Source organism: Phallusia mammillata, chromosome 3 (assembly GCF_965637545.1).
Source record: "Phallusia mammillata chromosome 3, kaPhaMamm4.hap1.1, whole genome shotgun sequence".
NCBI lineage: Eukaryota > Metazoa > Chordata > Ascidiacea > Phlebobranchia > Ascidiidae > Phallusia > Phallusia mammillata.
The window spans coordinates 9,820,196-9,892,284 of record NC_137254.1 but is presented as its reverse complement, the minus strand read 5'-3'; the positions used below and the strand labels follow the sequence as shown (position 1 = coordinate 9,892,284).

At 35.2% G+C, this 72,089-nt stretch overlaps 1 protein-coding gene and 1 pseudogene across 1 annotated transcript; one reads left to right on the top strand and one right to left on the bottom strand.

Moving 5' to 3' along the window:
• Nucleotides 1-13,870: 13,870 nt before the first annotated feature.
• LOC145219459 (uncharacterized) lies at nt 13,871-27,391 on the bottom strand (annotated as a pseudogene).
• Nucleotides 27,392-29,221: 1,830 nt separating this feature from the next.
• Nucleotides 29,222-34,543, top strand: LOC145219458 (uncharacterized). Its single transcript, XM_080086823.1, has 12 exons — nt 29,222-29,349; nt 29,409-29,783; nt 29,851-30,027; nt 30,627-30,714; nt 32,034-32,378; nt 32,435-32,520; nt 32,603-32,798; nt 32,892-33,188; nt 33,246-33,426; nt 33,498-33,675; nt 33,745-33,956; nt 34,017-34,543. The coding sequence occupies exons 1-12, from the start codon at nt 29,222-29,224 to the stop codon at nt 34,307-34,309; spliced, it is 2,556 nt and encodes an 851-aa protein (XP_079942949.1). The 3' UTR covers nt 34,310-34,543.
• The last annotated feature ends 37,546 nt before the right edge of the window (nt 34,544-72,089 follow it).

Below are 72,089 nucleotides of genomic sequence, written 5' to 3'. Positions count from 1 at the left end.
CATTAGTGAATTATGTCATTTATATCAAATATTTGGTAGAAGCAGAAATATTAAAGCATGTGAAGACAGTTTTTCTATTGGTCAATTGTCTCATTTACAGCAAACACTTGGTACCATCAGAAACACTAAAGCATATGAAGACAGTTTTTCTATCAGTGAAGTAATTCATTTACAGCAAACACTTGGTACCAGCAAAAACATTAAAGCATATGAAGACAGTTATTCCATTAGTGAAATATGTCATTTACAGCAAACACTTGGTACCATCAGAAACATCAAAGCATATGAAGACATTTTTTCCATTACTGAATTTCGTCATTTACAGCAAACACTTGGTACCATCAGAAACATTAAAGCATATGAAGACAGTTTTTCTATTACTGAAGTAAGTCATTTACAGCAAACACTTGGTACCAGCAAAAACATTAAAGCATATGAAAACAGTTATTCCATTAGTGAATTATGTCATTAACAGCAAACACTTGGTACCATCAGAAACATCGAAGCATATGAAGACAGTTTTTCCATTACTGAATTACGTCATTTACAGCAAACAGTTGGTACCAGCAGAAACATTAAAGGATATGAAGACAGTTTTTAATTAGTGAATTAAATCATTTATAGCAAAACTTGGTACCAGCAGAAATGTTAAACCATGTAAAGACAGTTTTTCTAATAGTGAATTATGTCATTTATAGCAAAAACTTGGTACAAGCAAAAATATTAAAAGCATGTGAAGAGAGTTTTTCTATTAGTGAAGTAAGTCACTTGCAGCAAACACTTGGTACCCGCAGAAATAATAAAGCATATGAAGACAATTTTTCGATTAGTGAATTATGCAATTAAAGCAAATACTTGGTACCACCTGAAATAATAAAGCATGCGAAGACAATTTTCTATCAGTGAAGTAAGTCATTTATGGCAAACACTTGGTGCCAGCAGAAATATTAAAGTATATGAAGACAGTTTTTCCATTAGTGAATTATGTCATTAATAGCAAATACTTGGTTCCATCAGAAAAATTAAAGCATGTGAAAACAGTTTTTCTATTAGTGAAGAAAGTCATTTAAAACAAACCCTTGGTACCAGCAGAAATATTAAAGCATATGAAGACAGTTTTTTCATTAGTGAATTATGTGAAATGCAACAAACACTTGCTACCAGCAGAAATGCTAAGGCATGTTAAGACAGTTATTCTATTAGTGAATTATGTCATTAAAGCAAATACTTGGTACCAGCAGAAATATTAAAGCATATGAAGACAGTTTTTTCATTAGTGAATTATGTGAAATGCAACAAACACTTGCTACCAGCAGAAATGCTAAGGCATGTTAAGACAGTTATTCTATTAGTGAAGTATATGTCATTTACAGCAAACACTTGGTACCATTAGTAACATTAAAGCATATGAAGACAGTTTTTCTATTAGTGAAGCAAGTCATTTACAGCAAACACCTGGACCAGCAGAAATATTAAAGCATATGAAGACAGTATTTCCATTATTGAATTATGTCATTTACACCAAGCACTTGGTACCCGCAAAAACATTAAAGCATATAAAGACAGTTTTTCCATTAGTGAATTGTGTCATTTATAGCAAACACTTGGTACCAGCAGAAATGTTAAACCATGTAAAGGCAGTTTTTCTATTAGTGAAGTAATCATGTGTTATGCATAGATGGTGCCAGCAGAAATATTAAAGCTGATGAACACAGTGTTTCTATTAGTGAATTTGTCATTTGTATCAAGTATTTGCTACCAGCAGAAATATTAAAGCATGTGAAGACAGTCTTTCTATTGGTCACTTATCTCATTTACAGCAAACACTTGATACCAGCAGAAATAATGAAGCATGTGAAGACAGTTTTTCTATGAGTGAAGTAAGTCTTTTACAACAAACCCTTGGTACCAGCAGAAATATTATAGCACCTAAAGACAGTTTTTCCATTAGCGAGTTATCTCATTTTTAGCTAACACTTGGTACCAGCAGAAATATCAAAGCATTTGCAGACAGTTCTTCTGTTAGTCAACTAAGTCATTTATAGCTAATAGACGGTATCAGCAGAAATATAAAAGCATGTGAAGCCAGTTTTTCTATTAGTGGAATAAGTCATTTACAACAGACACTTGGTACTAGCAGAAATATTAAAGCATATGAAGACAGTTTGTCTATTACTGAACTGAGTGATTTATACCAATTAGACGGTACCAGCAGAAATACATATGAAAACAGATTTTCTACCAGTGAAGCAAGTCATTTACAACAAATAGTTGGTACCAGCAGAAATAGTAAAGCATTTTAAGACAGTTTTTCTATTAGTAAAGTAAGTCATTCATGGCAAATGCATGGTACCAGCAGAAATATTAAATCATGTGAAGACAGTTTTTCTATTAGTGGAGTAAGTCATTTACAGACAACACTTGGTTCCCGCAGAAATATCAAAGTATATGAAAACAGTTTTTCTATTAGTCAACTGAGTCATTTATAGCTAATAGATGGTATCAGCAGAAATATTAAAGCAGGTAAAGACAGTTTTTCTATTACTGAACTAAGTGATTTATACCAAATATAGCAAACACTTGGTACCAGCAGATATATTAACCATGTGAAGACAGTTTTTCTATTAGTGATATACATCATTTACAGCAAACACTTTGAACCAGATGAATACAAAATCATATCCAGCCAGTTTTCTCATTAGTAAATTATGTCATTTAAAGGAAATATCTGTTTCCAACAGAAATATTAAAGCATATGAAGACAGTTTTTCATTAGATATATGTGTCATTTATAGCAAAAACTTGGTACCAGCAGAAATATTAAAACATGTGAAGACAGTTTTTAATTAGTGAATTAAATCATTTATAGCAAAACTTGGTACCAGCAGAAATGTTAAACCATGTAAAGACAGTTTTTCTAATAGTGAATTATGTCATTTATAGCAAAAACTTGGTACAAGCAAAAATATTAAAAGCATGTGAAGAGAGTTTTTCTATTAGTGAAGTAAGTCACTTGCAGCAAACACTTGGTACCCGCAGAAATAATAAAGCATATGAAGACAATTTTTCGATTAGTGAATTATGCAATTAAAGCAAATACTTGGTACCACCTGAAATAATAAAGCATGCGAAGACAATTTTCTATCAGTGAAGTAAGTCATTTATGGCAAACACTTGGTGCCAGCAGAAATATTAAAGTATATGAAGACAGTTTTTCCATTAGTGAATTATGTCATTAATAGCAAATACTTGGTTCCATCAGAAAAATTAAAGCATGTGAAAACAGTTTTTCTATTAGTGAAGAAAGTCATTTAAAACAAACCCTTGGTACCAGCAGAAATATTAAAGCATATGAAGACAGTTTTTTCATTAGTGAATTATGTGAAATGCAACAAACACTTGCTACCAGCAGAAATGCTAAGGCATGTTAAGACAGTTATTCTATTAGTGAATTATGTCATTAAAGCAAATACTTGGTACCAGCAGAAATATTAAAGCATATGAAGACAGTTTTTTCATTAGTGAATTATGTGAAATGCAACAAACACTTGCTACCAGCAGAAATGCTAAGGCATGTTAAGACAGTTATTCTATTAGTGAAGTATATGTCATTTACAGCAAACACTTGGTACCATTAGTAACATTAAAGCATATGAAGACAGTTTTTCTATTAGTGAAGCAAGTCATTTACAGCAAACACCTGGACCAGCAGAAATATTAAAGCATATGAAGACAGTATTTCCATTATTGAATTATGTCATTTACACCAAGCACTTGGTACCCGCAAAAACATTAAAGCATATAAAGACAGTTTTTCGATTAGTGAATTGTGTCATTTATAGCAAACACTTGGTACCAGCAGAAATGTTAAACCATGTAAAGGCAGTTTTTCTATTAGTGAAGTAATCATGTGTTATGCATAGATGGTACCAGCAGAAATATTAAAGCTGATGAACACAGTGTTTCTATTAGTGAATTTGTCATTTGTATCAAGTATTTGCTACCAGCAGAAATATTAAAGCATGTGAAGACAGTCTTTCTATTGGTCACTTATCTCATTTACAGCAAACACTTGATACCAGCAGAAATAATGAAGCATGTGAAGACAGTTTTTCTATGAGTGAAGTAAGTCTTTTACAACAAACCCTTGGTACCAGCAGAAATATTATAGCACCTAAAGACAGTTTTTCCATTAGCGAGTTATCTCATTTTTAGCTAACACTTGGTACCAGCAGAAATATCAAAGCATTTGCAGACAGTTCTTCTGTTAGTCAACTAAGTCATTTATAGCTAATAGACGGTATCAGCAGAAATATAAAAGCATGTGAAGCCAGTTTTTCTATTAGTGGAATAAGTCATTTACAACAGACACTTGGTACTAGCAGAAATATTAAAGCATATGAAGACAGTTTGTCTATTACTGAACTGAGTGATTTATACCAATTAGACGGTACCAGCAGAAATACATATGAAAACAGATTTTCTACCAGTGAAGCAAGTCATTTACAACAAATAGTTGGTACCAGCAGAAATAGTAAAGCATTTTAAGACAGTTTTTCTATTAGTAAAGTAAGTCATTCATGGCAAATGCATGGTACCAGCAGAAATATTAAATCATGTGAAGACAGTTTTTCTATTAGTGGAGTAAGTCATTTACAGACAACACTTGGTTCCCGCAGAAATATCAAAGTATATGAAAACAGTTTTTCTATTAGTCAACTGAGTCATTTATAGCTAATAGATGGTATCAGCAGAAATATTAAAGCAGGTAAAGACAGTTTTTCTATTACTGAACTAAGTGATTTATACCAAATATAGCAAACACTTGGTACCAGCAGATATATTAACCATGTGAAGACAGTTTTTCTATTAGTGATATACATCATTTACAGCAAACACTTTGAACCAGATGAACACAAAATCATATCCAGCCAGTTTTCTCATTAGTAAATTATGTCATTTAAAGGAAATATCTGTTTCCAACAGAAATATTAAAGCATATGAAGACAGTTTTTCATTAGATATATGTGTCATTTATAGCAAAAACTTGGTACCAGCAGAAATATTAAAACATGTGAAGACAGTTTTTAATTAGTGAATTAAATCATTTATAGCAAAACTTGGTACCAGCAGAAATGTTAAACCATGTAAAGACAGTTTTTCTAATAGTGAATTATGTCATTTATAGCAAAAACTTGGTACAAGCAAAAATATTAAAAGCATGTGAAGAGAGTTTTTCTATTAGTGAAGTAAGTCACTTGCAGCAAACACTTGGTACCCGCAGAAATAATAAAGCATATGAAGACAATTTTTCGATTAGTGAATTATGCAATTAAAGCAAATACTTGGTACCACCTGAAATAATAAAGCATGCGAAGACAATTTTCTATCAGTGAAGTAAGTCATTTATGGCAAACACTTGGTGCCAGCAGAAATATTAAAGTATATGAAGACAGTTTTTCCATTAGTGAATTATGTCATTAATAGCAAATACTTGGTTCCATCAGAAAAATTAAAGCATGTGAAAACAGTTTTTCTATTAGTGAAGAAAGTCATTTAAAACAAACCCTTGGTACCAGCAGAAATATTAAAGCATATGAAGACAGTTTTTTCATTAGTGAATTATGTGAAATGCAACAAACACTTGCTACCAGCAGAAATGCTAAGGCATGTTAAGACAGTTATTCTATTAGTGAATTATGTCATTAAAGCAAATACTTGGTACCAGCAGAAATATTAAAGCATATGAAGACAGTTTTTTCATTAGTGAATTATGTGAAATGCAACAAACACTTGCTACCAGCAGAAATGCTAAGGCATGTTAAGACAGTTATTCTATTAGTGAAGTATATGTCATTTACAGCAAACACTTGGTACCATTAGTAACATTAAAGCATATGAAGACAGTTTTTCTATTAGTGAAGCAAGTCATTTACAGCAAACACCTGGACCAGCAGAAATATTAAAGCATATGAAGACAGTATTTCCATTATTGAATTATGTCATTTACACCAAGCACTTGGTACCCGCAAAAACATTAAAGCATATAAAGACAGTTTTTCGATTAGTGAATTGTGTCATTTATAGCAAACACTTGGTACCAGCAGAAATGTTAAACCATGTAAAGGCAGTTTTTCTATTAGTGAAGTAATCATGTGTTATGCATAGATGGTACCAGCAGAAATATTAAAGCTGATGAACACAGTGTTTCTATTAGTGAATTTGTCATTTGTATCAAGTATTTGCTACCAGCAGAAATATTAAAGCATGTGAAGACAGTCTTTCTATTGGTCACTTATCTCATTTACAGCAAACACTTGATACCAGCAGAAATAATGAAGCATGTGAAGACAGTTTTTCTATGAGTGAAGTAAGTCTTTTACAACAAACCCTTGGTACCAGCAGAAATATTATAGCACCTAAAGACAGTTTTTCCATTAGCGAGTTATCTCATTTTTAGCTAACACTTGGTACCAGCAGAAATATCAAAGCATTTGCAGACAGTTCTTCTGTTAGTCAACTAAGTCATTTATAGCTAATAGACGGTATCAGCAGAAATATAAAAGCATGTGAAGCCAGTTTTTCTATTAGTGGAATAAGTCATTTACAACAGACACTTGGTACTAGCAGAAATATTAAAGCATATGAAGACAGTTTGTCTATTACTGAACTGAGTGATTTATACCAATTAGACGGTACCAGCAGAAATACATATGAAAACAGATTTTCTACCAGTGAAGCAAGTCATTTACAACAAATAGTTGGTACCAGCAGAAATAGTAAAGCATTTTAAGACAGTTTTTCTATTAGTAAAGTAAGTCATTCATGGCAAATGCATGGTACCAGCAGAAATATTAAATCATGTGAAGACAGTTTTTCTATTAGTGGAGTAAGTCATTTACAGACAACACTTGGTTCCCGCAGAAATATCAAAGTATATGAAAACAGTTTTTCTATTAGTCAACTGAGTCATTTATAGCTAATAGATGGTATCAGCAGAAATATTAAAGCAGGTAAAGACAGTTTTTCTATTACTGAACTAAGTGATTTATACCAAATATAGCAAACACTTGGTACCAGCAGATATGTTAACCATGTGAAGACAGTTTTTCTATTAGTGATATACATCATTTACAGCAAACACTTTGAACCAGATGAATACAAAATCATATCCAGCCAGTTTTCTCATTAGTAAATTATGTCATTTAAAGGAAATATCTGTTTCCAACAGAAATATTAAAGCATATGAAGACAGTTTTTCATTAGATATATGTGTCATTTATAGCAAAAACTTGGTACCAGCAGAAATATTAAAACATGTGAAGAAGGTATTTCCATTATTGAATTATGTCATTTGTAGCAAATACTTGGTATCAGCAGAAATACTAAAGCATGTGAAGACAGTTTTTCATTTAGTGGAATAAGTCATTTACAGACAACACTTGGTCCAGCAGAAATATTAATGCATATGAAGACAGTTTTTCTATTAGTGAACTAAATCATTTATAGCAAAAAGGTGGTACCTGCAGAAATATTAGGTCAGGCAAAAACAGTTTTTCTGTTGGTGAAGCAAGTCATTTACAACAAATAGATGATACCAGCAGAAATATTCGGTCTTGCAAAAACAGTTTTTCTATTGGTGAAGTACGTCATTTACAACCGACACTTGATTACAGCAGAAATAATAAAGCATACGAAGACAGTTTTTTTTTAGTGAATTGTGTTATTTACAGCAAACACTTGGTACTAGCAGAAATTTTAAAACATGTGATGACAGTTTTTTTATTGGTCACTTATCTCATTTACAGCAAACACTTGATACCAGCAGAAATAATGAAGCATGTGAAGACAGTTTTTCTATGAGTGAAGTAAGTCTTTTACAACAAACCCTTGGTACCAGCAGAAATATTATAGCACCTAAAGACAGTTTTTCCATTAGCGAGTTATCTCATTTTTAGCTAACACTTGGTACCAGCAGAAATATCAAAGCATTTGCAGACAGTTCTTCTGTTAGTCAACTAAGTCATTTATAGCTAATAGACGGTATCAGCAGAAATATAAAAGCATGTGAAGCCAGTTTTTCTATTAGTGGAATAAGTCATTTACAACAGACACTTGGTACTAGCAGAAATATTAAAGCATATGAAGACAGTTTGTCTATTACTGAACTGAGTGATTTATACCAATTAGACGGTACCAGCAGAAATACATATGAAAACAGATTTTCTACCAGTGAAGCAAGTCATTTACAACAAATAGTTGGTACCAGCAGAAATAGTAAAGCATTTTAAGACAGTTTTTCTATTAGTAAAGTAAGTCATTCATGGCAAATGCATGGTACCAGCAGAAATATTAAATCATGTGAAGACAGTTTTTCTATTAGTGGAGTAAGTCATTTACAGACAACACTTGGTTCCCGCAGAAATATCAAAGTATATGAAAACAGTTTTTCTATTAGTCAACTGAGTCATTTATAGCTAATAGATGGTATCAGCAGAAATATTAAAGCAGGTAAAGACAGTTTTTCTATTACTGAACTAAGTGATTTATACCAAATATAGCAAACACTTGGTACCAGCAGATATATTAACCATGTGAAGACAGTTTTTCTATTAGTGATATACATCATTTACAGCAAACACTTTGAACCAGATGAATACAAAATCATATCCAGCCAGTTTTCTCATTAGTAAATTATGTCATTTAAAGCAAATATCTGTTTCCAACAGAAATATTAAAGCATATGAAGACAGTTTTTCATTAGATATATGTGTCATTTATAGCAAAAACTTGGTACCAGCAGAAATATTAAAACATGTGAAGAAGGTATTTCCATTATTGAATTATGTCATTTGTAGCAAATACTTGGTATCAGCAGAAATACTAAAGCATGTGAAGACAGTTTTTCATTTAGTGGAATAAGTCATTTACAGACAACACTTGGTCCAGCAGAAATATTAATGCATATGAAGACAGTTTTTCTATTAGTGAACTAAATCATTTATAGCAAAAAGGTGGTACCTGCAGAAATATTCGGTCTTGCAAAAACAGTTTTTCTATTGGTGAAGTACGTCATTTACAACCGACACTTGATTACAGCAGAAATAATAAAGCATACGAAGACAGTTTTTTTTTTTAGTGAATTGTGTTATTTACAGCAAACACTTGGTACTAGCAGAAATTTTAAAACATGTGATGACAGTTTTTTTTTTCATTAGTGTATTTTATCATTTACAGCAAACACTTGGTATCAGCAGAAATATTAAAACATGTGAAGAAAGTATTTCCATTAGTGAATTATGTCATTTGTAGCAAATACTTGGTATGAGCAGAAATACTAAAGCATGTGAAGGCAGTTTTTCAATTAGTGGAATAAGTCATTTACAGACAACACTTGGTTCCAGCAGAAATATTAATGCATATGAAGACAGTTTTTCTATTAGTGAACTAAATCATTTATAGCAAAAAGATGGTACCTGCAGAAATATTAGGTCAGGCAAAAACGGTTTTTCTGTTGGTGAAGTAAGTCATTTACAACCGACACTTGGTTCCAGCAGAAATATTAAGGCATATGAAGACAGTTTTTCTATTAGTGATCTAAGTCATTAATAGCAAATAGATGGTATCAGCAAAAATATTATAACATGTGAACACAGTTTTTCTGTTTGTGAAAAAAGTCATTTACAGCAAACACTTGTTACCAGCAGAAATATTAAAGCATGTGAAGACAGTTTGTCTATTAATGAAGCAAGTCATTAAATGCAAACACTTGGTACGAGCAGAAATATTAAAGCATGCTAAAACAGTTTTTCTATTAGTCAAGTAAGTCATGCCAGCAGAAATATTAACACTTCGTGCCAGCAGAAATATTAAAGCATATGAAGAGAGTTTATCATTGGTGAACTATGTCATTTGTAGCAAACACTTTGAACCACCAGAAATATTAAAGCATATGAAGACATTTTCCATTAGTGGATTATGTCATTTTTAGCAAACATCTGGTTCCAGCAGAAATATTCAAGCTGATGAAGATGGTTTTTCGATTAGCGAATTACGTCGTTTACAGCAAACACTTTGAACCAGATGAATACAAAATCATATCCAGCCAGTTTTCTCATTAGTAAATTATGTCATTTATAGCAAACACCTGTTTCTAACAGAAATATTAAAGCATATGAAGACTGTTTTTCATTAGATATATGTGTCATTTATAGCAAACACTTGGTACCAGCAGAAATATTAAATCATATGAAGACAGTTTTTCCATTAGTGAATTATGGCATTGATGGCAAACATCTGGTTCCAGCAGAAATATTAAAGCATATTAAGACAGTTTATCATTAGTGAATTATATAATTTACAGCAAACACTTAGTACCAGCAAGAATATTAAAGCATATGAAGACAGTTTACCATTAGTGAATTATATTATTTATAGCAAACACTTGGTAACAGCAGAAATATCAAAGCATGTGAACAGAGTTTTTCTGTTTGTAAGTAAGTCATTTACAGTAAACACTTGTTACCAGCAAAAATATTTAAGCATGTGAAGACAGTTTTTTCTATAAGTAAAATAAGTCATTTACCACAAATACTTGGAACCAGCAGAAATATTAAAGCATGTGAAGACAGTCCTCTTATCAGTGAAGTAAGTCATTTACAACAAATACTTGGTTCCAGAAGAAATAATAATGCGTGTGAAGACAGTTTTTCTATTAGTAAAGTAAGTCATTTACTACAAACACTTGGTTCCAGCAGGAATATTAAAGCATATGCAGACAGTTTATCATTACTGAATTTTGTCATTTGTAGCATAAACTTGGTACCAGAAGAAATATTAAATCATATGAAGACAGTTTTTTCCATTAGTGAATTATGTCATTTATAGCAAACATCTAGTTTCAGCAGAAATATTAAAGCATAAGAAGAGAGTTTATCATTAGTGAATTATGTCATTTATAGCATAAACTTGGTACCAGAAGAAATATTAAAGCATATGAAGACAGTTTATCATTAGTAAATTATGTCATTTATAGCAAACACTTGGTAACGACAGAAATATTAAAGTATGTGAACAGAGTTTTTCTGTTTGTGAAATAATTCATTTTCAGCAAACACTTGTCACCAGCAAAAATATTAAAGCATGTGTAGACAGTTTTTCTATTAATGAAGTAATGCATTAACAGCAAACACTTGGTACGAGCAGAAACTTTGAAGCATGTGAAAACATTTTTCTATTGGTCAAGTAAGTCATTTACAGCTAACACTTGGTACCAGCAGAAATATTAATGCATATCAAGAGAGTTTATCATTAGTGAACTATGTCATTTGTAGCAAATACTTGGAACCAGCAGAAATATTAACCATGTGAAGACAGTTTTTCTATTAGTGAAGTAAGTCATTTACAGCTAACACTTTGTACCAGCAGAAATATTAAATCGTATGAAGACAGTTTTTCCATTAGTGAATTATGTCATTTATAGAAAACATGTGGTTACAGCAGAATTATTAAAGCATATGAAGGGAGTTTATCATTAGTGAATTATGTCATTTATAGCAAACACTTTCCACCAGCAGAAGTATTAAATCATATGGAGACAGTTTTTCCATTAGTGAATTATGGCGTTTATGGCAAACATCTGGTTACAGCAGAAATATTAAAGCATGTGAACAGAGTTTTTCTGTTTGTAAGTAAGTCATTTACAGCAAACACTTGTTACCACCAAAAATATTAAAGCATGTGAAGACAGTTTTTTCTATAAGTGAAATAAGTCATTTACAACAAATACTTGGTACCAGCAGAAATTTTAATGCATATGAAGACAGTTTATCATTAGCAAATTATGTCATTTGTAGCAAACACTTGGTACCAGCAGAAATATTAAAGCATGTGAAGACAGTCTTCTTATCAGTGAAGTAAGTCATTTACAACAAATACTTGGTGCCTGCAGAAATATTAAAACGTCTGAAGACAGTTTTTCTATTAATGAAGTAAGTCATTAACAGCAAACACTTGGTACGAGCAGAAATATCAAAGTATGTGAAAATAGTTTTTCTATTAGTCAAGTAAGTCTTTTACAGCTAATACTTGGTATAATCAGAAATATTAAAGAATGTGATGAGAGTTTTTCATTATTGAAGTAAGTCATTTACAACAAACTCTTGGTAACAGCAGAAATAATAATGCACGTGAGTAGAGTCTTTCTGTTTGTGAAGTGAGTCATTTACAGCAAACACTTGTCACCAGCAGAAATATTAATGCATGTAAAGACAGTTTTTCTGTAAGTGAAGTAATTCATTTACAACGAACACTTGGCACCAGCAGAAATATTAAAGCATGTGAAGATCAGTTTTTGTATTAGTGAAGTAAGTCATTTACAACTTACCCCTGGTACCGGCAGAAATATTGAAACATGTGAAAAAAGTTTCTCCATTAGTGAATTATGTCATTTATAGCAAGTAATTGGTATCAGCAGAAATAATAAAGCATGTGAAGACAGTTTTTTTTGTGAAGTAAGTCATTCACAACAAACACTTGGTACCAGCAGAAATATCAAAGCATGTGAAGACAGTTTTTCTGTTAGTAAATCAGTCCTTGGATATTAAGGACACATGCACCCCTGATTAAGTTCCCCGTATTAAAAGATTGAAAGGAGGTGCAAAATACCTCCATTTAACAGTATTGTTGTAATTTACTTGTTGTTTCCATATGTTAATGACCTAATATATCATAGTGAGAACTAATAATATAAATGAAAATATAATGTAAGAGAAAGCAGAATGTTTTGTGCTTCTGTAACTTGAACTTCTGTGGGTTACTGTGGGCTTTCAGATTAGCAAATCTGAACTACAGGTTGCACGTTGCCTAAGAAATATTGAACCCCCTCCATTGTGATCGTTGTTCCATAACACAGTGTGATTTGTTCCCCGAATTCGATTTCATTGCTCTCTACTGACTTCCTGTGACCAAACTGTTAATCAAATATCCGACACTAATTGAACGTAAATAAATCCATTTAATTTCTTTTTTAGTTTGTAGTACTGGGCCAAAAACTTAACTGAATAGTCCATGGCACCTGACTCATACAGAGACACAAGAAACCTTGACCGGGTTTGTTCGCGGTAACGCCTAGGACTCAAAGCCTTTGAAAAGACATAGATGAATAGCTGGGATCAACCCTGAAGCACACTTATACTGAAATGATAGTACGTCAGGCCCTTTTAAATGCATCATATCGAATGCTTGGTGACTATGTGCAACGCCACTATTTGTAAGTAACAATCATGTAATGGATAGTAATGTCTTTTAAAATGACGAAAGGTTTTTTTTAGAAATTATTCTCACTAGGTACCTCCAGAGAGCTACTCGAATCAACTGGGTTTTGAAATTTTTGTATTCAGTCCGTTTTGATCGCCGAACAAAATACAGGGGTCGTACAGACTCCCATAGCACTTCTAAATGCACACATTTAAACGCGTTTTTCTCAGCGAGCTTCATGCAATGAGCCATAGCATTTCGTCGTATTGCATTGTATGCCTTAATACGAAAGCGTTAACCAAACGATTGTCGTGCAGTCAACCATTTCTCTCTGGACGAGCATAACTGTAGGGGAAAGCGGGGTATAATGGGACACTTACGCGGAAACCGTCGTAGCTTCGTTAACACTGGTAATATTGAACCCAAACTTACATGACAGGTAGTTTAATCTATCTCCTACAGAAACCAACCCCAATAGCCAAGCTTTACTTTACAAACAACAAGTTATTTTAAATTTCCCAAGGGTCCGTTTTTTCCCATTTTGCCCCATGGGTAGGGTAAAATGAGGTTTTGTCATACTGCACTAAAATGAGTAAGAAGAAAATACACGAAATAGCAACAAATTGTTTTTTTGCATTTATAAACAAAGTAGTTGCGAAAAACAACAACAAATACAACCAATAAACACTTTTTTTCAGTAACAGGCCTAATCACTGGCATAAATCGCAAATACACCTTCAAACTCTTCAACTCCAGCACACAAGTAATGTGCCTACCTAGGACAGATACAGCATCAAATCCATCCTTCTGCAGAATTGGAATAAAACTCACAAAATAAGCAGGCTGCATCTTCTTTTTGATTAACTTTCACATTGTTTGCAGCTTTTTTATACTTTAAAGACTTCTTGCAGCATTTTCCCTTTTTAGGTATTTTTTTCTTTGTTTCATGTTTGTAACTTCAGCTTTAACAGATAAGGGGAGCTAGTTAAAATACTTGTTGAACACCTCTTTTTTTCTAATAGTTGTTTGTTTGACTTTTGTAATTGGCATCACATCACAAATAGATTGGGCAAATGACAAATCACGATTTGATGTAGTATCTGTGATACTGGTAGGTGGTAGCATTGTCCATGTTTGGCTCAGCATTCAGCACTATGTTATTTAAACGACTCTTTTAAAAGTATTGTGACCGATGGAGTGGTGATAATAGATGGGTCAATATCAGTAGTTGTCAAGAGGGCATAATCTGCCTCATCAAAGACATTTTCATTTACTGGCCAAGTACCTGTTGTTTTAAATCAATTAATAACAGTACCAGTTTTGTCTATTAGTTTTTCTCTTATATATTCTTGCCATGCTGGTTGTCTAATGAAAATACAAACTTCGATAGATTACATTTAAATAAAAAATAATATAATTTCCAAATCCTAAAAGAATTCTTTGTGTCTTAACTGTTTGGCAGTTAGCCAGCTATGCTATACCAATAAAAATACTGGATAGCTTGCCATTGTGATAGCAAAAACAATAAATATGGGTTCGTTGTATTGCAATACCACAGTGGGGTAAAATGAAGTGGGGTACTTCATTTTGCCCTCCACCTGTACTGAACAGAAAAAGCTTTCACAAAAAATAATAATAACTGGAAAACTTTTTGATTCATTACCAATTGTTTTGTCTCAGCACTAACCAATCTAAATCACAGACTTTTTATTTCTTAACTGTATATGTCTTGGGAAAAAAGAATCAAAATTATGTCACTTATTTTAAGAAACAGGCTATTTTAAAATTTTTACTATAAACTTTTTAAATAACCGCCGAAATCAAAATCTTTCCTTGACAAGATTGATAGTCAAAATGGCCGCCTAAACACAGATTCGGCGCACGGTGGCGTAAGTAGGTCGCCTAAAAACGGTCAACTTCATTTTACCCCACCACCTCATTTTACCCCGCTCTCCCCTACATGTTATAACCGGGTTGAGTTTCGTGTAGTCTGCGAAAGTGCCTATTTATTGCATAGACATAATTGCTTTGTCAATAGTTAAGCTTGTTACAAGCACAATTATGCATGTACAAAGCCTTAGTGCTTGTTTTGAAAAAAAATTGTCAAGTAAACACTTGCAAAAGTTTTAAAAATGTACACGACTATTAGGGTGGTGACTTGTGTTCTTTTTTTAAGAAAAATACGTTGGAAAAAACTTACGTCTTTTATGCGATAAATTAAATTCTTAAGCTGCTCGGGACATGTGTCGACCTCATACACTGACATTTTGTGCCATAAGTGACTCTGAGTCGTTCGGATTGAATTTCTGATGCGGAACAATAGACAGGGAAGAGCCATCTAATCTATTTACTCATTGAAATTTCTCGGAATATCATTATTTCTTCAAAAAGATTCAAATCAAGCGCATTTTTACTGCATTTAGGAATTTATATTCTGTTGCGAAATGTGTATGTTGGTGCCCCATCATCTTTTTTCGAGTTTTGGATAACTTTAAATTTTGCTCATTGATCATTTTTTTAACATAACCAACAGATAGATGCATATGTACGTGGGAGCGTTTTTTTTTTGTTTTTGTTTTTGTCAAACGGGCCATTTGATTTTAAAATGGTCCGAAATGTTTTGATGCCGCACTGCGCTCAAACCATTCATGTGAGGCTGCGTGGCGTAAAGTGATGCGTTAAGAAAGATTTTAACACCATGGGCGCAAGACGACCGATTTCAGGTTTCGCGTATTGGACAATCAATGTCGTATCGGGATTGGATATAGCTTGACAAAACAAAACTATGACAATTATTACCAATTCCAAAAAAATGTGGTGAAGTTCTATTTTACGTGATTTTAGTAAATAAGGTTTGTAAAATACCAACACAGAAATGTGTTAATGTAAAAGCATGGAGCCAATAAATGATAAGCTGCCGACTAGCCAATATGGCCGATCTCTCGGTCACCAGATGCACTGATGAGATCTTATAGGTCGAAACAGTGTGAACTCTCTTCAGAAATGTATAATTTTTCTAAAAATTACTCGGGAATTGCAGTGGCATTCGAATATTTAACCATGATAGGCCAAAAATTTAAACTGTTAATTTAACCATGAAGGGCTCATTAACGGACGAAATTTAATATCTTGGATCCCGTTCTTGAGTCACAAGTACCGTATAACTTATATACACAACACAGTATGAGATTCTTTTTGTAAGCAACGATCATATGTAATGCATGTCAATGTCGTTTTAAAATCAATATGGTTTTGCTTGATGCTTTTCCACTAGGTGTCTAAACAGAGCTACTTAAATCAAATTTTGAATGGAAATTCTGTATTGATTCAGTCTTTATTCTGTATGAAGCCGAAATTAACACAAGGGTGATATAGTTTACCATAGAATATTTATAGGCACAAATTTCGACGCTTGTTTTCCAAGCGAACTTTGTGCATTCAGCCAAAACCCTTCATTGCATTGTGTTGTGTTGTATATACGTAAGCGTTTCGACCAATCGTCATGCAGAAAACGTGTTTCGTGTAGTCTGCAAATATACCTATTTATTACATGGACACAATCTCTTAGTCAATTATAGTTGTACTTGCTACATGCACGTACTAAGTCTTTTTGCTCATTTTGAAAAACAATGTGGACGATTTTAACATTTACAACCAAGTTTTTTGTAACGAAATGGGATTTGGGTGTTGCAATATCATAATCATATCCTTGGGCATTAAAATTTTTTTCACTATTTGTAAAATTAATTTCACCATTTATGGTGCCATTTGTTGCTTTTCGTCCCTCAACTAAAACGTATTACCAGGCGGGATCAAAGTAAAACACACAAATCATAACTGAAAGAGACAAAAGCGTCGACGTAAAACCGCATACATTGTCAAACAGTGTATTTCTTTAAAGAAGCGAATAATGAAACCAGCAAACAATTACCACACGCAAAATTGTATATTTGGAGGTTCGGAGGTGGGTTGTGATCTTGTTTTAAGGAAACTTTAATTGAATATAAAACAATATGTTTTTATAGCAAATTAACACCTTGCTTTACTTGGTGTGAGATCCTGTGCTATAATTAAACCCTGAAACGTCAGGTTGGCAATATTTGAAGCGGAACAACGTTTAGGAAACGTCAATCACAAATTTAATGGGAATCGTGGAAAATTTTGTAGTTCTTGTGCCTGATAGTAGTTCTGCGAATGTTTAATTCCTCGTAACTATAAATGAATTTGTTCCGAAATAAAACACGGAGCCTTTGGATTTGGACTTTTTATGTGGAACAACCACCAGGCTATTTCAATGATATATTTGCCATCGCAAAGTATCAGAATCGAACATAATAAGTCAAGTGCATTTTTGCTGCATTTAACAACTTTTAATCTGTTACAAACTGTGTATGCTTGCTGCACTTTTAATTACATTGCTACGTTTCAAAACAGCATAACAGTTTCCTAGTAATAAATAACTTAAAACATCTGTTTTATAGTTAATTGATTACTTCTCTACATAACCAACAGATAGTTGTATATCCAAGTGAGAGTGTTTTTTGACAAACGCACCATTTTGTTTTTGGTTCCAAATTTTTTAATAGCGCACTGCGCGCAAATCATTCATGTAAGGCTGCGTGGCGTGATGTGATGCGTTAAATTTGTTTGGCAATACCATGGGCACAAGACCACCGATTACAGGTGTGCAATCGGGATTGGATCTAGCTTGGCAAAACAAAACTATGATCTTAATTACCAATCACTAAATATCGTTACAAACCAGTTTGATTAAGTTATATTTTGATTTTAGGATTTCAATAACAAAAGGTTTCTAATATACCAACACAGGAATACATTAATTATGCTTACAAGCTACCCCAAATTACATTTGCATTCGAAACTTTATCATTATTCGCAGGTTTTATAAACTGTTCTATTAACCATGATGAGCCCATTGACGGACGAAATTCAATATCTTTGGTCGTCGTTCTTGAGTCACGACTAAAATATAACTCACTTACACAACAAAGTATATAACTACAACAAAGTTATGAAATCTCATTTTGTAAGCAACGATTATGGCAATAATGCATAGCAATGTCTTTTTAATTTCTTTATGCCTTTGCACTAGGCGTCTCAACAGAGCTACTCAAATCAAATTGTAAATGCAAATTTCTGCTTTGATTCCGTCTTTATACATTTTAAAGCCGAACATGACACAAGGGTCATACAGTTTACCACAGCACTTAACTGCAAAAATTAGACGTTTGTTTTCCAAGCCAGCTTTTGCAATCAGCCATGGCCTTCATTACATTGCATTGTATTTTAAGCCTAAATACGAATTCGGTGACATAAGAATAGTCGTCCAGTCAACCATTGCTCTATATTACAAACATAAATGTACACGGTTACAGAGAGTTTCCAAATAAATAGTGCACTTTAGCATGGTGCGTATTGACGTTCTAATAATTGCGAAAAATCGTTGCAACCCAGTTTATTCAATGACTATTTTCGTGATTGCAAGATATAAATACTTTAATGTTTGTGAAAACAACACAATAATGCAAAAATTATGTTATAAATCTAATCAATTTTGCCCGAAAAGCAAGTTGAGCATGAGAAACTTTATACTTTTAAAATTGTATATTTCTGTGTGATCGGAATAATGAAAATCCGCATATTTTCACCTGAAAAAGTCCGCAGGAATATTACTAGTTTCGTGGTGACTAGTTCTTGTTTTGTAGAAATACTGTCGCACAAAACAATATGTTTATATGTGGCATATTAAATACTTGCGTGACATGATGTAAGATTCTGTTCCAAAAATAAACTCTGATCCGTTCGGTTTGAATTTTTGATGGGGAACAGCAGACATGGAAATGTCAATCATATATTGCGAACCGAAATTTCCAGAATCGTAAATATTTATTTCCAAAATATATCAATGTAAGCGCATTATTACAGCTGCAAACAATTTAGATACCGTTACAACACAGCATTAACATTTGCGAGTAATGATTCATTTCAAACATTTGTTCATTTAAATTTTTCACTTTTTTATTTCCTATCAACTGATCGCCGCAAACTAAAATTTGGAACTGCAACCAGATAAAGTTTTATCGGATTTAACTACAACTTTGTAGGTTGTTTCTGACTAAAATTGTAACTTGGCTTGTGGCAACAGTTCGTTTCTAAATTTCTTTTCGCTCATCCGACAAGACCATAATTTTGCTGGCAGATTTTGTCTATATTTCTAACTTTGAAATACGTTCTTTTAATTTTTTATATCTCAGCACTCTCGTGTTTTAAAGCCACTTAGTTATATCAACAGCGAATTTCCTATGTAAAGCAAACGGGCCAATTGCACACATAGTGAGAATGTTGGTTCTTCGTTTTCGTTAAATATTTGGCAACAACTTGAAACTTGGCCAGCAGTTCGTACGAGTAATTTCAATTTGACTAGAGCAAACCGTTTAATTTTACTTAAATCCGATCGTGTTTGAGAGATAGTTAGTAATGCCAAGAGGAAGTTTATTTATTGCGGGAGTCTTCGTGCTATGCGAACAATGAGAACGTCTGTTTTTGATATTTCTTTCATCCGATGAGTGAAACGAGCAGCATTTTGCAACCAATTCTTGACCGCAATTCCCAGTTGGCTTGCAAAATCAACGTTTAATTTTGTCCTAGTTTGTTCGTGTTTTAGATTCAACTAGTTATGATAACAGCGAGGTGCTTCTGTTGCGTTAACGGTCGTCTTGGGAGAAATAAATATGATGCTATTTTGGTTTTGCTAACCTAAACAAACTGAAACTTTGCGAGTAGTATCTGAAAGCAATTCCAAGTTGGCTCGTGGAAACCATTTTATTTTATCTCTGTTTGTTCGTGGTTTAGAGGTTACTTGCTATGCAGAGAGCGAACTATTCTATCGTTTTAACGGCAGTAACTACGAAAATAGGAATGGTGTACGCTTGTGATTTCCGTTTCGCTAACCTGGACAATCTGAAACTTCGCGAGCAATTTCTCTCTGCAATTCTAAGTTGGCTCGTGAAAACCGTTTAATTGTATCTCAGTTGGTTCGTGTTGTGTAGCCAATAAGGTATGAAATTCGCTTGTCACTTCCGTTTCGCTAACCTGAACAATCTGAAACTTACAGTATCTGACTGCAATTCCAAGTTGGTATTTGCAAACTATTCAATTTTATCTCTGTTTGTTCGTGTTATAGAGCTAACAAGGTCCTACATAAAAGAAGAATGATGTACGCTTGTCATTTACGTTTCGCCAACCTGAATAATGTGAAATTTTTCGAGCATTTTCTAACTGCAATTCCAAGTTGGCTTGTCAAAAAACGTTTAATTTTATCTTTATTCGTTCGTATTTTGGAACCAATAAGTTATGGCAATAGCGAGGTGCTTCTGTTGCGTTAACGGTCGTCTGTGGAGAAAAAATATGATGTTATTTCGGTTTTGCTAACCTGAAGAATCTGAAACTTTGCGAGCAGTATCTGACTGCAATTTCAAGTTGACTCGTATAAACCGTATAATTTTATCTCTGCTGTTTGATCGTGTTATTAGAGCTAACAAGGTATAATGAAAGCGAATTATTCTATCGTTTTAATGGCCGTTCCTATGAAAATAACAATAATGTAAGCTTGTGATTTTCGTTTAAATATTATTTCAAACACGTTTTTTTTTTCGAACATGGGAAAGTTTGTTGGGCGATAATGAGGTTGGATTTCAGTTCTTGTGGTTGCATGCGTAAGTGACGTCATATTTTACGTCCGCCACTTTGTATTTTTGTAAAACTCGGCGCTTATATAGTTTTTAGACAAATACTGTCCGAATCCAGCGGACAGCACCCGGCAACCCTAGTGTTATAGTTTTAAATTGATTTTAGAGCTATTAGCTTACTGTACAAATTGTTGGATCCTTATTGCTAATTAAAATATAGTCTTGGAAAAAAGAAAGAAGGGTGGTGAAGCTAGTGTGTACCAGAAGGAATGGACAAACTGGTCCTTTTTAAGAATATGAAGGATAAACCTGTATTCCTTGTTGGTTGCAAATACGTAGCAGCAAAAAATTAAAATAAAAAAAGCGTTGAAATGCCAAGCCACTTGACTGCTTTGGGTATTTGATTCCCATATTTTTTAAAATTGGCCCGCTCGAAATGTTGTGCAATTCATGCGGCCCGCGGTACTAAGTAGGTTCCCCATCCCTGCCTTCGATGTTCAACTAGGATTGTGGGGCCGGGAAACCCTGATGCCAGGATTATGTTCTTAAAATACAGGAAATGGAGCCTGACTATTGAACTGATAGGGGTTTGAAGAAAACCTGGCATAAAACAGCAATGTTTTAAATGAAATTACTTGCTAAAATTAATGCATTCCTGCTCCTTACATTTATTCCACTAGGGTTTCAATATGTATTTGCGCATGCATAGTATTGTAGTAAGAGAACGTTAATGTTTCGTGTTGACACTAACAGCTGCTGTATACAGTCCAACTTAAAGAAGCACAATAAACTGAAGAGCTAATTAAATATCGATGCTTGCATTGGTGTTCGTATTGCAGTAAAATTTGTTTGTGCACCCACACGAAAATAGCGTTATTCGTTTGCGTAGAGAAACAACTGTTGGATCTTATTTAAATATGCTTTTACCTTACGAGATTATGCGTTTAATGCAACGCACAGTCCACAAAGTCGTTACTCTAAAAAAGAGTTATGAAATCTTGTTGTATATGAATCGATATTAAACTTACAATTTTCTCCTGCAAAACGATTAATTATGGTTTTAGTCTAATCATAATTATGAGCAGTTAGTAATAATATAGTTGTAAATAACTTATCGCCACCAAGATGTGGGATTTGAAGCCAAAACTCAATGCTCAAACATCTATCAGGCAAAAAATGATCAAGCTGTTAACATTTGAACAACGACAAACTATGAACGCCACGCTTAAACTGCCCCAAATTGTCACTTTCTGTGCAAAGTAAAATTGTGGCTCGTTTACTTTTGTAAGGGTTTGATGGAGTTGTGTTGTTTAGAATAGGGTGTCGATGAAACGCACTGTGTGTAAACCAAACTTAAAAACCAAAGTATGTGCTGTTCTGTTACCGAAATATTTTGACTGCCCCAAAATTCAATCTTGCAATTTATGGTGGCTATCAATCCTTTACAAAGTAAACCATAATAGACCTGCCAATCTGCTATATGCCCCGGGATTGTTTCCCCAATTTAGTAAACGTCTCATAACACTGCTATTATGGCTTACCAAGAAAATACTGGTTTTACAAAAAGAGCATCGCGCGGTTAGTATATTCTGTAATAGGTATGCGAAATTGCAACGACTTCAATACACCAGGTCTATCCACATGAAAACTAATACGACACATCAAATCAAAGCAATGGAAAATCGACTGTTCACCAGAAGCCTCTCAGCAGAACACAGTGTCGTTTTACAACAAGTGCCAACCGGCTTTAGCAATTGGGCTGTTGACTAATCACAGGCCCACACAATTTATTGAAGGCTACCAAATACATCCATAATTGATGTTTTAAAAATGACCGTGCAACTAAAACGAACAGTGAAACAAATTAAACGAAACAACAAGATTGAAAATTAGCGTAAAAATAACTAACAGATGCTGGTGGCGCTGAAAAGAAAACATAGGAAAATCACATTTGAAAATAAACAGATTAATGAAATATCATTATACAGAGCACAAGTAAAGCAGATGCCATGAAAAAAACATAACAAGATATACCTTGATAAAAAAGGGTGCTGTGTGCTTTGTAACTGAAATGTAGTGTAAATAATTTCGCCACAGTACAAACATGTTATGTTAGAAAAACTTGTTTTGTTTACATTTAGTGACATTTAGGTTCTGCACTTGCAGCATTTGCATTTGCAATCACTTGCAGCATTCATCATTTGCAAATGAACACGGATACAAATGACGTGTTAATTTTCTTTTTTCAGGAAATCTGCTGACGAGCGAGGTAGGGGAAATGTCAGTTATTCCACGTGTCGTAAATCGCAGAAAAAATCCGAAAAAAAAGAAAAAATAATTTTAAAAGTATAAATATGCTGTTAAATGACACAAATTGTCAGTTGATCCAGTTTAGTAAACAAGACAAGTCAGGCTATTTTAATACTTAACATTTAACACATTTTAGGTTACATCAGTTTTTCGTTCTCCTTTCTTACACAAGGTCAACTAAAATAACATCACTGTAAGTTAAAAGGTGAGTGACTTATTAAACATTAAACAGCATTATGCAGTCATGTTATGGAAATCTGTGATTTGAGTGACTAGTGAACAGATACATTGTTCACAACGTGGGCTAATGTTTGTTTATTTGTTTAGAAATCTCTCCATGATGTTTGTTGCTGCAATCTTCATATTGTTGTTTGCACCACCTACATGCTCTCAGTGTAAGTTTTCATAAAATCAACGTATTCTGCGCAATAACTTTTAATTCATCAGTTTACTCAATATTCATCCCTAAAAAAATTGTCCCAACATCATGATAAAGTGAAACAATCGTGTAGCATTCTTTGTGGCCAAGTGTGTTTAATTGCTTTGTTTGAGACTAATAGTGTCCAGTCTTTGCAAGTCTCTTAAAATGCCTATTTTAAAACTTGCGTTGTGTATAGATCAATGCGCATATACCTAGTTAATATTGTGGTAATATTTCTTATAATACCATGGTAAACATTATGTATATTGCTCATGCTACTATAGACGCTATCATATAAGTGTTGTTTATACAGTTACCACAGTCCGTCAAACACCTTCGCCACACCAGAACTCACATCAGCCGAAATTTAGCTAAATACCGATAGGCAGCGCAAAGAGTTAAATTATTAAAATAGCTGTAAAACAGGTTTAGTGTTAGAAACAAATTTAGTAGGTTTTAAGTTAAAAATGAAAAAAAAAATACATTTGATTTGATCTCTTTGATACAAAACCCTATCACAAAACAAACAGCCCTAACCTTCAGTATCTTAACAGAAATATATTTTTAAATAGACACAAGTGCTTCCTGTGCCTTCTAGAGTGTTAAGCAAATTATCAGCTCTCGTGTGGTATGATGTCAGTTCATTTTCCTTGTCACAAAAACGATTTATTTACTTTACAACAAATATAACTGTTTATTCGCGACGTGCTGACATTTTATATGAAAACAATTTTAACAAATGCTTACTTACTAGCAACATTTGCACATTTATTTGCTAAAATTTGGTGACTGGTTTGAAGTACGTTTACTGATTGTCACTGTGATGTAAAACAACGTCAACAATCCGCCACAATGTTTGTGTTTGTTACAGTTTTCAACTGCGAAGGTGGTCGAAGTGCTTTATATGCCCGGTTTTTTTGTAATGGATATCGGGAATGCGGTGACGGAAGTGATGAGAAACAAGTCACATTTTCCACCAACCCTGAAAACTTAACATCAACCTATATCAGGTGAACGTTACATTTTTTGTTTTGTTTTAAAAATTTTAAAGTAACATAACATCAAAAGCGAATAATGAGGATTATATTTGTATTCAATGTTAAGATTCATTTTTATTAATGTTACGAATTTCGTTAATCATCGTATTTAATAATTGGATACTTGTCACATTAAATTCATAATATTTCACTTTACAGCTGCGACAACACGCTTAACGGTGTGAGTAAAGTGTGCGCACTGCGAAGACAAGAATATTGCATGGGTGACATTCCATGTCGGGATAAAACACTTTGTGACGGCATATTGTGCCCCTCCCATTTCCGATGTCCGAATTCAACTTGTTGGAAGCGTTCGACTGTGTGTGATGGCGATCCCTGCAATGACTGTCCTGCGTTTCAACACTGGAATAACGGATACGGCTTCAAATGTTTCAAAAACAACCGAATGTGCTCACTCCCGCAAATGTTCTTGTGGGATGAAGTGAAAGATTGTGATAATGGCTCTGATTTGTGTTTCACTCCCGAAAATGGAGATGCCAGGTAAGGTCAATTGTGTTCTATTTTTGTTTTGTTTAGTATCGCTTTCGAATACCTTACTGTCTGTACGAGGAAGCGTCAAGCGATTAGATTTGCTAAAGTGATGACCATATATACTTGAGTCAACAGCCCAGAGAATAAGCCCAATATAAAGCGTCAAACACGGCATAGGTATGGCAAACCATTCTTTCAACATAGATTTCGATTAAAAATGTATACGTGATGCTTATATAGTTTGATTGCAAAATTTACGGTTGGCTTAAACAGACAAATACGAATCAGAGTTTTACCATTGCTATAATTTGACTTAAATTCTATACACGCTACTATTATTTAAGCGCATAGGTCCTATAATAAGCAAATTGCGCAGTAAATCTTTTCACATTAATAAAATTTCATTTTAAGTGAAGCAACTGCGACAATTCAAGGTCATTAAATCAGATCAGGACGCAAAAAGAAACAAGCAAACACGGTAGTAAAACCAAAGCGATTGCAGTCATCGATCTGTCGGAAGAATATTGATTCACTTGAATATTGATTGTGGTTCCGTCAAACTAAGCCATTTATTTTCACAAATATCCAACTTTTCTGGGCGAGGTTCAACAAGAGTCACATTGGAACACTGTGCAATACCTAACTTTTTGTTTAAAATGTTTACTGTGGTAATGCTGATGAAGGGCCTCTACACTTATGTCAGACGTCCGCGAACAGCTCGATGTAGACTCCATCGGGTTAAAAACTAATTTTTGTTTGACTGACATATTGCTCTGAACATTCCATACACGTGGCAATGTATGCAGTAACTTCAAAACGTAAGTCGCTTACGTAGGTGAAAAAATCTTGGTCGTGATCGCAAGTCAGTCACCGGAAAAACCATTCGGTTGGCTTTGGCGTGGTGACAGCACAGGGCATATTTGTCACAACATAAGATCCTGTTTCGCAATTTTCTGTGTCGTGCGCTAATTTATGGTATCGCATTAAGGCAGCGCCGATGGTGAAAGGTCGCTTGTACACTATACACGCCGATAGTGAAGGGTCGCTTGTACGCAATACACGCCGATGAATTCAATTGCCTTTCCCTGTCAGTTGGTTGCAAAATGTTGGTGAAGGAAGTAGCCCAAACAATTCGTTTTCGTTCCGGTGTCTGCTTTTGGAAGTTTGGGGAGCGAAACGCTCCTTCCGAAAGGAAGCCACAGTATAGGAACATCGCACAGAATAGTTCAATGTTTTTTGAAAATAAATGGCTAAATTTGATGGGCGCCTAAATCTTTTATTGGCGCGCATATGTCGCACAATATACATAATATATAAACAAAACAAGTACTATAAAAGGTTGATACGGATGTAAACAAACAAAACATAAGAAGTTAACGAACAAAAACATATCCCAACAACACAGAAAACAAAAACGAAAGGGCGCTAAAGATGTAAACACTGAAGAAACGAGAAGCACTGTGTGATTGGTCCACGAAACGGCCAATCAGAGGCTTCCCAGAAAGAACGTGCACAAGAGCGCATACTTCGCAAAAATATAGAAAAAGCACCCAATACGGACCAAAAAACGCACTGAATAGCGCATACATTGCAATATATACAACATGTTAACAGGCATACGAGGCAGAACACGCGTAGGTGCGTAAATAACAAAAACAAAAGGCACACAATTACAAAACAAGCCCTATTTGATTGGATCGCGTAGAGTCAATTCAGAGATATGGCATATGGATAAACTTATAAGTTTGAGAGCGCATATGGTGCAAATCAAAAATAAATAAAAGGCCTTTGTATGATTGGTCGATAAATCGGTCAATCAGAGGCATACGAGACAGAACAGACGTAGGCGCCTATATAACGAAAACAAAAGTAAACAATTGCAAAACAAGCGCTATTTGATTGGATCGCTGTTTGCTGGTGTGCGCGCTCGATGTTGAGGAGCCGGAGAAGGAGTGCATGCGTTTTATGAACGTTTCTTCTTCCTCCTCTTTGCTATTTGTGCTTATTTGGGTAGAATTAGTCAGTAATTTTAGTTCGTGGATCAGTGCAGGATCTCCCAATAGTAGGCCGTCACAAGGGTTCTTCTTCTTGGGCCTTTCTATTCCGCTGCTTTCTGTTACTCCGTCTTTGGCGGGGGCGTCCGAGAGACGGCCTTCAGGATGCATGTTGTCTTTAGCGGGGCTTCAGAATTCGGTTGTTGGTCTGCGGGGGCGGAGGTCTCTGTCTCTCCGTCAAGATTTGCGGGGGCGTAAGAGACGCGGCCCACAGTATGCGGTTGTTGGTCTGCGGGGGCGAAGGTCTCCATCTTTTCGTCATCTTCAACGAGGCGTCCGAGACACGGCCCGCAAGATTCTGATTCTCTTCGGCGGAGTTGGCGGCCTCTAAAACACCGTCATTATTTTCTTCAGCGTCTGTGTTGCCATCTTGGAGGTCGACAGGACCCTCTATGGCAACATTAGCTAGAGGGGCACTGCTCGCAGCAACATCTTCTGCATACAAAACACAGTGGGGGTAGTCCTTCAGACCACACGTAGAATGAGAATCCCCCGATTCGTATTCTCGAGCCGATTGGGTTTTCTCTCAACTCAGCCGTCTTGAGGTAAAAACCTCGTTTTCCATCTTGGACCCCGCAACGGTCCTTTACCTTCTCTGCCTTCTTGACAGTGGCATGTCTAGAGGCGAGTTACCCGCTATCCTCATCAACGGAGAAACACAGCGGTATCTCTTTGACTAAAACTGTGGTCATCTCGAGATCGTGCAAACGGGCGAACTCGTCCGCTCGTACCGTCTTCAGCTTCTCTGCAAGCTCTCTCGGGTTCTGCATGTAAAGTCTGTTAGACCCCCGCGTCGTTCGACAATTCCCTCCAAGTTGCGGATAGGAAAATTGATTTCAGCAAGCATTTCAAAAATTAAATTGCCTCGATTTCTTGGTTGGCAACTTAGCCAAAACCTCGGTTCCCCTACTGAAGGCAGGAACACCCCAGGAGACCTTGGTGGACAACTTTGTTGCACGCCGTGGGAACTCAGCTTTTTGCTGACGTCATGGTCGAAATGGTCTCGACCTGTGACGTATGTTGTCGAAATTGACCGTTGTCTCAATTTGTGCAAAATAGTTAGTGCTTGCAAGGATCTCAGTTTGCAACATACCACGTAGAAACTGTCCTTTATCGGTAACTAAACAAATGCAGCAGATGTATGCTCCAGGAGCGTAGGGTCCAGACCGTTTAGTTCTACCGCGCATGGGTCCTGAAAAGGACCGGGTTTGAGCGAACTAGGGACGGTTGTGGGGGGGGGGTTCCGTACGTCTTAAGGACGCACAGAAGGGAGTAAGGAGGATCGGACCATCGACCACTAGGGCGCGGTTGCCGGTTGGGGAAAGGTGACTATCCTTTGTGGTGTAAGCACGCGCGGAAGGTGGGTAAAAAAGGAGGGTGCAGCCAATTCTCGAAAAATCCCCAAGCATTGGTGGCACTGACAAGGGCCCAACGGGCAGCGGCGGAGGGTAATGGAGGCAAGGAAGTGTGCACAGAGGAAGGAGGAGAGGATTTACGTTCTAGAGACAACTTCTGATTCCGGGGAGCCGACAAAGCTTCTAAAGCCGGGCTAGATCCGCCTTAAAACCTGTTGACTTCGTTGGCTGTTAGCCTCAACTCACAAGGGGCAACCGGTCATCGTGCCGGATGCTTACCTTGTGCGTTTTTTTGCGGTTGGCCTGTGCGTATGTGCATTTTTGAATTGTTTTTGCTTGATTTATTGCTGTTATCCCGGTTTTATATTGACAATGATTTTGCATCTAAAAGCGAAATGCATTTGTTTTCGTAAAACCAATAAAATACAGAGGCTTTCAAGCTGAAATTTCTTGAAGCAAATTGCCCATCACATTTATCTGCACACGTACAGCCAATTCATAAGCAATTTGCGTTTGTAGAGACATTCGGCAATCTTCGTTGGCCACATTCAACAATCTATTGTGCTTTCAATGTGAAAATGACTCAATGATCATTGCAAGATCAAGTGTGTGTAATGGCATCCAAGATTGTCCTGATATGAGCGATGAATGTAGTTGTGATGAAAAAGTTCCAGAAATGTGTAAAAACCTCAAACTTCTATCAAAATATAAGAGGTAGGTTTGTTTATTTGTTGTTAGAAAACACTTGTAGCAGAAAAATACGATTTGTTTAGATGTGATTGTTTCGACATTGATGGAGTTTGTCACAATATACTGGATCCAACCAACACTTCCTGTGCTTTGACAAAAAGTGACGTATGCAAAGCACTTGCACCATGTGATGGAAATTCCCACTGTGAGAATCTCTGCCCCTCCCACTTCTGGTGTTCGGAATCGGTTTGCTGGAAGCGTTCATCAGTGTGTGATGACGATCCATGTACCAACTGTCCTTCGTTGCCCCAAGCAAACGGACACGGCTTCAAGTGTGTCAGAAACGGCAAAAAGTGTACGTTGCCTCAGCAGTTGTTGTTCGATACGATCCAGGATTGCGACGATTCAGCTGATTTCTGCTTTACATCTGTTGGCGAAAAACTAACAGAAGATCCCAGGTAAGTTTAAGTGATAGTAACACTAAGCGAATCAACCAGAATTTTCAACTGTTTTCTTCTTTTGCAGAGATGTTCGCGGTTTCCCGTTTGTCACCTTCAATCACAGTTTGTGCCTCCAGTGCAAAAACGACCCCACGATTATTTCAAGGTCAAGCGTGTGTGATGACGTCATCGACTGTCCTGATAAGAGCGATGAGTGTCTTTGCGAAAGGAACCAAGTGAAGAATTGTGGAAAGTTGTCAATGTAGGTGTGAACACATTATTTGAAGGTTTTATATAATGGAAATCTTTGAATACGTTTGTTTAATACAGTGGTTTTCAACCGGTGGGGGTCGTTTGCCGTTTTACTCGCGTCGCGGAACCTTTTGATTAACATTACATATTTATCAGCAATAACATGTTGAAAACATATAAAAGCAATAAAACAGTCAAACCACTTGATTTCAACCCATTTTTTCCGATTATGACCCCACCATCCAAAACAATAGCTTTATTACGCCACTTACGTTATTGTACAGAATATTCGCAAGTGCCACAACACCCGTGAGCAAACGAATGTCAAAACATTAAAACTCATATAGTAGATGTTGCGTGTCAGTTTGTTGTAACATAATATTTGATGTATGATAACCGAACAGACCAAGCTTCTTAGACCCATTGTTATATCACAAAGTGATAATTTATTCTAGTGATTATTAAATAAATACGAAAACTTTTGAAAGTGAGTCACAAGTTACATTTGGTTGCTAAAATGTGTCGCGACATGGTTGAAGGTTGAAAACCACTGGTTTAATATGTGGACATAGTAAATGGTTTTGTGGTAAATAATGTTAATGTGTTTAGTGGTAATGAGAGCGTGGAGGCCGATTGCTCAAACTCAACAACAACCGACACCATACTTAAAGGCAGTTGGCTTTGTTACAGACATGGGGTAAGCATATAAGTTGTGTTGTTTGATACTCTGAGTGTAGATGCTAATCTATCCACTTGAATGCAGTACATGATTGTTTTAGAATTAGTAGTTACATAGGAGTATGTGCGGATGAAAGTTATAAAACGAAATAAAGTTGTAGAACCATTTTTGCTACCTTTTTTGGGACATAATTCTGGTATTGAATGTTTAGCAATAAAAAGGCGTAAAAACGGTAATATAAACAAAATAGTTGACGACGGAAGAAAAAAATATTGTTTTCGTTTTTGCACTTATTCTCGGCCATGGATTTAAATTTATCCGCTTTAATGCGGCAGAGAAACATGTTAGTTGGTACTCGCCACGCAATTTAAATAATCGCACAAAATAACACATAACTACCACGACTTATGCTTCAGAGTTTCAATCTCGCTGTAAACAAATGTTAACATTGCTATAAAATACTAAAATTCACGATGTTGATAGAAATTTGCAAATGTAAAATTGATTAATTTGTCCCAATCTGATAAAGTTTAATCTTAAAATTTTGTTTATGGTTTAAAAATTGCTGAGACGCACTGATTATCGTACTAAATATTTAAACCGAAGAAACTAGATTTTACACTGATGACAAGGGTTTTAAATTCCACACTGTTACGATGGTAAGAAACTAGCGCGACATGAAAATCTCCTTATTACATCAATGTTGATTTGCGATTGGTTTGTATTTATTATGTTGGTGGATAAGCACCACCATTTATACTTATCATACACTGTATTGCTGCAACTTCATTAAACATTTTCTTTACTGATTACATAGATTTTTTTAATATTTTTATTTATGGTTTTGTTGTCGAAGTTTTAGTTTGATCATTTGCGATTTAACTTAGTATGCCATATTTATATACATTTTATTATTGCACGTTTTCTTTTTAATTTCGGATCACGACAAAGTTGTAAGTCGAGCCGAGCTTTTTCCATTTTATTGAAACGGGTGTGCCAATAACTGGGTGATTTCCCCAACTTAATTCGAGCACGACATCACACTAGGCCACATAGTTGTAGTAATTTTACTTTCGTTGTTATAATTTTTGATACTGTCTTGAGTATAATTTTAACGAATTTTCCTGTTCGGGCTGCAGTTTTGAGGCTCCCTACTATTCTCGATCACGAACCGACATTTTATCATAAATACGTCTTTTATGTTTTCATTGCGCGGGTTAAATTAAAGTAAAATTGAGGGTATCTGTTTTTACCAGCTTGTTTGTCACAACATAAGCAAGATAACAAGTCTGTGCTGTTGTTATCGACAAAATTGTTTTGTATGTTTCGATTGGAAGAAATGGTATACAAACACCAAACTGTTGTGTGACGGGAAAAGACATTGTCCACATTGGATTTACTACGGTAATCGAAACTTCAATCACGATGAGGATCCTCTTCTTTGCAAAGGTTTAAAATATTGTCCAGTGCCTGATGGACTTTTTCACATCCTTCAATCTCAAGTTTGCGATGGCGTCATGCAATGTCAAGACGGAAGTGACGAAACTGCATCCGAAATTCCAAATAAATTTCGTTCAAAAGTTTGCGACGGTATTGTTCACTGCAAAGACAAGAGTGACGAACAACCTGAAAAGTGTACAAAGCAAGATAGATTCTATTGCTCAGCGTTAAATGGAGTTAAGGTATGCTGTTTCAGAAGGTAATGATTTTTGATTGCAACATAATTCTTTGTTTTCAGGTTTCCATTAGCAACGCAGAGGTTTGTGATTTCACTATGAACTGCGATGATGGAAGTGATGAAAAAAACTGCACGAGTGACGGAAGGTTCTATTGCGAAAACAAACAACCACTCTTTGTTAAAAAGGAAAAGGTATTACTACATGAAATGACAACTGGGTAATTCCAGTTTTCATCATAATAGTGTTGCAAACCAACAGAAGTTCAACGGATTTGGAGATTGTTCTGACTGGAGTGACGAATGTCCATCAAAATCGACAAGAACAGATGAGAACATTTTCTCCTCGCGATACGAGCTGATCGCTAATCCATTTTTACGAGCTGTTGTGTGGATCATGGGCTTTCTTGCAATCTTTGGAAATTTGGTATGTTTAGACTTGATTTACTTATACCGCATGAAATGCAAAATAAAAACAACACATGAAGAATTACAGTTGAATGTTGCATTTACATCACAGGTCGTCATGGTTACGGAAGCAAAAACTCTGATGACAACAGAATCACAAACGGCTGCATTTCGCACCAACCATCTTCTTGTCCTCAATCTTTCTGTTTCTGACCTGCTCATGGGAGTTTATCTGCTCATGCTGGGTGCAGCTGGTGTTCACTACTCTGGAAATTACTGCGCCAATGACCTTGTTTGGAGGTCAAGTGGAAGTTGCACTACAATGGGAATATTGGTTTTGCTTTCCAGCGAAACATCAGTATTTACAATGGTTTTGCTGACATCATTTCGACTCTATGCTGTAAAATACGTGAGTAATTCAGTTGTATTCATGTACATCCATGGTTCATTGAAACTATTTTTGCAGCCTTTCAACGCATCTCTACACCCGAAGCTTAAAGTTGTCATCCTTACCATTCTATTGTCGTGGTCAATTTCATTCACTCTAGCATTTATTCCTCTCACATCCCAATTCCAACATTTGTTCGAAACCAAAGCTTGGATAAAGAAAAACCCATTTTTTCAAAGTGCTGCAGTGGACTTTTCAAGTAAGATTTTGTACTTCCATTCAAATCATAGTTAGTTATTGATTCGGTTTAAAATGGTGTATTTTGTGAAGGCATGGAGAATTTCATGGAGCAGTTTGTAGATTTTCAACATAATTTCACTCTCAACGGTTCCCAGCAGTATGAAACTGCAATTGTGAAGCTAGAAAATGCTTATTCCTGGACGGATTTTGTGGATGTTCTCAAAGACTATAACTACACTGAAATGTTTGACATTGCAGGATATTTCGGGTATGTGGTTGCAATACTGATGGGTTACAAAGTATTGAGTATTTTAATACCTTTATATATTACTCATAGATATTACAGCACCAACAGCGTTTGCATCAGCAAACTTTACGTAAAACCAACAGACAAGGCTTGGGCATATTCACTTGGTATCATCATACTCAACTTTTTGGCTTTTCTATTTGTGGCAGTGACGTACATTTGGATTTACAAAAAGTCAACGGCCCGTGGCAGGAAAGTAAACGAGAGGGCGAGAAACCCAAGAGCGGAAAAACAAAACCAAGGTAAACCTAATGAGATATGTTTGTGTAAGAAAAACAGTAAAACTGTTTTGTTTTTCACAGAAATGCAGAAGAAAATCATCCGACTGATCTTCACTGATTTCTTCTGCTGGATTCCAATTTCGATAATGGCTTTCTTGAACTTCGGTGGAACAACTGTACCTGCAGTGATCTACGCAGTTTCGGCAATAATCCTGCTTCCCGTCAACAGCTCCCTCAATCCTCTCATCTACTCCAACGCACCAAAAATGCTCTATGATTATATTCGTGAGCGTTTGCGTGAGTTTCGTCCACGTCAACAGCCTGAAGCCGACCGACGAGTGAACGTGATAGTTGTGGACGAAACCCCACTTTAAATGATACATGAACATGTTGTAGGATTGACAAATCGGACTTGTATACCAAACAGACAATATCTTGTAAGCCATGTACATATTTATCTTCGCGTGTTTACTGTTTCAGTTGCTGGAAAATGTTTTAATTTTTTTAAATGATTTTTCCACGTTTTTCACGTTGATTGTTCTTTTGCATTCCTGTGTAGAACCAACCTGTGGTAAATTGTTTCAAGGCCTAATAAAATGTAAATACGTTTTTGATTTAATGTGTGAATAGGCTTGTTAGTTTGCAGGTTTCGGTTTCAGGCTGTTGGGTTTGTTTTGCTTTTGTTATTAGTATATTAATGCATTGAAATCTTTTCTTCTTACAATGACCTTGCGCATGATTTCGATTTGGTTTAAAATACTGGCTAAAATTTGTTTGCCATAATGATACCAGCTCGTTCTGGACATAAACAATATCAATCCAAATTGTTTTGCTAAACACACTTTAGCAATATTTTCGATCTATAGATACTTTGATCCGTTATGTAAAACCACTCAGTATGGTTGCATTAGCAAACATCCTGACAACAGGAAAATCCTAAAGTCATTTAGGTATTGGTATATTTAAAAGCATATTTATATATATATTGAAACACAAACTGTCATTTGGACATCGCCATCACACACAGTTGAACACCTAAATTGGAAATGTCCTTGCCATTACAAAGAGATTTCTCACATAGCAAAAACCTATAGCAGGCACTTCTGTTAAATATGAGCATAAAAGTTAACATTAGGTATTCACTTAATCATAAAGTTACTTTATGTATTGGAAATACCAATACTGTATTGGGAATAACACGAATGCCTGGATGCTCGACAAAATATTTGTTTGAAACTTTGGCTTATTTTTAGCTTTCATAATTCTGAAGTAATTTATATTTTTCATTTGATAATTAGGATTTCCGTTCTTACAATGTTGGGTTCATCAAGGTAATCACAACGTTTGTTCCCCTATGAATAGTCTCTGTAATATGTCGAATGGCATTATAACAAAATTGTATATCACACTATGTCAGAGTATTTTCCAATAATAATTTTAATTTGAGGACTGTTGTAACGGCTAATAAATGAAAAAAAAGAAAATTAAATGTTCCGAACCACACTACTTATGGTTAAATTTTAGTACATGATCCTACACTATTTCACGAAAAAATCTTCTAAACATCTCGTTGAAAAAAATGCAGAAAAAAGTAAAACTAAGGAAACAGAATAAAAAAGAGGTTTTTGTACTGTCATGGTTATCGATTTGATTAAAAAGTATTTTACCAAATTAAAAATACAAAATCACTATCTATCGTATTTTTGTCGTCACAATCCATCGCATATAATTTACAGGTAATATATTTTTAATAAATTTAATGATTAATGACATGTTACAAATAATTGAAATCTACTGAAAAAAGTAAAAACATATAACTTAGTACAACTTTGTACGTGCATGGTCGGACATTAAAATAGCGTGTAATAATTGACTGTGTGATTGAATACAAGCAATATATAGGGTCTATATGAAATGCACGAGCAATCCCTTTGTAGAAAAAGTTCGCTTGGAGATTGACTTAACTGTCAGACAAGTACAATGATTTAGTTTCATCCGATGAGTGTAGAAAAATGAAAAGAAGATTGCCATCAAACCAGCAGCCACTAGTATAAGACCGTTTGCACAATCGCAGAAAGATGCTCTCTGGGAAAATTAACCAGTATACAAACTGAAATTAGGTAGGATAAAATCCAACGGTTTTAACAAACTAATCAGGTTGAAATTACTTCAAAAACGGTTGCATAGTTTTAGTTTAGAGCAAATAGTTAAACGGAATAGGAACACGAATAAATTGCGATAAAAAAGAATTGAACATGCTAACTTGTAATTGTAGAGAGGAACAGGTTTTATTCGAACATTTCATTATTCGCTTAGCATAGTCGATCGCCCGTTAGTAAATAGTCGCATTTGTCATATGTAACTGGCTGTAAATACGGATTAGATTCAACTAAACGCTTTTCACAATCCAACTAGAAATGGCAGTCAGAACCTGATTGAAAAGTTTTAGTTTCATCCGGTGGCGGACAAAAAAGACAAACGAATTATTCTAACTATTTAAAAAACACGAATATGGAAATAAAATTGACCGGTTTGCACATTTTCACTTGTTAAATGCAAATGAGAAACTATCACCTGCATTATCAAGTAAAAATGTGCAAATCGTTCTAATTTATCTGTATCCATTCGCGTTTTTTTACATTGCAGTCACGACACTTAACACAACAGAAGCACGTCGCTGTTATCATACCTAATTGGGTCTAAAACACGCACGAACTGAGAACAAAAAATTGAACGGATTTTAAGTTTTGACTTGAAATTGCATTCAGATACTCCCCACAGAGTTTCAGTTTATTGAGGTTAGCAACATCGAAATTATGTCATATTTATTTCTGCTTGTTGTTCAGGTTACCTCGTTGTTACCATACCTAATTGGTTCCAAAACACGAACGAACCAAGATAAAATTAAAGGGTTTGCACCAGCCAACTTGGATTTGCAGTGAGAAAACGTTTGCAAAGTTTCAGATTGTTCAAGTTAGCAAAACGGAAATGACAGGCGAACGTCATACTTATTTTCCATAATCACCTTCGTATGCCAGCTTGAGCAATTTCCTGTTTTCAAAGGGTCGTGATTCTTTCACTGTTGTTTAACATGGCTGCATATATTCAAGCAGAATCTGACGTAAAATCAATTTGCAGTATGTTGATTGAGAAATTTGTTAAACAGATGTTAGTTTAGTTGTAATTGAGTTGCTATAATTGAAAATGTTGGTCTTGCATTCACTATGTGGTTTAATAAGCATGATGTAACTGAATCGAGTAGAGTTTTAAAAAAATATTTTTTCAGTTTTGCTTGAAAACAAGCTGGATACTCATTGGTTGTATGTTTTTATTTATTGAAACACTGTGTATTTTTTAAATTTACAATCGCATTTTATAACGCAATTTTCTTTCAATTTTAAATGTCATCATAGATTTGCTCGGTAACACTTAAAAGTAATGCACAGGTACAGAAAACAGCTACTAAAACAATACTGTTGCTTTTAAACATCGCGTTTCTTTTTTTAATTTAAACGGGAGCGCAATTTTCTACCACATATTATTGTTGTACGACTTGCTGATACTTTAAACAGTTTTATTCACCGTATTATGTACGTCTATTTATAAATAATTCGGTTCTATAGTGGCTTTATAGATGTCATATCCTGTTTTTTATAGAGTCATGCGTCATCCATCTTTCTTCCTTATTCCTGTATCGTAATGTGCTTAAGGTATCAGGCAATCGATTAGTGCTTGCTGATAAGTCTGTGTATGTTATTCTTTAGAGTTAATATACAGTACTTGTTAGACAATAGCCCACAGAGTAAGGAAAAGTTTTTTAAATACCAGCAAAAAAATGTTGTACCACACAGACATAACTCATTACGTTTCTCAGCAGAGAAATTAATATTAACTAATGGTAACACAAATTGTGATATTAAACCACACAGACATTGCTGCAATATTTTTTTTTTGCTTTTCTACAAGATTTTTCGTGGTTGCGATGACCCATAGTATAATATAGCTGACTTCCATTGTCTTTTTGGGGTTGCATCCTGGATTTAATGAGTCATTTGCCGTCAATCATTATTCGTTTTTCATAAAAGAGTTAGGATCAAAATCATAGGGCAATATACTGCAGTTGGTCGCCGATTCGTTAGCGTTTTGTAAATCGTAGTTGAAGTGACAACAAAGGTCGTTGTTTATGTGTTTCTTTGTGTCAAATATGTATGTAAAAATAATAATAATATAATTTTACCTTTACATCGAACCTTAGATCAAGTGCGTTATTGTTATTTCTACGTCGAAGTTTAAAAATCTGTAATTTTGGGTTGGAGGATGTGCGGTTAGAACAAGCAGAGGGGAACAAAACAAGGCTTTGACGACGTTTATAGGGCTCGCAATATAGCCAAGTAGCAATCGAAATAAAAAACTGGAAGAATGAAAACACAGACGAATGCAGTTTATCGCATAACCAATATTTTAACATAAGTATGCGATTAACCTTATTTTGCAAATGATCGGACGACTTTCCCAACAAGTAATATACTTGGCTACTAACCTTAATAATATGCACCATATGATTAACACTCTCTTGTAACCTTAGGGTACTTATTTGTAATGCAACCAAAATTATTTGTTGTAATTGTTGTAAAAATTTGAGGGTTTGAACAAAATTTTGTTGATGTCATATCACCGTAAAAAGTTACTTGTGTTATACTTGACAAGTGCGTGAAGGAAACAATATCCTAATCATCCTGATCTAAACTCTAATGTAGTTTTAAACATCACAGAAACATATATTTGAGTATTAAGTTCAAATGCATACTTTACCGCATTACAAAGCAGTTTCAGTTGAGTTATAGAATACCTTTATTCTTGAGACAATAGTGATAAATTATAGGTTGCATTATCGCATTCGCATGCCCGCTTGAGTAATTTCCTGTTTTCAAAGGGTCATGAGTCTTTTACCATTGTTAAATATTGCTGCATATATTCAAGCAGAAACTGTCTTAAAATCGATTTGCAGGAGGATGATAGAGAAAATTGTTGAATAAAAGTATCTTACAATTGCAAACGTCGGCATTGCTTGAAGTAATGTACTTAAAAGTAATGTACAGGTACAAAAACACTGCGTTATTCATCTTTCTTCCTTATTCCTGAATCGGAATGGGCTCAAAGTTTCACACAATCGGTTAAAGCTTGCTGATTTGTTGTTACGTAACAGAACTAGCAAGCACCAACTTGTGTCTATGAAGATTAAATGTGTATAGGTGACACGAATTCACACGAACGCAAAGTTCCCTCATATAACTTACCATGATCCAAAGGATTACTGCGTCAACAAACTAGTCGGTAATTTTTGCGCCATGGCGTAGAAACTGAAAGATCGGGTACTTGTGTAAATTTGGTGTTAAATTAGGAAGTAACTGTGTCTAGTGCGCCAGAATCCGTTTCAACTGCAAAAGAATGCAACAAAGTCGCCATAGTGAGACGCATCATGAATAGGTTTGCCCTACGCCCCGGTTTAGCGTGGTGAGTCCCGAATTTAAATCTCTGTCCCAGTGTTTAGCCCGGAATGGATGTCACGCCCTGTTTTCATCCATCTTTCTTCCTTATTCCTGTATCTTTATGTGTTTAAAGTATCAGGCAATCGGTTGGCGTTTGCTGATTTGGTGTTACTTAACAGAACTAGCAAGTACAAACGTATGTCTATGTCAATTCAGATGGGTGTTTTTCTCTAGACTCAAGAAACGGTATTAATTGGGCACTTGCCACGGATTTGGGTTAACTATTTGTAAAGGTCTGCAACAAAACATTTTGACCACACAGATATAACTGCTTCCTATTGAGCTTTTTTTGGCTGAGATAACACATAGTATCCTATAGCTGACTTCAATTGTGCTTTAAGGGTTGCTTCCTGACTTTAAAGATTCATTTGCCGCCAATCATTGTTCGTTTTTCAAGAAAGAGTTAGGTTTGAAAGCGTAGTGAAATACAAAAGTGCAGTTGGTCGACGATTTGTCAGCATTTTGCAAATCTTACTTAAACTGACGACAAATGTTTATGTATTTCGTTGTGTCAAAAATGTGTGTAATAAAGTTTTTAACCCACTTTTAACGAGCTTTATTTTTGTATTGTCATCTTCAAAATGTAAAATTAAAATATATTGATAGAAAATGCCATTAGGTATAAGGAAGTGTAGTTAACTAAGGTTTTGGTAGCTAATACAAGGCTGTGACGACGTTTATAAGACATGCAGTATCAAATTGATTGTCACTAAACATGTCAGAAAGCAATCAAGATCAAAAAAAGCTGTCAGTTAAAAACACAGACCAAGCCGGTTTATATTGTAGTAATTGTTTGGTCTACTGATTTGGCTGCTGTCCTTTTTAATGGATAGCATAATAATAACATTTTCTTGCAAACTTAGTGTGGTAGCTTGTAATTAAATCAACCCTCATTTGGTTGCAATCTCTGAGAAAGTTTGAGAATTGGTAAAGTTTGTTTGTTCATCCAAAGTGGACCGCGGTTACGATTTAGTGATATTTAACGATTTTTTCTCGGTATCATACGCTTATTGTAGGTGTTTCGGTGATTAATAAGATTCTATATTGGCTTTATGATGTCACTTCCTGTTTTCATAGAGCCATGCGTCATCCATCTTTCGTCCTTATTCTGTATCTTGAGCTCATAGTATGGGGCAATCGGTGAAAGATTTTTTCACAGCGGGCCGGGTAATTAATAATCATGCGGGAGGACAACATGGCTCAAAAGCCCTCACGCTACTTTGGAACTCGCGAGGCATTTTTAATAGGGCCACCAAGGGCTTATGGATATTCCACAATCTTGTTTGAGGTCAAATAGTGCCGCTGTTAAATTGTTAAATAATGAAGAATGTAAAAGTGTTTCAACTACAAACTAATGCTCTTTTATTCTATTATCAGCAACAAAAGAAAGACAACTGTATAATTACTATTATTTTGATCTTGTCTGTGATGTGACAACCCGCTTTTGGATCATATTTACGCGTTGTAATCCTGTTGGAATCCATTCCACAGGTTTGCGCAAACTTTAACGTATTACGTTGCAAAATGTTCTATACGTTTCGTTAAGCCAGAAATACCTTCGCCGGCCGGGTAAAATAAAGCAGAGCGCCGGACCGGGCGCGCGGGCCGTAGTGTGGTAACCTGTGGGTTAAAGCATGTTCATTTTCTCTTTCTCAACCGAACTAGCAACCACAGTCGTATGTCTAGTTCGATTTAGATGTGTATAGGTAATGCGAATATTCATATGTACGCATAAACATAACTTAGCATTCGTCCAACATATGGCCCGTGAAACAGTTTTGTTGTACGTCGAAAACCGAACGCTTCGAACACAAAGATATTTTTTGTTTCTAATTTATTGAAATGGAATAATGAAACAACACAAAATACTGTAAAATCCTCTAGTGTGGTATTGTCATTTGTAGTAAGGAGTTTCTGCTCCAACAAACTAGTCGGTCATTTTCGGGCCTTGGAGTAGAAACTGAAAATTCATAAACGGCTGCTACTTGCATAAATTTTTTGTTCAAGCTACTGTGTCAAGTACGCCACAGAACCGTTTCAGCTACTAAAGAATACAACAAAATCGCCATTATGAGACGCATCATGAATAGCTATGTGCACCCTTCCGAAATGGTGCAAATTAGGAAAATAGTCAGATGAGCAAGCGTGTATTATCAATAGTTAGTGCGTCAGAGAAGTTACCGAACAAAATTACTCTAAACTTGGTCTTACAGTTTATAATTGATACGATCAATTCATGCAGTGCATTCCGATATTCAAAACACACTTTCCAAAAGTGATTCACTTATCCGTGTTGCTTTAATAGAATATATTTGTATTTTTGCGCTTTGTTGTTATTTTTTAACTGGTTGTTTTCCTTCCCATCATAACTCTCTCTTTTTTGACTCTACAGAGATTAATAAGGTTCTATATTTACGTTTTTATCGAAGGCGCTTCCTGGTTTCGAACAGTCGCGCACCTTCGTTTTTCTTAGCGATGATCAGATTCTTCGAAAGACTTGGACAGGTTTTTAATAGTGCGCTTGTGGACGATGTGTAGAAGAGAAAAGTGGCTAAATGTGCGCAAATTAGTAAACTTAAACTGCACGTTATGTCTATGTTTATAAAAAGTCACTAAGCTTCCAATGCACAATCTAGTGTTAAAATTTCAGAACAAGAAGCTTGCTTACACAATTAAGACAGAAGTAAGGAAATAAGTAGCGGCAAAAAACAAGTCGTTCCTCGACATTTTGAACAAAATGAAGTGGTCTAATATATCATATATTGTGTGCATTTTTGCAAACGTGCGTGGGCAGATTATGAGAGACAGTTTTGTTCCAAGAAGAAAAAATAAAAAGCACACTAACGTAACGTAGCACAACTATGATAAAAAATTGACACAACAGTGTAAGAAAATATATATAACTGTGCTTCAATACAACAATCAATGCATGTTTTATGCACACATAATTTTAGTAAACTAGTTAGTTGCGATTAAACAGTTTGTTCCTCTTTCTGCTGAGCATGTGAAAACAAATTTATTTTGTTGCAATCGTTAAAAAAATTGAAAAGAATTTGGTTGGTACCATACCATCGCCAAAATCTCATTTATTATACTTGAGAAGTGTGTGAAGTGAAAATAAACCTTTTGCTAGAATGTTTATATGCGACTCACGCGAGCCATTGTAAAAGCTGTACGGTGAAAGCTGTACGGTGTAAATTATCTTATTTAAATCTATACTTTGACGCAGTCCAGACATCACAAAACATGTCTTAGTGTATGAGCAATATTAATGTCAAAAGCATGCTTTGTTTTATTTTAAAGCAGTTTATTTTGAATTATAGCAAACCTTTATTCTTGAACCAATAATAATAATCAATCGGGTTACTTAATAAGGTTCTATAGTTACGTTTTGAAAAGCGTTTCCTGGTTTCGAAAAGTAGCGCGCCTTCATCGTTTTCTATTCCTGCACTTGCGTAGTATATTTAAAATTAAAACGCTTCTTAATTCGTTACGTGTGGAATAGATGGCCCTCGAAAATTGTGCAAACAGTGTAATATGAATATTAAGTAAGTCAGAGCTGTTACGGAGCAAAATTGCTGTAAACTTGGACTTGCTTTGTTTTACTGATACGACTAATTCATGTAGTGCATTTCGTTATTCAAAATACACTTTTCAAAATGGTTCCACTTACAAGTGTTGCTTCAATGCAATACAAACAATTTCTTAAACTGGTTGTTTTCCTTCCCATCATTACTCAGTCCTTGATAAGTCTACAGCGTCTAACAAGTTTCTATATTTATTTATTTATTTATTTATTTTCGTTTTCATCAAAGGCGCAACCAATAGTGATCAATTAGCTTCCATAATCACATTCGCGTGCCTTCTTGAGTATTTTCCACCTTGAGTAGCACTTCCTGGTTTCGAAGAGCTGCGCGCCTTATTCGTTTTTTAATGATCAGTTTATTTGCGAGGGACTTGGACAGGGTTTTAAGCGGTTAAATGGGCGCAAATTAGTGACCTCAAAGTGCACGTTATGTATATTCTTTGCAAAAGTCTCTAAGACGCTAATGCACAACTTATAGTATATAAGCTATTGCTGCCAGGCTAAATATTAAACACATAGAGCTCTTCTGGCAATTGTATTTTTATTCCGACATTTCGACGTCCTATAAAGGTCGTCTTCATTACGGTAAATAACACTGATTGCGCGTAGTACAGTGAACGATATAAGAGAAAACAATTAGACGCAAGCACGTCACAACGCAACAACCTAGTCTTAGGATTTTAGAACAAGAAACTTGTATACACAAGTTAAGCAAATGTAAGGGAATAAGTAGTTGCAAAAAAAGAAGTCGTTCCTCGATATTTTGAAGGAAATGAAGCAGTCTAATGTATTAAATATTGTGTGTATTTTTACAAATGTGCATAGACATATAATGAGAGACGGTTTTGCATTGTTCCAAGAAAAAAGACTAAAAATTAACGAAAATAACCATATTAACATAATCATATGTGGCTTTAATCTTGTACACAATTTACAGTTTAGATACAGTACTTGTTAGACAATAGCCCACAGAGTAAGGAAAAGTTTTTGAAAAGCCCGCCAAAAATGTTGTACCACACAGACATAATTCACTATGTTTCTTAGCAGAGAAATTAATATTAACTGACGGTAACACAAATTGTGATATTAAACCACACAGACATTGCTGCAATATTAAATTGTTTGTTTTTCTCTGCTTTGCAATAAGACTTTTCGTGGCTGCGATGAACCATAGTACCATATAGCTAACTTCCATTGTCTTTTTGGGGTTGCATCCTGGATTTAATGAGTCATCAATCATTATTCGTTTTTCATAAAAGAGTTAGGATCAAAAGCATCGGTCAATATACTGCAGTTGTTCGATGATTCGTTAGCATTTTGTAAATCTTAGTTGCAGTGACGACAACTGTCGATGTTTATGTGTTTCTTTGTGTCAAATATGTATTATTATAAAGAATAATAACATAAGAATACCTTTAGATCGAACCTTAGATCAAGTGTGTTATTGTTATTTCTACGTCGAAGTTTAAAAATCAAATCTATTTAGTAATATTGGGTTAGAGGATGTGCGGTTAGAACAAGCAGAGGGGACTAAAACAAGGCTTTGACGACGTTTATAGGGCTCGCAATACAGCCAAGTAGCAATCGAAAATAAAAAGCTGGAAAAATGAAAACAAAGACGAATTCAATTTATCGCATAACCAATATTTAAACATAAGTATGCGATGAACCTTATTTTGCCAATGATCGGACGACTATCCCAACAAGTGATATACTACGCGCTCACAAATCTAGTGTCGTTAAATACCTATGTGATTTTCCTTCGTGTGATTTTTGACGATTCACGCATTTTTTCTGCTTTGCAATTACCCGAGTCATTCATTTAACCGGTTCGGTGTTAATAATACTTTAGAAGGATGTTGATGAGACATAAATTTGAAAACCTGGGCTAAGTTTAATGTTCTGTAACAACGTGTAGTAAATGTTTGCGCTACTGTAAACTTAACGACATTATCTGCAGTTGACGAGTGTTGATCGAGAATTTGCCGTGGTTATGTGACGTAGCTACTGTCCTTAATAATGAGTAGCATATGATTAACACTCTCTTGTAACCTTAGGGTACTTACTTGTAATGCAACCAAAATCGTTTGTTGTTATTGTTGTAAAAATTTTAGGGTTTGAACATAACTTTGTTGATGTCATATCACCGTAAAAAGTTACATGTGTTGTACTTGACAAGTGCGTGAAGGAAACAAAAAGTAATGTACAGTTTTAGCTACACTGTTGTTCATGTTGGTGAGTCGTTGCGAAAGGTATAAGTCTTTAGAATGCTGTTTTTGCAATAGTGAAAATTTTATCCTAACCATCCTGATCTAAACTTTAATGTAGTTTTAAACATCACAGAAACATGTATATGCAGTGCCATTATAACACAATTGGCTTACAATGGCAAACGTCGGCATTGCTCGCTTGTAATTAAAAGTAATGTACAGGTACAAAAACACTGCTATTAAACAGGTACAAAAACACTGCGTTATTCATCTTTTTTCCTTATTCCTGGATCGTAATGTGCTCAAAATTTCACACAATCGGTTAAAGCTTGCTGATTTGTTGTTCCGTAACAGAACTAGCAAGCACAAACATGTGTCTATGTCGATTTAGATGTGTATAGGTGACACGAATTCACATGATCGCAAAATTCCCTCATATAACTTACCATGATCCAAGGGATTACTGCGTCAACAACCTAGTCAGTTATTTTTGCGCCATGGCGTAGAAACTGAAAGATCGAGAACGGCTGCTACTTGTGTAAATTAGGTGTTCAAGTAACTGGGTCTAGTGCGCCAGAATCCGTTTCAGCTGGAAAAGAATGCAACAAAATCGCCATAGTGAGACGCATCATAAATAGGTTTGCCCTAGGCCCCGGTTTAGCGTGGTGAGTCCCGGATTTAAATCTCTGTCCCAGTGTCCAGCCCGGAATAGATGTCACGTCCTGTATCATAGAGCCATGGGTAATCCATCATTCTTCGTTATTCCTGTATCTTTATGTGCCCAAAGTATCAGGCAATCGGTTGGCGTTTGCTGATATGGTATTACTTAACAGAACTAGCAAGTACAAACGTATGTCTGTGTCATTTCAGATGGGTGTTTTTTCTCTAGACTCAAGAAACGGTATTAATTAGGCACTTGCCGCAGATTGGGTTAATTATTTGCAAAGGTCTGCAATAAAAAAATTTGACCACGCAGATATGACTGCTTCCCATTGAGCTTTTGTTGGCTGAGATGACACTTAGTATCCTATAGCTGACTTCAATTGTGTTTTAGGGGTTGTTTCCTGACTTTAATGAGTCATTTGCCGTCAATCATTGTTCGTTTTCATGAAAGGGTTAGGATCGAAAGCTTAATGAAATACAAAGTGCAGTTGGTCGACGATTTGTCGGCATTTTGTAAACTTATTTGAAGTGACGACAAATGTCGATGTTATGGTATATCTTTGTGTCAAAAATGTATGTAATAAAGTTTTTAACCCACTTTAAACAAGCTTTATTTTTGTATTGTCATCTTCAAAATGTAAAATTCCAATATATTCATAGAAAATGACATTAGGTATAAGGAAGTGTAGTTAACTAAGGTTTTGGTAGCTAATAAAAGGCTTTGACGACGTTTATAAGGCATGCAGTATAAAATTGATTGTCACTAAACATGTCAGAAAGCAATCAAGATTAAAAAGCAGTCAGTCAAAAACACAGCCCAAGCCGGTTTATATTCTAGTAATTATTTGGTCTACTGATTTGGCTGCTGTCCTTATTAGTGGATAGCATAATAATAACATTTTCATGTAAACTTTGTGTAGTAGCTTGTAATTAAATTAAACTCATTTGGTTGCAATCTCTGAGAAAGTTTGAGAAAATGAAAAGTTTAAGAAAATGAAAGATTGAGAAAATCAAAATGAGCGCAATTAACCGTATATTATTTTTACGATTCACTGACATTAAAATTGTTTTTCACTTGATACTAACGTTTATTGTAGTACTATCGGTAATGACTAAAGTTCTATATTGGCTTGAGGCAATAGTGAACAATTAGGTTCCATACTCGCCTTCGCATGCCTTCTTGAGCAATTTCCTGTGTTCAAAAGTTCATTAGTCTTATACAATTGTTAAATATTGCTGCGTATATTCAAGCAGAAACTGACGTAAAATCCAGTTACAGCATGTTGACTGAGAAATTTATAGAACAGAAGTGAGTATAATTGTAATTGAATTGCCATATTCGAAAATTAAGGTCTTGCATTCACTGTGTGTCTCAAAAAATATCGTATTTTAACCGAAGTTTTATTTTAGTTTTGAATAAAACAAATGATATTTTTCGGTTTTATGTTTTCATTAACTGAAGTACGATGTATTTTTTATAATTGCAGCGCCATTATATTGTCTTTTAATTGCAAATGACAGCACAGATTTGCTCGGTTACATTCAAAAGTAATGTATAGGTGCAAACAAACTGCTATTACAAAATACAGTTGAGTTTGAACATCACGTTTGTTTCTTTATTCAAAGTGGAGCGCAATTTTCTACCACACATTATTGTTGTACGTTTTTTTGATAATTAAAGCAATTTTTTCACCGTTTTGTATGCGTCCATTCTAGTAGTTTCGGTAATTAATAAGGTTCCATATTGGCTTTATGGATGTCACTTCCTCTTTTAGAGCCATGCATCATCCATCTTTCTTCCATATTCCTGTATCTTTATGAGCTCAAAGTATCAGGGAATCGGTTAAATTTTTTTGATTTGTTGTTCCTTAACAGAACTTTTGTCTATGTCGATTTAGATTTTTTAGAGCGTATAGGTTATACGAATTCACATGTAGACAAAAATATGTCACATACTTAACGTGGTCCAACAGATGGCCCGCGAAACAGCTTTTTTCACAGCGAAAAACGGACGTTTTGTAGACAACCGGAATTACTTTTTCAATTAATACAAATAGGAAAGTCAGACAACACAAAATACTGTAAAGTTTAGTGGGTGAGTTTATTTGATTTATCTAGTGTGTTTTTGCGCCAACAAACAAGTCGGTCATTTTTGCGCAATGGCGTAGAAACAGAATGATCGGGAACGGCTGCTACTTGCATCTATTTGTTGTTCAAGCTACTGTGTCTAGTGGGCCAGAATCCGTTCCAGCTACAAAAGAATACAACAAAATCGCCATTATGAGACGCATCGTGAATTTAATTATTTCCTATGATTGATCTAAAAACTAAAAGTCAAAGCCAACTTGAAAACAATGCTTACACAACAACCAACATTTACGGTTATACGAACTCATTAAGAAAAGAAGCACCTTGGCCATAAATGTTGCTTTATTGGCGAAGTCCTTATTATCAAAAAAAAAACTTTTCTAAGCCTATGTTCCAAGCTAAACAATACCTAATAATGAATTTTGTATTAGTCCGTTTTTTTTCTCTACTGCCTAGAATCAGTATTCATTAGACAACGGCCGCGAAATAGGTTAAACCTTTTTGGCACCCGCAACAAAAATTTCGCCGAACAGGTATAACTTATTACTTTATGTAGCATATTAATTGCTTATGGTAACACAAATTGTGAGACTTTTCATATAATGGAGTTGCGATTCGCTGCAATATTAAAATATTCTGTCCTGCTATCCAATAAGCCCATTTATGGCTGATATGACACATAGCATCCTATAGTTAACTTCGATTGTCTTTCAGGGGTTGCTTCCTGGATTTGTTGAGTCATTTGACGTTAATCATTATTCGTTGTTCATGAAAGAGTTAGGATCAAAAGCATAGGGCAATATAAAACTGCAGTTGGTCGACGATTTGTCAGCATTTTGATCTGGTGATGCGACTGTTAAACTGCATAGTTAGGCTAATCTTACCAACAATACTTGTATATTATGTCACAAGCAATCAAAGAAGGCAATTGTTAACACTTGTAGTCTTGTTTGTGACGCAACAAGCTGGCTTTGGATCGTTGTAATCCTATGAAACTACGTAATATCAATTCTACATAGCACTTTCGCAAGGAGTAGATTAAGTTTTGAATGTTACAAGGTTATCAATACGTTTCGGCAAACCAAAAAATGTGGTCGCGGGCCATAGTTTGGTGGCACCTGTCATAGGGGATACGAGTTCAAATGTAAATTCTGTTAACTCAGCGTGATAGAACGGATGGCCCGCGAAACAGTTTTGTTGTACGAAATAGCGGATGTCTTTTGGACCAGTGGTGGGCAACCGCGGCCCATGTATCCCGGAATGATAAACTAATTTAGTCGTTTTTATTGCAGAATATTTGTATTTTTTCAAAGGCCGGTCCGCGATAAAATTCCAGTTTCAAAAACGGTCCGCGGTGCAAAACAGGATGCCGACCCCTGTTTTATACAACCGTGATTTTTGTTTTCAATTGACTAACTTCGGTAAATTGCTCAAAACATTATACTGTAAAAGCCTCTAGCGTAAACATGACGAGGTAATGTCATATATAATGAAGATTTGGAGTAGAAACAGAAAGTATTTGAACCGCTGCTACTTGCATAAATTAGGTTTTCATTCTACTGTGTCTAGTGCGCCAGGAGCCCTTTCAGCTGCAAACAATACATCAAAATCTCCATTATGAGACGAACACAAATTCATTACTCTATAAAATCTAAAAACTAACAGTCGAATTAAGCTAACTTGAAAACGATTTTTGCCCAACTGCTTACGGATCGCCTCAACCAAAATTTTCGTGCATACGAACGTATTTTGAAGAGAAGCAACTTGACCACAGATGTTGCATTAGTGGCGAAGTCGCTATTATTAAAAACGTACGTTTTTAAACTTATTTCAAAGCTAAACTATACCTAATGAACGTGATGTTTTGATTTTTGTATTAGTATGTTTTCTCTCTCTAGACACTTTAAGTTAAATATTTTTAAGGACAACAAACAATTTCGGCGACATAGATAACTTATATTTTTTTTTTATACATATGTTTTATGTATTTTATGTAGCACATAAATTAAAACTAGTTCATAGGAACTCAAAATATGGTAATAAGCCACACAGATTATTCGATAAATTGAGTAGCCGTTTGCTGCAATATAAAAAAGTTTGTTCTGCTTTTCACTGCCGTTTTTGGGCTGCAGTATCACATGCTGTCCTATAGCTAACTTCGATTGGCTTTTAGGATTTGCATCCTGGCTATATGAGTCATTTGACGTCAATCATTGTTCGTTTTTGATGAAAGAATTAGGATCGATAGCGTAGTGAAATATGAAAGTGCAGTTTTTCGACGATTTGTCAGCTATTTAAAAATCTTATTTAAACTGATTACAAATGTCGATATTTATGTGTTTGTTTGTTTCAAAAATGTCTGTAAGAATTTTTTTAAACGCCCTTAAGACTAGCTGTATTTTTGTGTTGTCTTGTCGAAATGTAAAAATCAAATCTATTCATAGTAAATGACATTAGGTTTATGGAAAGTAATTAGAACAAGCAGAAAAGGCGAAAATAAGGCTATGACGACGTCCACAGGGCTTGCAGTTTACAATTGGTTATCAGTAAACATGTCACGGCGCAATCGAAAATAAAAAGCTGACAGTACAAAAACACAGACGAATCCAGTTTATCGCACAACCCATATTTAAACATAACTATGCGATTAACTCGATTTTGCAAATAATCTGACGACTTTCCCAACAAGTTATAGACTACGCGTTCACGAACCTAGTGTAGTTAAGTATCTAAGTGATTTTCCTCCCTGCGATTTTTGACGATTCACGGTTGATAACTGCTTTGCAATTACCCGAGTCATCCAATTAACGCTTGGTATTTTAATAGTAATTTTGAGGGATGTTGATTGCACACAAAAGTTTCATATTAAATGTTCAATAATAACGTGTAGTAAATATTTGCGTTACTGTAAACTTAAAGACATTGTCTGCAATTGACGAGTGTTGATGGAGAGTTTGCCAAGGTTATATGACTTACTGTCCTCAATAATGTGTAGTATGTATATAACATTTTCATGTGAGCTAACCCACTTTTTGTTATTAAAAAAATCATTTTGCTCCAATCATAGGGAATATTTAAGAATTTGAAAAGACCTTGATGTAATATCATCGCCGAGGTCTTCTTGTATAATACTTGTGTGAGGAAAAAAATGGTTTGGCAACACTGATAATTCTAATTGTTTTGTTGGCAACCATGATTTTCGGGCCACTTATAAAATGTGCCTACAGGCCAGCAGACCTTCAATCCGGCACTGCTCTTTGCTACTATCTGATCCTAAACTTTAACCCAGTTTTAAAAAAAACTCAGGTGTATGTCGTTCTGTTGCTGTAGTAATATTGCTTTTACAGATTCAATTTTCTGGTTTGTTTCCCGTTAACTCAACTAGCAATTTATGCCAACTTCAAAACAAATTATCCACTGCGTATTGGCATCTTGTGAAGATTCCAAAAAACTGACCTACGAACCTAAGCCTCGCATATGGCTTTGTCACATTGAAAAATGTCTTGGTTATTCCTAAACAACCGAACCACCCAAACTTGTTGCAATGATCTCTCCGCTGCAACAACCACAGTGTCACACACATTCTGCAAAAGCAGTCGCAAAAATAATCTTAGGAATGTAAACGGTTTTCGAAACAATTAAACTAATATAAGTCAATCCACAAAGTTGGAAAAGCCCACTAACGAACTGATTTGTTTATAGCACTAACGAACTGATTAGAAATGACAAATAGTACACTAAAAATATCCGTAACTCGACATAAATTGACAATTTAACTATTTTCAACAAACTGTGTTTAAATTAATTAATTAATAATCTGTTATTTTGAGCAGTTTAGGAAACATTGTGTGGTGATTTGTAACTGAAACATCAACAAGAATAACAGCACTGCCAACAGGAAGGTGAGTGACTTATTGAACATGATGACAGCATGATGTAGTCATGTTATTCCTGTAAATCTGTGATATAAGTGACTAGTGAACAGATACATTGTTCACAACGTGGGCTAATGTTTGTTTATTTGTTTAGAAATCTCTTCATGATGTTTGTTGTTGCAATCTTCATATTGTTTTTTGCACCACCTACATACTCTCAGAGTAAGTTTGCATAAAATCAACATATTTTGGACAATAACTTTTAATTGATCAGTTTAATCAATTTTTCAAAATGATAAAGTAAAACAAAACGTATCGTATCGTTTTCTTTGGCCACGTGTGTTTAATTGCTTTGTTTGCCCTTAGTGTCCAGCCATTTGCAAGTCTCTCAAAATCCGTATTTTAAAAATTGACTTGTGTATGGATCAATGTGCATATACTAAGTAATTATGGTGATAATGTTTTTTATAACACCATGGAAAATATTATGTTATTGTATTCTTTATGCTATATAGATGCTATATCCTATATAAGTGTTGTTTATACAGTTACCGCAGTCGGCCAAACACCTTTGCCACCAGAATTCACGTCAGTCGAAAATTTGCCTAATACCGATAGGTAGTGCAAAGAGCTGAAGTATAAAAACAGATGTCAAATTGACCGAATGGTCTAGCGCGCCTGCCACATCTACATTCATAAAAAACCTTCATCGGGATTCGTCCCCGGGAGTGTCCTGGGTTTGAACCCCGTGAAAAAAAAAACAGGTTTCTGGTTTCTGTAAAAATCAGGACGCTCCCGGGGACGAATCCCGATCAAGGTTTTTTATGACTGTATGTGGGTCAGGCGCGCGAGACCATTCAGAAAAAAGAAAAAAACAGGTTTAGTGTTAGAAACTAATTTAGTAGGTTTTAAGATAAAAAAATTCAATTGTTTTTTACAAGTTCTTACAATTGTTTGAAACAAAACCCTATCTTAAACCAAATAGACCTAACCTTCAGTATTTTAACAGAAATATATTATTAAATAGACTCAAGTGCTCTTTGTGCCACCTATAGTGTTAAGCAAACTATCTGCTCTCGTGTGGTATGACGTCTTGTCACGCACTCGATTTATTTACTTTACAACAACATAGCTGTTTCTTCGCAACGTGCTGACATTTTATATGAAAACATTTTTACCAGTTTACATAGAATTTTAAACTAGTCAATCAAATGCTTACTTACTAACAACATTTGCACATTTCTTTTATCTTTTTACAAAAAATAAGAAAACTGGTTGTCACTGTGATGGTAGTTTGTAATACAACGTCAACAATTCATGATCATGTTTGCGTTTGTTACAGGGTTCAAATGCGAAGATGGTCAACAAACTTTAAGTTCCTGGGGTTTTTGTAATGGAAATCAGGACTGCCATGACGGAAGTGATGAGAAAGAAGTCAAATTTTCCACCTACCCTGAAAACTTAACATCAACCTACATCAGGTATACATTACATTTTTTTGTTTTGCATTAAAAAAATTTAAGTGACGAAACAACAAAAGTTTTGTTTCATATTTATAATGTCAATCATTTTGAAATCTATTGATTGTCTTCAAATTTTGAGTTTTTGCTCAATACAATTTACAAGTGAGTCGATAACATGGAAAGTATACCAACAAGGACAGTTTTGAATGATATTAGAAAACTAAACTTCGTGTGTTAATTATAACCCAATCTGTTCATTATCTTCACATCATATGTTTCAAACCACTACTCTAAAAAGCCTCTTTGATTCCTTGAACACCAGTCCTGCACAATAGTTATGTTTGAAGTGAATAAAAAGGATTATATTTGTATTCAATGTTAAAAAATATTTTTTATTAATGTTAAGGATTTTGTTAGTAATCATATTCAATAATTGGACATTTGTCACATCAAATTCATAATATTTAATATTTACAGCTGCGACAACACGCTTAACAGTGTGAGTAAAGTGTGCGCACTACGAAGACTAGAATACTGCAAGGGTGACATTCCATGTCGGAATAAAACTCTTTGTGACGGCATATGTCCCTCCCTCTTCCCATGTCCGAATTCAATTTGTTGGAAGCGTTCGACTGTGTGTGATGGCGATCCATGTAACAACTGCCCTTCGCTGCACCGAGCAAACGGACACGGCTTCAAGTGTGTCCGAAACGGCAAAACGTGTACGTTACCTCAGCAGTTGTTGTTTGATACAATCCAGGATTGCGACGATTCAGCTGATTTCTGCTTTACATCGGTTGATGAGAAACTAAATGAAGATTCCAGGTATCTTTAAATAATAGCAAAACCAAGTGATTCAAACAGGATTTTTAACTGTTTCCTTTCTTTTGCAGAGATATTCGCGGTTTCCCGTCTGTCACCTTTAATCACAGTTTGTGCTTCCAGTGCATAAACGACCACATGATAATTTCAAGGTCAAGTGTGTGTGATGACGTCATTGATTGTCCTGATAAGAGTGATGAGTGTCTTTGTGAAACGACCCAAGTGAAGAATTGTGGAAAGTTGTCAATGTACGTGTGAACACAGTTTTTTTAAGTCGCAAATCATGAACTTTCTTTGAATACCTTTGTTTAATACGTGAACAAAGTAGATTGTTTTGGTAAATAATGTGAATATGTTTAGTGGTAATGAGAGTGTGGAGGCCGATTGCTCAAACTCAACAACAACCGACACCATTCTTAAAGGCAGATGGACTTGTTTTGGAACCGTATGTATATAAGTTGTGTTACATTGTTTTATGCTCTGATTGTAGATGCTAATCTATCCACTTGAATGCAGTACATGATGAATCAGTGGTTATGTAGTAGAATCAGTGGTTATGTAGAAGCATGCGTGGATGTTATAAAACGAAATAAAGTGGTCTAAACAGTTTTCTCCCTTTTTTGTAGACATAATCCTGGTATTGGATATTTAGCAATGAAAAACGAAAAAAACAGTAACATAAACAAAATAGTTAACGACCGAAGAAAAAGTATTGTTTTCGTTTTTAAACTTATTCTGGGCCGTGGATTCAAATCTATCTGCTTTATTGCGACAGACAAACATAATGAGTGGGACAATTTAGTTGGTACTCGCCACGCAATGTAAATAATCGCACTAAACAATACATAACTGTCACGGTTGATGCTTCAGAGTTTCAATCTCGCCACAAACAAATGTTGACATTGCTACAAGATAATAAAATTTACGATGCTGGTAGAAAATTTGCAAATGTAAAATTGATTAATTTGTCCCAATCTGATAAAGATTAATCTCAAAAAATGTTGTTCATGGTTTAAAAATTACTAATACGCACTGATTTCGTACCAAATATTTAAACAAGCAATCTAGATTTTACACTGGTGACTAGGGTTTTAAATCTCACACTTAAATTGCTACAACTTTATTAAACATTTTGTTTACTTATTAGACTGAGTTTTAAAAGTTTTAATTTTTCGTTTCGTTGCTTTTGATGAAGTTTTAGTTTCATAATAAAGTCGAGCCGAGCTTTTTTCATTTTATTGAAACGGGTGTGCCGACAACTGGGTGTCTTCCCCAACTTAATTCGACCACGACATCACACTAGGCCACATGGCTGTAGTAACTTTACCTTTGTTGTTATAATTTTTAATACTCATTCGTGTTTTGTTTTAACGAATTTACCGCATTTTAACTACGTACTCCTCTCGATGAAGAACCGACATTTTATAATAAATATATCTTTTATGCTTCCATTGTTCGCGTCAAATCATAGTAAAACTCATAGTCACTGTTTGTACAAGCTTGTTTGTCACAACATAAGTAAGAAAACAAGTCTGTGCTGATTTCATTGACCAAATTGTTTTGCATGTTTTGATCGGAAGGGATGGTATCCAAACACCGAACTGTTGTGCGACGGGAAAAGAGATTGTTCATCTGGTGTTAACTACGGTGGTCGAGACTTCAATCACGATGAGGATCCCCGTCTTTGCAAAGGTTTTAAGTATTGCCCAACACCTAATGGACTTTTTCACATCCTTCAAGCTCAAGTTTGCGATGGCGTCATCCACTGTCAAGATGGAAGTGACGAAACTGTATCCGATATTCCAAAAAATTATCTTTCAAAAGTTTGCGACGGTTTTGTCCACTGCAAAGACAAGAGTGACGAACAACCCAGAAATTGTACAAAGCAGGACAGATTCTATTGCTCAGCGTTAAATGGAGCTAGGGTATGCTGTTTTACAAGGTTATGATTTTTGTTGCAACATAATTTTTTTTTTCAGGTTTCCATTAGCAACGCAGAGGTTTGTGATTTCACTATAAACTGCGATGATGGAAGTGACGAAAAAAACTGTACGAATGACGGAAGGTTCTATTGCGAAAGCAAACAGCCACTTTTTGTCAAAAAGGAAAAAGTATTACTACATTTAATGACTACTGGGTCATACGAGTTTCAAACTTAAAAAATGTTGCAAACCAACAGAAATTCAATGGATTTGGAGATTGTTCTGACTGGAGCGACGAATGTCCATCAAAGTCGACTAGAACAGATGAGAACATTTTCTCCTCGCGTTACGAGCTGATCGCTAATCCACTGTTACGAGCTGTTGTGTGGATCATGGGCTTTCTTGCAATTTATGGAAATTTGGTATGTTTAGACTTGTTCTACTTATACCCCATTGAATGAAAAATAATAATAACACAAGAAGTATTACGTTTAAATTTGCAATTATATCACAGGTCGTCATGGTTACGGAAGCAAAAACTTTGATGACAACAGAATCACAAAGAGTAGTATTTCGCACCAACCATCTTCTTGTCCTCAATCTTTCTTTTTCTGACTTGCTCATGGGAGTTTATCTGTTCATGCTGGGCGCAGCTGGTGTTCACTACTCTGGAAAATACTGCGCCAATGATCTTGTTTGGAGGTCAAGTGGAAGTTGCACTGCAATGGGAATATTGGTTTTGCTTTCCAGCGAAACATCAGTATTTACAATGGTTCTATTGACATCATTTCGACTCTATGCTGTAAAATACGTGAGTACTTTAGTGGTGTACATGCAGATCCTTGCTTTGTCAAACAATAAACATTTTTTTTAGCCTTTCAACGCATCTCTAGACCCGAAGCTTAAAGTTGTCATCCTTGCCATTCTATTGTCGTGGTCAATTTCATTCACTCTGGCATTTATTCCTCTCACATCCCAATTCCAACATTTGTTTGAAACCAAAGCGTGGATGAAGGAAAACCCGTTTTTCCAAAGTGCTGCAGTGGACTTTTCAAGTAAGATTTTGTACATTTATTCAAATCATAGTTATTGATTGGTTCGATTGAAAATGTTTTATTTTGTGCAGGCATGGAGAATTTCATTGCGCAGTTTGTAGATTTTCAACACAATTTTACTCTCAACGATTCCCAGCAGTATGAAACTGCACTTGCAAAACTAGAAAATGCTTATTCCTGGACGGATTTTGAGGATGTTCTCAAAGATTATAACTACACTGAAATGTTTGACATTGCAGGATATTTCGGGTATGTTGCTGCAAGTAGTAATGGTTATAAAATATTGAGTGTTTTAATACCTTAATATGTTTCCTAGATACTACAGTACCAACAGCGTTTGCATCAGCAAACTTTACGTGAAACCAACAGACAAGGCTTGGGCATATTCACTTGGTATCATCATATTCAACTTCTTGGCTTTTTTATTTGTGGCAGTGACGTACATTTGGATTTACAAAAAGTCAACGTCCATTGGCGGGAAAGTGAATGAGAGGGTGAGAAACCCAATACCGGAAAAACAAAACCAAGGTGAACGCAATAAGATGTGTTTGTGTATAAAAGCAACACAGTAAAATTGTTTTGTATTTTACAGAAATGCAAAAGAAAATCATACGACTGATCTTCACTGATTTCTTCTGCTGGATTCCAATTTCGATTATGGCTTTCTTGAACTTCGGTGGAACAACTGTTCCTCCAGTGATCTACGCAGTTTCGGCAATAATCCTGCTTCCCATCAACAGCTCCCTTAATCCTCTCATCTACTCTAACGCACCGAAAATGCTGTATGATCATATTCGGGACCGTTTGCGTGAGTTTCGTCCATGTCAATAGCCAGAAGCCGACAGTCGAGAGAACGTGATAGTAGTGGACGAAATCCCACTTTAAATGATACATGACCATGTGGTAGGAATGACAAATCGGACTTGTATACCGAACTGACAATATCTTGTGAGCAATGTACATATTTATCTTCATGTGTTTACTGTTTCACTTCCTGGAAAATGTTTTAATTCGATTTTTAAGATGATTTTCCACGTTTTTCTTGTTCTTTGTTCTCTTGCATTTTTGTGCAAAATGAACCTGTGATAAATTATTTGAACCGTGGCCTTTAATAAAGTGAAAATACGTTTTTGAGTTAAAGTGTGAATAGGTTTGTCAGTTTGCAGGTTTCGTGTTCAGGCTGTTGGATTTGTCAAGCGAATCATTATATGGAATCAAACTGGGGTTCACAGCATCTTTCAGTGTCAAGATACATGTGCAGCATAGCGCAGTGAAACACGACCGCCATCTTTGTGCTTAGGATCGGCCTGACGTGCTATGTTTAGTAAACATTACTCACGTCGTGTCACTTAAACATGCTTCAAACACCCGCTTGCAAAGTTTAAGTTTGTTCTGGTTAGCGAAACGGAAATGACAAGCGCACACAACACGTATTTTCATGGACATTACCTTTACGCCATGGAAGTTTTTCACTTCCAGTACACCTTATTGGTAATTAAACACATGCAAACTGAGATAAAATTAAACTTTTTTCATGACCAACTTGGAATTGCATTCACAAACAGTTAAAAAAGTTTCATTTGCGACTATCATACTTATTTTTACGGACCCGACTGTTAACGCGATAGAAGCACGTCGATGTCACCATACCTTATTGAGTCCAAAACACGAACTAACTTTGATAAAAGTAAAGGGTTTCCCTGCTGGGTTCCCATTGGTTCAAGTTAGTAAAACTGAACATCATACTTATTTTAGTGGACACAAGCGTTGACACGCAAATAGGCATTTCATTATACCTTATTAGCTCCGATAACGAACAAACGAAATAAAAATTAAACCGTTTTGAAATAAAAATTAAACCAGCTTAGAATTGTAACAAGAAACAGTTAGCGATGACGAATCCGAAATGACAACGAGCAGCAAACTTATTTTCGTGGACACGACCATTAAAGCCAACATGGAGTTGCTGCCACAAGGGTCGAGCAAACATTGTACTTATTTTTGTGGGCACGACCGTTGACGCGATAGAAGCACATTGCTGTTACCGTACCTTATTGGCTCTATAACACGAGCGAATTAAGATTAAATTAAAAGGTCTTCACGAGCCTACTTGAAATACAGTCACATACAGCTCGTAAAGTTTCTGTGTCAACAGGTTTTCAAAATAGAAATGAAAAGCACAAATCATACTATTTTAGTGGACTTGACCGTTAACGCTATACAAAAGCAGGTCGATTTCAGATAATCTTATTTGTTTTAAGACACGAACGAACTGAGATGAAACTAAACGGTTTTTACAAACCAACGTGAAATTGCAGTCGCAAAAAGCTTGCAAAGTTTTAGAAATAAGATAATATTTATTTTTGCAGGCCTGACTGTTAACGCGATAGAAGGACGCCGCTGTCAGCATACTTAATTGGCTCCAAAAGACGAAGGAACTGAGATAAAATTCAACGAGCCAACTTGGAATTGTAGTTAAATACAGCTTGCTAACTTTCAGATTGTTTAGGTTAGCAAAACCGAATAGACTAGCGAACATCATACTTATTTTCGCGGGCATGACCCTTAACACGACAGAGGTAGTTCGTACTGAGTATACCTCATTGCCTAAAAATCAGTAATGAACTGAGAAAAAATAAGATTTTTACTAGTCAATTTGGAATTGTAGTCAGAGACAGTTCGCAAGTTTGTGTTTGGTCAGAAAAAGCAAAACAAAACAGCAAAACAGAACTAACGTCATACTTATTTTCAAGGACACAACAATTAACGCGATTGAAGCAGGTCGCTCTAAATATACCTAATAAGCTCTAAAACACGAACGAACTGAGATGTAATTAAACTGTTTTCACGAGCTAAGTTGGAATTGCATCAAAAGTAAAATATAATTGACATTTCCTTGTGATTCCAAGTCTAACTGATTTTGGTTTTGTTTAATAACGAATTTATTTACAAAGACGAATAATAAAAATTTCGCCGAACTATTATTAGGCACAAGAACTACAAAATTTTCCACGATTCCGATTAAATTTTTGATTGACGCTTTCTAAACGTTGATCTGCATCAAATTTTGCCAACCTGACGTTTCAGTGTCTAATTATAGCACAGGGTCTCACACCAAGTAAAGCAAGATGTTAATTTTCCACAAAAGAAAACATATTAATGTAAAAGCATATGAGCCAATAAATGATAAGCTGCAGACAGTGCACACTGTCTGCAGCTTATCATTTATTGGCTCATATGCTTTTACATTGATACTGTGACACTGAGCCGACTTCACTGTGGTTCCCAAGCAGTTGCTTGGCCACTGTGAGCCAGTTTCATTTGTGCTGTATGCCCAGTTGTGGCATCGCACAGACTGGGTGATGTATGGGGTTGTACCCTGTTGCTCACCACAAACTGGAGTGCCGTTTGATGGCTACACTAGCCAATGCGGCCGATCTCTCGTCACCAGCTGCACTGATGAGACCTTATAGGTCGAAACAGTGTGCACTATCTGCAGAAAACATATTGTTTAGTATAAAAAGAGAGTTTCCTTAAAATAAGACAAACCACCCCCAAACCTCCAAATATGCAATTTTGCGTATGTTGAGAGTTTGCTGGTTTGATTTATTCGCTTCTTCAAAGAAATATACTGTGTGACAATGTATGCGGTTTTACGTGGACGCTTTTATCTCTTTCAGCTATGATTTGTGTGTTTTACTTTGATCCCACCTGGTAACACGTTTAAGTTGGTGCATGCAGTGAGCAGTTGTTGTTGAAGCTACTCACTTTTTAAGGCACGAAAGCAATAAATAGCACCACAACTGGTGAAATTAATTTAATTTTTAATGTCTAAAGATATGTTTATGAGATTGCAACACCAAAATAACATTTTGTTACAAAAAAAAAACTTGTTAAAACTTAACAATGTTAAAACCGTCAACATTTTTTTTAAATAAGCAATAAGGCTTTGTACGTGCATAGTCGTGCATGTAGCAAGTACAACTATTGACTCAGCGATTATATCCATGCAATAAATTGGCACTTTCGCAGACTACACGAAACTCGTTTTCCATATGACCATCGGTCGAAACGCTTACGTATATAAGCAAACAACGCAATATAGGGATATGGCTGAATGCACAAACATCGCTTGGAAAACAAACGTCCAAATTTGTGCATATAAATTTTCTATGGTAAACTATATCACCCTTGTGTTAACTTGGGCGTCATAGAATAAAAACGGAATCAATACACAATTTCTATTCAAATATTGATTTGAGTAGCTCTGTTTAGACACCTAGTGGAAAAGCTTCGAGCACAACCATATTACTTTTGAAACGACATTGCCATGCATTACATATGATCGTTGCTTACAAAAGGTGATCTGGTAACTGTGTTGCGTAAGTACGAGATACTACTGTTTTCACTCAAGAACAGCGACCCAGGATATTTAATTTCGTCCTTTAATGGGCTCATCATGGTTAAAATAACAGTTCATAAATTCTGCGTATGATGGTTAAATATTCGAATGCGAATGCAATTCCCGGGTAGTGTGTTGCGAAATTAATACATTTATGTGTTGGTATTTTATAAACTTTACATTATTAAAATCCTAAATTCACAGAAATATAACTTAATCAAACTAGGTCACCACAATTTTTAGCGACTTGTAATAATTGTCATAGTTTTGTTTTGTCAAGCTATATCCAATCTCGATTCCACATTACTTGTCTAATACCCCATGCCTGAAATCGGTCGTCTTGCGTCCATAGTTTTACGAAACAATTTTAACGCATCACATCACGCCACGCAGCCTTACAAGAATATTTTGCGCGCAATGCGGTACCAAAACGTTTGACAAGAAACGCTTCCACGTATATATATATATATATCTTGTTGGTTATGTAGAAAAATAAACTAGGTACTTTAAAGTTTAAAGTTTAAAGTTATCCAATACTCGAAAAAAATTGATGTTACTGTCATTTACGTGGGACGCCGGCATAAACAGTGTGTGACCGAATAGAAATTGTTGAATGCAGTTAAAGTGCGCTTGATTTGAATTTTTTAAGCAAGTTTTGAAATTCCCAGAATTTTTAGTTAGAAATACATGATTGATTTAATGCCTGTCTGTTGTTCCGCATCACAAATTTAATCCTAACGGCTCAGATTTTATTTTTGGAGCAAAATCTCAATTCATGTCACGATAGATGTTTTCCTCATAAATAAGTATTCTTTTGTAGAATAATATTTTTTCAAAAAACAAGAACAAAAGTAACCCTTTTAATAGTCATGTATGTTGTTTCAGGTGAAGATACACTGACTTTTATTATTCCCGTTATGACAGAAATAAATTATTTTGTAGAGTATAATATTGTTGTCCAAAGCTGTAACATCTTTTTCGGTTAAAATTTATTTTATCTGATTATCCTCATCTGGCATAAGAACATCCTATTGTCATTTTGTAAAGTTAAGAAAAAATGTTAATACTGACTACATTTTTTAAAAAAAGGCTTTGTACGTGCATAGTCGTGCATGTAACAAGCTCAACTATTGACAAAACAATTAGGCACTGTGGTTGATTGCACGAAACTCTTAGGGAAACCCGCTCTAACCATGTACATTTATGCGATGCTCGCTTGGAAAACACGCCTCCAAATTTTCGCATGCAAAAGTGCTATGGTAAATTCTATGCTCCTTGTGTTAAATTCGGCGTCAAATAGTATGCACACGGAATCAAAGCAGAAATTTCTATTTAAAATTTGATTTTCGTATTTCTGTTTAGACACCAAGTAGAAAAGCATAGACCAAGATTATACTGCTTTTAAAGAGACATTGCCATGCATTATACCTGATCGTTTCTTACAAAATGAGATGTCATAACTATATTGTGTAAGTTATATTGCAGTTGTCACCAGGGCCCTGGAGAGAAAAAAATATGTTGGTGCAAGTCAATTTCTGGGCCCCCCTTTGAACACTATTTATGTGCTGATGATCAAGCGTTTAATACGTTTATTCGCCAAAAGAACAAACTAAAGCAAGCTAGCCTCACTCATTAACAGCTTGGACAATAACGTCAAACCTTCAGAGTTTTAGAAACCTAAAATTCCTATATTTTTACTGCATGCACTATAGCGTTCGTACAGCAAAGTAAACGCTCAAAAGCAAAGATTGGTCTTGACATGTACTGTGTTTGCTTAAACCAGGGGTCACCACAAACTTTTTTCAGCGCCAAGACATGGTATTTCTAAAATCCCAAAATCTGGTAATGCGACTGTTAAACTGTGTAGTTCAGGGGTCGTAACCTTTTAGGCGAGGCGTGCCAAAGGCTGAATTTTAAGACCAGGGCATGATAAAAACTATAAACAAGCAATGTAACAGGTTAAATTGTTACTTCAATATAAACACACAAATCGGTTGGCGTGCCATAAAAAAACACCTAGCGTGCCAACCTTGGCACGCGTGCCAGGGGTTGCCGACCCCTGGTATAGTTAGTCTCATCTGACGAACAATGCTTGTATATTACGTCACAAGTAACATAGGAAGGCAATTGTTTGTGTACAATTAACACTTGCAGTCTTGTATGTGACGTAACAAACTAGCTTTGAATCAATCATAGGCATTGTAATCCTATGAAACTATAGGCAATATCAATTCCACATATCGCGACAGGAAAACTTTCGTAGGAAGTAGTTTTAATTTTTGAATGTTACAAAGTTATCAATACAATTTCGCAAACCAAAAAAATATGGTCGAGGGCCGGATGAAATGACCTCAAAAATATAAAATATATATACTCGGTATACCAACAAAAATACCTACAAATCGCACAGTAAAGTTCTGCTATTGTTTAGTTAAAGCCAACTGAACAGGTTATCTGGTAAAATATTTCCTGTTTTTGTTGATATACCGAGTCAAGCCAAATCTATAACAGCTGAGAAGCTCACGTCAAGTCAAGTTTTCAAAAAATGTGACTTAAGTCGGACATGAGACCCCATTACTGCTAATTTGTTTAAAATAATAACTGCTTTGACGGTAATTTTCACATACGTACAGACCAATTAAAAATGTTAATACGAAGGACAGCAAAGTAAAGCAAAGTAAACGTCTTCACACACACACACACACACACACATAACTGTCGCTTTATCGCTTATGTACAATTAACAAATATGGTCCAATAAAGCAGTGCTCTTCAACCTTTTTTGGCTTGGTGAACCCTTAAAGTTGTTGTGACGAACTCATGCACCCTGTTTACCCAAAAGGTAAACTGAGGTAAAAAGTGACATGAAAAATTATTATCATATCATTATGTCAATTAAACCGAGCGGAACTGCCGAAGTATTACACACTGTCGTGCCCGTGAGACTTTTGACGCAAATTAACGTCAATCCGCACTCTACACAAAACGTCTTTTGACGTAGATATACGTCAACCGCACTGAAAGTGTTAGACATCAACATTTAAAAAAATACAGAGGTTCATTTATACATTAGTTGAAACCTATATTTTTTTAATATCCGGAAAAAACAAATAATAATGGACCATTAAAAGTTTGTGATGCTCACTTGTATACCTTTTTGTACTGGTGCACCCCGTGCATATTTTGGTGCACCCTAGGGTGCACCGTGCACACTGGTTGAAGAGCACTGCAATAAAGTACCTCGCTTACTACCAAAGCTGTAACCAAATCAAATACGTGCTATAAATGTATAACGAAACAACAAATGCTATTATAACGTCCATAAAACTCACCAGCACTATGTAGTCAGCGCAAATGTGCAGCATTCTTACCACACAACGGACACAACTGTGGCACAAAAACGTAGAAACATCAAAAAGAGATCTCGCTACAATTCGCGCATGCACCAACGTATAACAATCATAAAACTTGTTGCATAGAGTTGCACTACAAACAAATCAAACTCCACATTCGACAATCAGCAACATTTTTTCGTTTTAAAGCAATTTTAAAAACTTAATAATAATGGGCCCCCTAGACTCTCATGGGCCCCGGTGCGGCGCACCGGCTGCACCCACCTCTCGTGGGGCCTGGTTGTCACTCCAGATATTGAATATCGTCCGTCAATAGGCTCATTATAGTTAATATAACAGTTTATGAAACTTGGGTATGATGGTTAAATATTCGAATGCAAATGCAATTTCCAGGTAGTTTGTAGCATAATTTATGCGTTCATGTTTTCGTATTTTATAAACATTACGTAATTAAAATCCTAAAACACGTCAAATTTAACATAATTAAATTGGGTTGCATCGATATTTAGCAATTGGTAATAAATGTCATAGTGTGGTTTTGCTAAGCTTTATCCAATCCCTATTCTACATTATTCGTCTTATACGCGAAGTCCGAAATCGATCGTCTTGCACCCATCGTTTGGCAAAACAGATTTAACGCATCACATCACACCACGCAACCTTACACGAATGGTAGTGCACTGTTAAAAATTTCAAACCAATTTAAAATGACATAGCTAGACAAAAACACTCCCAAGTAAGTATGCATCTATATGTTGGTTATGTAGACACGTAAGCAATTAATTATGAACAGATGTTTAAAGTTATTCAGTACTCGGAATGGGTGATGTTGTGATAAAACGTAGTACAGTCATTACGTGGGCTGACAGCACGCACAGTCATGATTTTATCCAATACCGATTCCACATTACTTGTCTATTACGCGAGGCTTGACATCGGTCATCTTTCCCCATCGTATTGCGGAACGTTCCACATCAAAATTTCAAACCGAACAAATGTTTCCACTACACCGAAATATTCAAGATGAACATTCGACAATCTATAATACGGCAAAACAAAGAATTTCCAGAATGATTATAGTGAGCAATTGAGTTCCAGTTATGGTTATTTATTTTCGATGAGATTGAAACCTTCGGCACATCCCGATTAGGGAATTGATGAATGATTACAGTTCAGAACAACAACAATAGTTTTTTTCTCCAAATAAGTGATGCAAGGCACAGCCATTTATGTTACAAATGCAAGGATTGTTATCTAAACAGTTAAACAAGAATGCAACAGGACATTCTGCTTCGGAACGAAAATTGAACAAAGGCAAGGGAATTTTGAACGGTAAAAAAATAAATTGATTGTAATTGGAAGTAATGTTACAGCAATAAACAACAGTTACAAATGTCACCTTCTCACCCTCATTAATAATTGTTTCCTGTCTACGTGAGAGCAATCGTAGTTCCTAATTTATTTCGTAAGCTGCGCCAAAATAAGTATGCAAATAAGCATGCGGTAAACCGGAGGTCTTTTTGCCATTAGCATATTTATTGAAAGGAAGCTATTAAATTGCTTTGTGCTAGGTGTTGAAGCAATGCCATATAATGCTGTAATAAAAGTCTAACTCTCTCACTTGAGTTGATACGACGTACATAAAAGTCTTTCAAATCTCGAAGTGTAATGACCAGTTTGTATGATGATGTTCAAAAAATTAACAACTTCAAAAAACAAACAAAAGAATCTTAAAGTATCAAACGTATATAAGTTGGTAAATGTTGCTTAAATCAAATATTAAGCAACGAAGCGTCCTTAACAACACATGTCACACTAAGTATACACAATGACAAATGCCTAAAGCAAAGATATTTATAGCAAATTCTGAAATTTTCATGAAAATTTATAAAAATATTTACAAACAAATCCCGAAATTACATTAAAAATGGAGAAGCTATACCAACATATTTTAATCCCATCTAACAATCGTAACTTGTAGAAATGATTCTAATAATCCTTGAAAATTTCTGCAGAAGATGGAAGTGTTTGAAGTGAGTACTTGTGGCGTTCTTATGTGAATTTTACTGAACACAGAATAATATAATTCTTAGAAGATTCTTGTTGTATCGACAACGCTTGGAACGCAAGTTACAAAGCCAGGACGGCTATATTTGACCACAAAAGAAACTTGAGTTATTTTCTTAATTGTACTTTTACGACAGAAATAAACAACGTTGATCACGATCACCTTCGTTCGCCCTTTGATTGTCCTTTCCTGTCTATGCTATGCAGCAGCAATCGTGGTTCGTTTAGGGTTTAAACTTTAGGCGATAAAAAACATTGCTAAATAATTGTGCAAATACGATTTCAAAATACCTCAGCGTTTGCGATATAAGAAAGAGCGGAGAAGACAATTTGCACAGAAACCGCAGTCGTTTGTCAGATGTAAGCTGTTGTATTGTGCAATGTCGCAGTTTCGTAACATTTGTGTGAAAATGTCGCCATTAGTTTACTTTGTGATAATTGTTTAGGCAGTGTCACTGCAGATAGTGTTGGTCAAACAGTTCTAGGTACTTATATTGAAAACACTTTTCTAAATTTCAAAAGCGATTTTGCAATTGAGAACAGTTTTAATACATTGTCAGATGATGTTTCAAATATTTCAAAAGTGAAAAGAGAACTAGTTTGGAAAGCAAATCCATTTGTTAGAATTTTTCATAAATACAAACAGAGATCGATTTAAATTGAACCGATTTATCACAAGCATAAAGCACAATATTATTGAAAGTTGTTCAGTTTTAAAACTGTTTCAGGTGCCTTTGTTTGTTTTCTGGTGCGTAAAAGCTGATCACTGCAGTAACAACTTTGCTTTCAAAACTAAGGAAGTGCAAATGGTCCCAACACAAATTACAAATAACTTATATTAAAAGATTTAGCAACACTGGGGTGTTAGGCACAAATATTTGTCATGCAAAAAAATGCAAAGAACACATTTTTCCTCCGGTGCATGCTAATTTGATTTTTTGCGCGCAAATCGTACATTGTCGAAAATTCGGGCTTAAAAATCCGATGGCGCTTTGCGCCTATTTGCGTAAATCACATTTGCGACAAGACAAAACAACAGACAGTCAAAAGCTAATCCGTAATTTTGAATGAAATCGTCGAAAACATTTGGCTATAAAACTGAAACGTTTTGATGAAAATCCCCCAATGCAACTTACAGAATGACTACTACATTTTTTAACAAAAACTTATATTTGTTGCCGGAGAGAATTATGATAATATATGCGTGGAAAACAATAAACATTTGTGAATGTACGAATTGTGTTCTGTTGTGCATTTCATATAATAACGTTTCTAAATATTCAAGTATAGTTTTTGTTACGGGACGTGGCCAATGACCAAACGAACATTCTCTTTTCTGATTTGCACTGATTTGTAAAGTTGCAATTATCATCGATAACCAATGCTACCTTTTCTATCTTTAATTGTCGTATCCTATCCGCTTGAGTGCAATCATAGTTCACGATTTATTTCTAACTGTACAATTAACTGCGCCAAACGAATATGCAAATAAGTGATACATTGTTTCGGTTCATTAGCATATTTATTAAAAGAAAGAGATTCAATTGCTTGATGCTGTTGGTTGCAGCAAGCTTGGTGTATAATATTGTGATAAAAAAATGTTTTACAAATACATTAAAGATTTACTACCCAAAAATGATAAACACAAAAATATTTGCATGCAAAATATGCAATACACACAATTTTCCACAGATAAATTATGTGGAATTTTGAAACCTCTTAGCGCAAAACATCTATTGCCGGAAGTACAGGCTTGAAAATCTTATGCAACTTTCGTCCACTTGGCTTAAATGACAAAATAGCTGATGACAGTCGATAGAAATCCGTAATAATAAATAAAATCTTGAAAAACTTCTACATACGAAACTTAAATGTTGTTGTGAAAAAACACATTGTCACACACATATGTTTTAATCCCATTGCAGAAAAACTTTGTACAAAATCTGAATTAGTTTGAGTTTCGTTATTTTATTTGAAACAAATATAATGTATAATTTACATGGCCACAACGAGGTTATCTTTACGCCCTAAAGATAGTAGCTGCGAATTTGTGAAACGGCACATTGTGTTTGCTACACGAGATTAGAGATAGGCACACATAAAATTGAAAATTTCTTTTCAGTCGATTTAAAATATCATCGGCCATTTTCTAGTTTCGACGCTTACGACAGAAGTTAACATCGGTTATTACGATTACTTTCTCATCCTCTTTAATTGTTATTCGCTTCTGTTACGAGACAGCAATCACGGTTCTTATTTCCTTTTCTAGCTGTACCAAAAATATATGCAAATAAGTACGGGGTGAATCGAGGTCAAAGGTGTATTAGTGTATTTATTAACAAGGAGTGGTAAAACTGCTTTGTGTCGAATGTTTAACAAAACATGGCGAAGTATGTTGTATAAAGAGTTCTAAAACTTGCATTTAATTTTAACCCATTTTTGCATAGTTCAATCTTAAACTATGCTGAACGGCTTCCATGATGATGTCTGAAATGTAACAACCAAGATGAAGAAAAGAAAATAGCTTATAATAATAACTCTTTTTGTAATAATTTTCCTAATGAGTTAACTATAATTAAATGTACTCTTCAATGATCAGAATTGCTGAAATTCGGGTAGGTTTGTGTTGTTTTATACCCGGTGCACAGAACGATTTGATCTTCAAAAATGCCTTGATGTTGTTTTTTTAAAGCAAAATATTTCACTTTGTCGAAGCATTGAACGTATAAACTTATTTAAAAAAAAATTAATTTAATCATTGAGCAACGTTCATAAACCAAAAATGCGACACTGAGATTATACAATTATAAAATATTTGAAAGCAAGTTCTGAATTCGTCATGGAATGTCTTCGAAACGAGAAGGGTCTATTTTGTCACACATTAAATTTGACTTTATCTCAATCAAACTTTTCAATGCTTTGATGGAAATCACCTAATGTAACTTCACAAGAGTAATTTTCTATTTTATCTTATATTTGTTACTGAAGAGAATTTGTTATAATGTATCAATGAAAAATAATAAAAGCATTTGAGAATGTCTGATTTGTGTTCTGTTGTGTATTTTATATAATAATGTTACTTAATATTGAAAACTAAACTTCTGGTTACGAGAAGTGACCAATGACCAAACGAACATTCGTTTTTCTGACTTGTACTTATTTAAAAAGTTGAAGTAAACAAGGGTTACCAATGCTACCTTCTATCGATCTTTAATTGTTGTTTCCTATCTGCGAGAGCAATCATAGTTCCCAATTTCTTTTTCAAGCTGAGCCAAAAGAATATGCAAATAAGCATTAATCATCATGGCTCAAACAATTAAACTATTGCACTTTGTAGGAGCATCCAACGTACATTCGTATATAAATGTTTTCCAATACAACTATGAAGCAACGAATTGTGCACAAACGTCACGTGCGACACTGAGGATATACAATGACAAATGATGATTAAAAGCAAATGTTGGCAAATATACAAACTATAGGAACATATCTCTATCCCATCTAATACTTGTAACATTTAGAAGTAATTCTAATAATCCTTGATAATATTTAGAAGATGAAATTGTTTGGCTTTGGGCAGTGGTGGGATTCAGTCGGTTCGCACCGGTTCTACAGAACCGTCTCACGTATTTTAATCAGATCAGCGAACCGGTTAGCATTACTAGTTAATGTCAATGGACTTTTTGTAACAGAACCAGCAAAAAAATTGCTTTTTGTGATAGAACCGGCTGACAAAAATTTGAATCCCACCATTGGCTTTGGGTAATGTTATGTGTTTCTTAAATGAATGTTGCTATAAATACAAATAAAAGTCCTAAGGCTATATCTATAACGAGGTGGAAAGTTTTGACCACACAAAATTCTTGACTTATTTTTCCCAATTGTAATATTAAGACACATGTAAGAACATTGATCACAATCACCTTCGCTCGCCCTTTAATTGTCATCTCCTGTTTGTGAACAGCAATTATCGTGGTTATTATTGGCGATTTCAATTTGTACTCAAAAAGGTATGCACATATATTTTAAAATACCTTAGCGTTTGCGACATGAGAAAGAACAGAAGAGACATTTTACATAAACACCGCAGTCGTTATTCCGATGTAAGCTGTTGTATTGTGCAATGTCGTAGTTTCGTAAAATTTGTGGAAATTGTCGCTCTTAGTTAATCGACAGTTAACCAAGAATGCCAAACAGACATTTCGCTTCACCAGGCAATTTAACAAAGACAAGTGAATTTTGAACCGTAAAAAAATTAAATTTATTGCAATTTGAAGTAATGTTACCGCAGTAAACAGCAGTGACCAATGTCACCTTTTCACCGTCTTTAATAATCGTTTCCTGTCTGCGTGAGAGCAATCGTAGTCCCTAATTTATTTCCCAAGCTGCGCTAACAAGAATATGCAAATAAGCATGAGGTAAATAGAAGGCCTTTGATTCATTAGCATATTTATTGGCATGAAGCTTTTAAATTGCTTTGTGCTAAGTAAGTGTTGAAGCAATGCTATAAAACGTTGTAATAAAAGTCCTCTTTTACTTGAGTTGATACCACGTGTACAAAAGTCGTTTAAATCTCGAACTGTGCATTGAACAACTTGTATGATGATGTTCAATAATTTTAAAAAATAAACAAGCCTTAAAAAATCTTCAAAAAAAACTTAAAAAATAAAGTAAAAAGCCTGAATCATTTAACGTATATAGTTTTTAAATGTTTCTTAAATCAAATAGTAAGCAACGAAGTGTTCATTAACAACACATGCCACACTAAGTATACATAATGACAAATGTTTAAAGCAAAGATATTTTTAGCAAATTCTGAAATTGTGATGAATATCTACAAAAATATTTACAAACAAATCCCAAAAATACATTAAAAATGGAGCAGCTAGACCAACATATTTCAATCCCATCTAACACTTGTAAATTTTAGAAATGGTACTAATAATCCTCGACAATTTCTGCAGAAGATGGTTTGAATTGATTCACATTTTTGCAGGCTTGAAAATCGTATGGCACTTTGCGTCCTCCTGCTTAAATTAAATGTGCGACATTGAAGAAAAATAACATATTCAGTCAAAACAATTACGGAATTTTGAATG

Excerpts from the sequence above, each read along its gene's own strand:
- LOC145219458 (XM_080086823.1), top strand. The coding sequence starts at position 29,222 with ATGATCATTGCAAGATCAAGTGTGTGTAATGGCATCCAAGATTGTCCT. Across the intron at positions 33,676-33,744 it reads GACATTGCAGGATATTTCGG|ATATTACAGCACCAACAGCG; the intron begins GTATGTGGTTGC and ends TATTACTCATAG. Across the intron at positions 33,957-34,016 it reads AGCGGAAAAACAAAACCAAG|AAATGCAGAAGAAAATCATC; the intron begins GTAAACCTAATG and ends TGTTTTTCACAG.